This window comes from Metopolophium dirhodum, chromosome 1 (assembly GCF_019925205.1).
Source record: "Metopolophium dirhodum isolate CAU chromosome 1, ASM1992520v1, whole genome shotgun sequence".
Lineage (NCBI taxonomy): Eukaryota > Metazoa > Arthropoda > Insecta > Hemiptera > Aphididae > Metopolophium > Metopolophium dirhodum.
Window position 1 is genome coordinate 25327257 of NC_083560.1, and position 72089 is coordinate 25399345.

General features: G+C 27.9%; 3 protein-coding genes across 3 annotated transcripts in view; all 3 read left to right on the forward strand.

Moving 5' to 3' along the window:
- Window positions 1-2126, forward strand: part of LOC132937278 (tRNA selenocysteine 1-associated protein 1-like) — a 3854-nt gene extending 1728 nt beyond the window's left edge. Inside the window, exons 3-5 of the mRNA XM_061004117.1 lie at window positions 72-231; window positions 342-501; window positions 1964-2126. Of these exons, the coding sequence (XP_060860100.1) occupies window positions 72-231; window positions 342-501; window positions 1964-2126 (483 nt within the window). The remainder of the gene's footprint in view (window positions 1-71; window positions 232-341; window positions 502-1963) is intronic.
- A 44214-nt stretch (window positions 2127-46340) lies between these two features.
- LOC132936648 (nuclear transcription factor Y subunit beta-like) lies at window positions 46341-49658 on the forward strand. The gene is made up of 6 exons (XM_061003402.1): window positions 46341-46460; window positions 47432-47727; window positions 47811-48199; window positions 48254-48332; window positions 48806-48931; window positions 48995-49658. Exons 1-6 carry the CDS (start codon window positions 46379-46381, stop codon window positions 49277-49279), a joined length of 1257 nt encoding a protein of 418 aa, XP_060859385.1. The 5' UTR covers window positions 46341-46378; the 3' UTR covers window positions 49280-49658.
- A 22156-nt stretch (window positions 49659-71814) lies between these two features.
- LOC132934940 (protein-L-isoaspartate O-methyltransferase domain-containing protein 2-like) overlaps window positions 71815-72089 on the forward strand; it is a 9056-nt gene continuing 8781 nt past the window's right edge. The window contains exon 1 of the mRNA XM_061001369.1: window positions 71815-72089. This exon is cut by the window's right edge and continues 41 nt beyond it. Within this exon, the coding sequence (XP_060857352.1) occupies window positions 71815-72089 (275 nt within the window).

Sequence of the window (72089 nt, forward strand, 5' to 3'; positions counted from 1 at the left end):
GATATTTTTTGGAAATAAAGTTTATAGAATTTAGAATTACATAAATAATTTTTGATAAATATTATTTACAGCCTGTGAAATTTAAACTCAACCATGCTGGAAGTCTTGGAAAAACTACTGCAAGTGGTACAGATTTTTCTGTGTGGTTAGGTAAACTTAGCCCAGATGTAGATGACTATCAGTTATATAAGACGTTTGCTTATCGCTATCCATCTATACGTACAGCTAAAGGTAATAATAATAATTTGAAATAATATGATTACCATACCTACTTAAAAATTTCATTTAAAAATCCCATTTTTACTATAATAGTAGTTTAATATGTAGTTATAATTTTTCAGTGGTCTTGGACAGTTCTGGTTTTAGTAAAGGATATGGTTTTATTGATTTTGGCAGCAAAGAAGAGCAAGAACACTGTCTTAACAATATGAATGGTTTTCCAGGCCTTGGTTCCAAACCCATTAAGGTTAGCAGTGTCATACCAAAATCAAAACGTCATGTGTAAGATTGTTTGATATTTTTTAATTTATTTCACAATACATTTTCAAATGTATAACAATAAACTATTCAATACTAATTTAACAAATAATAATATCAATTTGTTAATTTGAAACTATAGACACTATAAAGTGATCTCTAAATTGATTACTTGCATACTCTGTTATTAAGTTGTATGTGTTTTACTAATATATTAACTACTGAGGTTAGGTCCTTTTTGTATTCTAATAACATAAACTCCGCAGTTCTGTACACAACTCTATTATCTACTTGGTGCTGTAATTCCCACATGGGAATTAGCAATAGGTTCCCCCCTCCATGTCAAAAATAATTTTCCCGTGGAAAAAATGAATTGTATAAATATTAAAATTGAAATAATTATTATATTATGATTAAAATCATTAAAAATACTATTATTATTTTTAATTCTTTAAAAGAAATTTTCTAAATAGTTTTTTTATTTTATCAAAAAACAATAGGTACTTCCCAGTTACATATGTAATAGGAACATTAGGTACAATGAGTTATATTGATATTATATCCCGAGGATAGCTACTCACCTTAATTTTGGTAAACGCAAATTTATAAAGCTAATTCGAGGCGAGCCACACTGTAAGTGATGTTTATAAAATAAAGACACATTTTTAATTCTATATCAATTTATTTTTTACCCTTCACATATACATTACTATATTTAGATTTAATGAATTTAACTATTTAAGCGTTGTTTACAATGATTCACATACATAAGTAGTCCCAAAAATTGGAATAAGCCTCTTGGCAGTCTTAGCACACTCTTTTGTTAGTGGGTAGTTTTCTTCATTTTGACATATGCTCCACAATTTTGGCTACACAAACTAAAAATCACCTTTACCGCCGCTATTTCAATCTATAATAACAACTGTAATGATACAAAACCGATGGAGATAAAAACACCATCTTACAATTCTAACAGAGTAATATTTATTAATTTTAGTCTAAGCTTAGTTCAAGAGCCACACAAAACTGATTTAAGATACACATGCAGCTCGCGAGCTTCGTTTGGACACCCCTGTTATATCCTCTCCTATTAAAAAATTATGTATTGTACTGGTACTAAAGTAATTGTGATTTAATTATATTTTTAAAAATGAAAAATAATTAGTTATAATAAATATGTATAATAAAAGTTGAATAATAAATAAAAAATTAATAATATTAAATAAAAATAACGTAAAAGAGCTATAAATATTTTATTTAACTAATTATATTATTACATAATATTCTTTACTATTTATTATTTTTAAGGTAGGTATAAAATAGTTTAGTATTTAATTTCATAGATTAGGTTAAGGTATTAAACAAATATATTTGTGAAATGTTATTTTATTACAGTTTTAATTTTAACTGTGTGATTATTGGTTAGTATAAAATACTACAGTAGTGTAATTGAAATTCAGTACAATTATTGAATTTATTGTTTTAGTGCTTCAAATGACTCTCAAGGATACAAGGCAAGTCAAAATTATGGACAATATTTTGAAACTGATTATTGGCGTCTGGCATCTGGCATCTGGTTCAACCTGGAAAGAAACCTCAAGGTCAAAAATGAATTGGAAGTTCTAAATGGCTACCACTCAACACTATAGAAGATATTTAAATATTAATAATAATAATAACTATATCAAGTATTTAAATACATTCTCAGGTAAATTTAAACATTTGAGATTGGTGTTCTAATTTATTTTTTAATTCCTACCAATCATGTTTTTATAATGTGATTAAAATAATAACTTTGGGTCAATTAACGTAGTATATGTTTTTATATTAATTATTTGATTAAAATTATTTAAAAACAGGTCTTTTAAAATATCGGTTACAAAAATAAATTGCATGCATAAGTTTAAAATAGACAACAGAGTGGATAAGTATTGCGATTTTTCAATAAAATACCTTTGAAATACATTTTATTTATTAAGCGTAGACAAAAAAAGGGTGAAAATCCACCACAGGGTAAATACACTCAGGTCCATAAGGTACTCAAAAATCAGTATTGCGATACTAGATATTAGTTAGGTTTATTAGGCTTTGTAGTATCGTGATACTAGATACTCGATAGGTACTTACAATGTAAGTATAGGTATTTACAAAAATGTGTTTTTTTTAATTTTAATTTTTTTTTTGTTCATACACAATAATTAGTTGAAATAATTCTTTGATTTAAACTTCAGTACCTTTTTTTTTGGAAATGAAACTAGTTGGTGCATTCAAAAGGTCATTTAAAATGTGCAGTTGTTTTCAAAAGCACCGGAAAGAACAGTATAACGGGACAATGATGTGTATTTTTACTATTTTAATTTTTTTGTATTTTTAATATTTTTCAACTGTCATTGTAACAATATAATATTAAGAGCCTTGTATTACATTTTTATCCTTTTGTCCCAACGATTTACATTTTATTAATATCTATAGAAAAAAAAACTATTACAATTTGAAACTGAAATTAGGAATAATAATATTATTGCTTTTTCACTACAACGCCTTCATCCAGCATTGTATATAAAAATCCTACACTGAAAGCATAACTAATATTTATAATTTTTATAAAATTGAAAATCTGTTAGCTGAAAGTGAAAGTTGGTATAGTTTATGGCAAAAAATGACTGCCAAAGTATGGACATAATTGATTTACTAGAACATACCAAAATATTTTTCCCTGGCATTACAATTGCATTAGAAATGTTTCTATCTTTGCCAGCTACAAATTGTGCAGACGAAAGGTCATTTAGCACTTATGAAGGGTTAAAACTTGGCTGAAGACCGATTAAATGTCCTATGTATGTTAAGTGTCCATCGTGAAAGAGTAAATATAAGAAAAGAAAAATTCATTGAACAGTTAAGTCAATAACAAGGTTTGCAATAGAACAACCACGTAGACTTCAGTTTAAATAGAATAAATAGCATATATTTCTAACACATTTTTTAGTTTTAAAGGAATATATTTTTTAATGTACTTTTTGGTGTTTGGTTTCATATAATTATAACTCATTTTTAGTTTACAAGGAATAGACTTTTTTTATGTATTTTTGGTGTTTGATATTATGCCATCCCCCCCCTGATAAATTTTCTGCGGGTGCCATGAACCGGATCAAATGACGGATCACCATCAGACCGCTCAGAATATAATGATATTATGTATAAAATACAATAATAATAATAGTATTGTCATCAGTCATTATTTATTATTAGAAAAGTATGTTAATATAAATATTAAATAGTAAGTTATTAAAATAATCAATGCAATAACCTAATCTCAAAATATTTATTGTTTGTATAAATAATTACTATTTCTGGTAAATTTAAGTTTTTAAGAAGTATGTACTTCTTAAAACCCTAACACCATCAAAGTTACAAGAAATTTTCGAATACAATTTGTCATACTTATATGTGGCTGAAGATAACTTACAAATTACTGTAGTCTGTAAGCTATTAAATATTAAAAACGCTCTCCTGTACAATTTACCATTTTTGTGTATAGGCACGACCCTATTGTACTGACGGTACAATATGATACTAACACCATATAAATATAAGAAATGTTTTCTGTAGGCACAGAAAAATAGGTTTTTGTACTCGACGAAAAACACGTATTATCAGAAGTGGCGATTGATTGCACAGAATAGCTTATATTAAGATATTAAAACTTTATATATTCTTTGATTTTTTTTCTTAAAAACTTATATGAAACCTCGTTTAAAATGTTCAATGTTGCTAAAAAAAATTTAAAAATGTTTACCTTATTTTATTTTTTGCTTAAAACGGTGAGCCACTCCCAACTAAAATTTCAAGTTTCGGAAAAAATATTATGCAAGTAATTTTTTAGCTACAAAATAATTAGTAAGTTTTTGTGTTTTTGATATATTTTATAATAATATTATGAACTTTAAATGTTTATAAAAAGAGGTCATATTTAAAATACTAATAAAATACATGTTTGGTAATGTATTTGATTATTACTCAAATAGTAAGTACTTAGGTATATAAAAAAGAATTTGAGCCATATTTTTTTTTTATAATCAACCATAATTGACTAAATCTAATCTACCCTTGTCCCATACTAAATTATTAATTATTTAAAAAAGATAAAATTTTAGTTTTGTAGTAATAAAATATACTTAGTTCTAAATATTTATAATTAAGAGTCAGAAATAAATTACCTATTTAATAAAAATATTCAATGCAATAAAGTAGTTAGTATTTAAAATACACACAAATATTTGTTGATGTACAATATTTAAAATATCTATTCAATAATTGAGTAGAGTACAAAATATCCAAATCTGAGAATGTAGATAAATATTTTTATAAATAAACACAAATTTTTGAAATCGTCATTAATCATTATGCTCAAACAATATGATATAAAATATTGTTAAAATGTAAAATAATTTAATTACACGGATTTTAAGAAAACATTTTATTTTCTAACAAAATTAGCTTAAATATTAAATTATAAAAATAGCTTGTAAAATTAATTCAACCTAGATACAGCGTATTAATAATAGTAAATAAATAACTTTTTATCAATAATATTACAAAATATATTTCACAAACACTAGTTGTTATAGTCAAATAATATATTAAAATATATTGTTATTATTTATTTTTGTACCATGGCTTTCAACACAAATTAAATGTTCAACTCATTGGTGTAAAGGAGAGGGGAGATTTCGGTCCAGGAGAATACAAAAAAATTAGGTAACTTGTTTAAATTATAAACTTTAAAAGATCTAATAACAAATAGGACTGCTAAAAAAATGACTGTGTGGAGGTTATAACATCCTTTCTATTGGACACAAGACAATAAACAAATTAAACATTTAAACATCATTATTAAACTAATATAATGCATCTTGAATCTTTACTTTGCTCAAAAACCAAAATGCGGTAGCAGTTAAATTTATAGTAGCTTTAATAGTAGACCCACATCAAATAAACATACATCGACAATATTTATATTTCGTACACAACTTAAATAAATAAGCCCTAATATTCATGCATTAAACTTTTCATTTATAGAAGTATTTAAATTTTAAAAAAACAACCTAGATCCTTATACATGATAATATTAATAACTGTAAATTATTTACTTTAAGTGGCAATTTTACTAGAGGATCTCTGTAATAATTGATATTGGTGTTTCACCTCTAATTCCCACTAGGTATATTATATACAATTAATGGCCACTTAGGTATTTCTGATCCATACATTTTCTTTCGTCCGCTCAGAATAGTTTTTTATTCGAATACTGTAATAATAAACATAGGTATCCTGTCAGAGGACCGAAGGGACGATATACAAACTTTCACCACTGCTGACATATTCTACCTTGCTGCACTAACCCGCATTTTTTTTATAATACTATTTATTTATTATAATAATTAACTTCAATATACAATGGTTGTTATCGAGAATACCAGGTAAATGCGTTTTAAAAAACGAAATACTAAATTAATTATAAGTCTATACTGCATTGGAAATCGATGAGTGCAGTCTATTTCGAATAACGAAAACTTTTATTACATACGATAAAATATTTAATAAATAAACACAAGTGATATTATAGAATTACTAGCGAGTTTTACAACAGCGTTCAACAATATTTCAAAACATTTTTTAATTTGCACCGATCATAATATGACAGTCAAATACAATACCCACAATATAAAATAACTATCGGTAAAAACTAAAAATTTAAAATCTAGGAAATAAAATAACCCTATAGTCGATTTGTGTGATATGCAATGTTCTTGGACACAATATTTGACACAATCTCTGGGGTTACTAAATTAAAGATTAGAGTTGATTTAGAATAACAAATGTTGGTATTTATTTTTTTTCAATTCTTGATGATTTGAAAAGTACTGAACATTGTTTAGTTTTCATCCCACAGTCTATAAAGTAGATTGAATTTACAACCAAAAACCATTCTGAAAGTAGAAAAACGAAGCATTTTTTTTCTATGATAATTATTATTGGTCTGTGACACAAAAAAAGATAGTTTTTATCAATAATTTCAATAAAACAAATTATACTTCTTCTTAAGTTGTTGTGATTGCAGTTCAAAAATGTTAAAGATATGTATTTTTTTCTAAAAGAATTTTAAATTTAAATTTTAACAAATTTACAAAAAATTGTAAATTATAACTATTTGTAGAAATTTATAAAAATTAAAATGTTCAATATTTATAGCTTAAGGTTGAAATTGTAAACAAGGTTTCTCATTAGAAGTCTGAAAGTTTATTTAAACAGGTTTTTTTTATAGATATTAAAAGTTGAAATTTGAATGAAACTAGATATTATGTTTCAATAAAGAATAATAATGTATAACTTATAGTAAAAAAAATGACTTTATTAGTAATAAAATCATAAAACTATTAAAATTATTGAAATAGTAAAATAATCTGACATGTTATGTAAGGCCGTCTTCATTCAGAATCGATTTCTGTTTGAATTGATTTATCATTCAATTTAAATTCAACACATACATTACAGTGACCACTTGTCTTGTCTACCTTTTTAAATAAAGTTATCAACATTAAAAATATATTTATTGTGTTATATATTTATAACAAAAATGATTTAAGTTAAAAACTAGGTGCCTACATAAATAGTATAAAATGTATTTATAATTATAACCATTAATATTTTTAATGTTTAAATTTTAAATTCAATTTTTAAATGTACATAGTTGTGGTAGTGGCAATTTGAATTGAAACAGCCTCGCTGTGGCTTTTATTTAAGGGACCACAATTAGACAATTTCTAATCTCGTCATCGCCGCCTGGAATCTATGTTAGTTCTAAGTTGTAAATAATTATTACATAATCCGTATTATACTATTTTTATAATTTTTAATGTGAGAATGGCACTCTCGTACTCACGTCAATAATGCGATAACCTTATAAAATTCAACACACGAATTTTACGGGAACTCTCTTATTGTTTTGACAAAATTATTGTTATTTCTGATTTTATTTTTTAAAAAAGATTTAAAATTAGCAGTAAGAAAACTATTAATTGTACGAAATACTTAATATTTTGAATTTTTTGTTTTAATTACGATTATGATTTGATAGAAACCACATTTTCAAGTTTTCAATTATTACAGTTTAAAATTAAATTAGATAAAATATGTATTCAAAGTGTTCCATACGATTTGTAGACATTTTTCTCTAGAATTCAAATTAATCACAGTAAACAGCCTTTAATTTTGTCAAAACATTAGGTATACCTAACTGACAGCAAAAATTGTTGGAGGACAACCACCACAGTTTTCTTGGATTCCACCGTAGGAATAATTCCTAATTGCATAATAATTTTTTTGCTTTAAATTAACTTTACAATTGTAATATTTACTATTGTCGATTCATTTTACAATTCATATTTTCAATTACTCTGACACCAAAATATTATATTTAATTTTTTTTTTATTTCCTCCTCACTTTTAAAAACTACTGAGATACTCTTCATGTTACCATTTAGATTCAATTCCCCACTAGAAAAGATACTGAAGTTGAAAATCAAAGCATTATTTCAACTTTTTATCATGTATTAAGACACATAAAAAAATTCATCATAAATTATTGCAGTCATTGTCTTCATCGCTCCGCTGAGATTCTAATAATATTATTGTGATTAGTAATTATATATTATTAGAAAAAAATGTTAATATAAATAGTTACGTAGATAATTAAATTATTAATGCAATAAGGCCATGGATATCTCAAAATATTTATCGTTTTTATTAGTAAATAATATTTCTGGAATAATAAGTTTTTAAAAAGTACATCATCAATCTTACAAGAACTTTTTGAATACAATGTTATTTATAGGCATTTGAAATTTTAAAAATTGATTTTCTTAATTATTTATAAAAAATATTTGGCTCTATCATAAAACCATCAATATGTAATAAACGATCAAAATAAGATTTTAAAATATCAAATACCCAAACGTACATTTTTTTTTTGATAATTTATTTTTTTAATAATTTTAAAAGTATGTAGAATCAGTAAGCAATTAAATACAAAAAAAATAATTGTTATCCAATAGAAAGTTTTACAATAACATTTGCAATTTATTATTCAATTTTTTTTTTAAACATTTATTATTTTTGAAAAAATGAGTGTTCAATGATATTAGAAGCACCTTGTATATACTAAAAATTTTCATAACTACATTTTTTATAGAATGACCAATGAGGTTAGGTCATAAGAGAACTCGAAGTTTTGTTTTCTTAGTCGATAGGTTTCACTGCAGTTGATGCACTTTACTTTACATATTGGTGATGATAAAACTTAACTTCTTTAGTTTACCTATTGAGGAAAACAAAACATTACTTATTAGTTATTACAAACAGTTTTATTTTTAATAGCAATTGAGAGTTAAATATTACATTTAGTTGGATGTTGTAGAATTGAACTTGTAAATATTTGATTATCATCTGGCAATCAAGGAGTACTGGACACATATTACATAAGACCAGTGTACACTAACAACAAAAAAAGACAAGTGTTGACAACTTACATATGGTTAGGTTAGAATCAAAAGCAGTGGTGGTTATGCATGCTGTTCAAGTGGGGGGCGAAAATAAAAACAACCCTCCCTCAACCCATAGCAATTTATATATATTTTATATATAAATAAAACCAAATCCCAAGGGGGGCAGTCCACCTTTCGTGCCCCCCCCCCCCCCTTATAACCGCCACTGATCAAAAGTAATAATAACAATAACGACGGCTAATATCGCCGGAACGTTATTCGATGATTGTTTTGTTGTAAATTATAGTTACCCTTTTCTGATCCAAGAATGATTGAAATGGAAGAACCATATTTTTTTCTTTCTTTCTTTCACGCCGTTCTATGATTGATTTTTTCAACATATTTATTGATGATAGTCGTTACTAAAAATCAACTGATTTCTTATCCTCAGAAATCATCGTGAGTTCCATAGAAAAGATAAATTGTATTACTTCCTAAAAAAGAAAAGTTTTATTACTTCGATAAAGTTCAACGGACGGCGCCACGGCCAACGGGTGTAATTCTCACTGAACTGTATACTATGGAACGTGCATTGGGAAAATCAGACTGCCATATTGATTCATCTCGTGGAATAAAAAATAAAATTATCTGGGATAATAAATAAAAAGTAAAGATACCACCCTCGGTTAAAAGATTTTAACCGTGGATACCACCGGTATATCACTGATATTCGGTAGAAGATGAGCTAATAAAATAATTCTTTCCATGACAAATCATCGATTAGGACGCTCACGGAATAAAAATGGCTGCCCTCGATAAAGGGACACTTTTCAACACGTCATGAATTATATACAATGCTCCTTCCATGTATAGAATTCAATGGCATTTCTTTTTTACAGTCAAGTTTTCTGGGATCGACAGAAGAGTTAGTTGTATGTAACTATGTAACCCGTGTTCTAATTTGAAAATTGTCTACAATTTACGAAAAACCTCATATAAATCGAGTCTGTAATGAAAATTAGAAAAATGAAGAAACTGTTATGAAATTACATCCAATCTAAAGAATATAACCGGCTATAAAGAAATATCCTTCGATTGGTTCCAAAATCTTGCATCGTTTTATTAACGGCTTCAATAGTTTGTTCGCCATTCTATATAATATGTCCCACATAACAAAGACGCGAAACGAAAAGGATACTGTAATGACGTAAAAAAATATGAAAAATACGAAAAATACAAAAATGACTCCTGTCGTTATATTTGTAGTTATATTAAAATCAGATGTTAAAATAATAAAATTACGCTATTGGGTGCAGGTGTTCGGAGGGCTCTCGAGATCGTATATTCGAGAATTTGATCAAACACACCGTACAGTATAATTGTATGCAAAATGCACATATGATTTAATATCCGCGATCAATATAAAATGTTATATTAAATGCCTTACCTGATTTGCAGTTGTCTGTGGGTGTAGTAGGAGTTGTAGGTTACACAAAGTAATACCAAAATGCACTTGAAAATACACAAATCGAATGAAAGAAGATTCCAGTTGTTGCTCGACGATCGTAAACGTTGGTGACGTTCCAGCAGTGATGCCATTCCTTGTGACAAAAACATATGTTTTTAACACTCACCATATAGTATTATGCAACTCTATCAGTTATACTATAGGTATAATGCAGTAATATTTCACAAGTTATCAAAATAAGAACACAGTTAAATTGTTAAAAAAGTTAGGTAGACAACTAGAAATATAATACATAGCATATTAATGTCTATGATACATACTATATTACGATACGATAAATTATTGTACTATATGAACATAACCTGATTATTTTGTTCTCGTGCATGCGGAGAGTTAAAAATCAAATATTGTCATATTTCATTATAATCATACATAGAAATTTTAGAAATTTTGTTTTTTTGACAATTTAATTAATTATCAGTGGTCACTTCTAAGACTTGTAAATTAATTTCCGAGGTTTTTCAAATTATTATTACAACCATCTTTATATTTTTTATTTTATTAGACATTTAATTGACAAAATTGTTTTCCTTTTTTGTTTTTGTGACGAGCATATATTATCTTTACAACGATCAATGTGTTTAATATTATCTTGTTATTGTGACTTAAGTAGTCACTACTCAGTACTCACTATTTGAACGATTATTATAAAATAAATAAAAAATCCCAAATACCTTAAAACTTAGTCAGTTAAAATATGTTACCTTTTATGCAGTTTAGAATAAAAAAAATAGATTCAGTCTGTACACAAATAAATGAAGCATTAAAAAAAGAAATTGAAGACAATAAAGCTCGCCTTTTTTCAACTATGAAAAGTGTTTTATTTTGCGGACAGCAAGGCATTTATCTAAGGGATTCGGGAGTAGTTTCTGCGAGCGAAGAAGAATGTAGTGTACACAAACAAGGGAATTTAAGGGAATCAAATCACAGAGACAGGTAGTAGAGCTTTAGGAGTTAAATTTTGTTACACTGTTTGAAGTAGATTATAACTAAATTACGTATGCTAAAATCTTCATGTGTTAAGAATTCTAACTTGCATTATAACTTAATATGCTTCAAAAAATTTGAATTAATCAACAGAAACATGTACTTATTACAAATAATAATTATAAATACTTGATAATGAGAAAAATATTAATATATCTAGGTATAAAAATCAAATTATAAATTATAATTTTTTTTTACCAGTTCAATGCAAATGTGATAGAATATGCACCAACATGAAAAAGGGTTAAATGTGCAAAATATAGAAGAGATAAAATAACTGAATATACCAACTACAACAAGTAGTTACTATGAAGCAACATTTTATATTATTGAAAAACATGTTTATTTTCTGTATAATTAATACTTAATGTATTTAAAAAAAAATAATGTATATAGTATATAGTATATAGCATAGAACATATCAGGCAAGTATAAGGTAAAATTTATAAATTTTAAACTTATAACAGATCTAATAATAAATACGACTGATAAAAAAACGACTATGTAGAGGTTATAACCTCGTTTCTACTGGCCACTGAGTAATATAAAATTTAAACATTTAAACATCATAATTAAACTAATATAATACATCTTGAATCTTTACTTTACTTTGTTCAAAAACCAAAATGCGGTAAGCAGTTAAATTTTATAGTATCTTTAATAGTAGACCCACATCAAATAAACATACATCAAGAATATTTATATTTCGTACACAACTTAAATAAATAAGATTTATGCATTAAACTTTTCATTTATAGAGATATTTAGATTTTAAAAAAGAAACCTAGATCCTTATACACCACAATAATATTAATAACTGTAAATTGTTCACTTTAAATGGTAATTTTCCTGTAAGAACTCTGTAATAACTGATATTGGTGCTTCACTGTCTGAACATATGAATGTAATGAATTTATATTAGTTTAAAATAATATACACTGTCATGTTTTTAATTAAAAATCACAAGTGAATAATATTTTAAACTATGAATAAAGACAACATATAATGATCCACATACACTTACGTACAGACTGTTGACAATCAACTGCAAAAACAAAATATATATTTTAATAAGTACATAACATTTGGAGGACGTGGTACCCGCATGTGTTGTCTCCATCTTACAAATTAACATACCAAATTTTCATTTTCCAGTTTCAATAATAGTTTGCTGTCAGTTTTGATATTAGAGTGAATTGAGCTATTATAAAACTTCTAGGTATGAACATTATTCATGTACTCTCATCGGGTTTTTTACGATATTTTAACTTTTAAGTGAATTATGAGCATTTTAAAATATTAAAATACCGTGAAAAACCAAAGAGAGAACATGGATAATGTTTTTACTTAAAAGATTGATAATAGGTCAATTCACTCTAATATCAAAACTGACAATACACTATTTGGCGAACAGAAATGTGGTAGGTATGTCGTATGTGTGTAAGACAGAAACAACACATGTGGGGTACTACGTTAACTTAAATAAAATAAAAATATATTTACATACCTGGTTGAATAGTGAATTTGTGCATTATATTATTGTGTTTTTAATATTTCAGTTTTTGGTCCTGGGGGGAGTGTATAATAAAGAAACAAAAAATAATATTATGGTGTTGAACACTAGTATATCAAACAGTGAATAGTGCAATGAGAACATCATTGGCTAAAGTTTGGTTGTTCGTTTCTAAACAGGAATTAAATAAAATAATACAACTTATGATAGTAACTTAGAGATGTTTATGCTTGTTAAAATATGTTTAAATGAAATATATAAATATATAAATAAGATATATTTAATAAATCTATTTAGAGTTATGGTAATAGTTTTCTCTATCCAAGGAAAAACACAATAATAGAAAGTACAACCCCACACGCTACACACTAGAGAGCCTATTTGTTATAAGATTCTCTGTCACTGCTAGACACACTGGTACCTATGTTCACAAACTTGTGCTATCTCACACTGTCTGGCGTCTGCCCTATTGCCATTGTCCCCCACAAAACACAGACAGGCTTCCGTCTTAATTAGACATAAACATGATAATAACTAATAACTAATAATAAAATCATGCCTGCACCGACTGTACAATATTATTTGCAAGTTGAGATTATACCAGTGTATTTAGCCCTGTTATCTAGTAATTTACATACCTTTTGTCACTCAGCATACGACAAAAACGGGGTGATGATGATCCACAGATAGCGTTATGACTCAAAGAAATCCACACAGAGTGTCTTAATGGTATTTCAGTTGTAGTTGCAGACACATGGAACGGACTATGGTTCCAGAATCCAGTACTCCAGTTCGCAGTAATGTACCTATTTGATTCCAGTGAAGTGAACTACCTATCAACGATAAAGAAAATTGTATTATTATAAAATATTACACATTGGAAATTCATAAGTGAATATACGAGTCATAGGTGTTGACGTGCAACGTGTCGGGACTCCAGCGAGCGAGGCGAATGTCAACATCCACACGAACACACATTCGTTTGAGATCTTGCGTCAGAAGGTCTAAGCTAGACCAAAATCAGTAGCTACTTTATCATGCGAATAACGATGGTCGGAGGCATCTTTCCCGTCGCGGTACGAGTCATAAGGCTTAGGCGTCATGAGAGGGGACCCGAGATATAATTTAATTGTCACAGAAGTCGTTACACAGTAACTACCAATACAAAACTCACAAAACTCTTAAATATATTTCGTGTTGCCGCGAGCAAAGTGGTGATAAGCCGCCGTAACACCAGCACACGGTATTAGATAAGAATAATATGTTATGGCGCTATACAAGTCTTGTACATTGAACTGTATGTCCATATACTAATATAATGTTGTATTTAAGTATATTAATTTATATTTAATTGTTATGTAGAGTCACCATCTTAAATATCTACCTACTTAGACTGTATTGAACTCGATGTGTATTGACGATGATTTTCCCGTGAAATTGTAGGTGTACTTAGGTACAGTTGAATTTATAACCTAAAATATAATATTAATAAAAATATTATTATTTATTATCTATGCATGAGTTTCTATTTAATATATTTAAATTTGTACATTTTTAAATTTCAGTTCATTTCATTCAATGTCATATAAAATCGGGCAATAATACTTATATGCAGTGGTGGATTCAGGGGAGGGGAACAGGAGCACGGCCCCCTGTAAAATTTTTATTAAACATGTTTAATATGTTACTACGAGTATGTTACTATGATATTCTACGTGATCCGTGGGTTTTACTTTAAAATTGTATTTTTCCTCTAATATCTCAAGGAGATAAATATCGTTCCTTTAAACTTCACTGGATAAATGAGTATCCCTGGTTATCTACAAAAAAGCAAAAGAAAATTTTAATGCCATCTAAACATTGACTACCATAAGATTTGTTTTTTTTTAATCTGATAATTTCATAAGTGTTATGAATGGAAAAATACAAAATATAGAAACAACATTAGACACTGCTATGACACGTAAAGTTGAACAAAATAGAATTAATCCCTATTATTGAAACCATACTATTTTGTGGCCTACAAAATATATCCTTACGTGAGCATAGAGATGATGGTTCTATATATTCTGTTGATGACGATATTAAAAATCAAAAAGGCAATTTCAAGGCTTTATATTAGAATTTTGTATTAACGCTGGAGATCAAATTCTAAAAGAGCATTTCAAATCTGCACCAAAAAATACTACCTATATTAGTAAGACGACACAACATGATTTAATTAATTGCTGTGGAAATGTTATAAGTGATAAAATAATTCAAAAAAGTTCATATTTAAAAGTTTTATAGTATTTTAGCTAATGAGACGACTGACATAAGTATTTCTGAACAATTTTAATTTTGTGTTCGGTATTTTGATTCGAACTCATGCTCAGTACAGAATCATCTTTTTGGATTCACAAAGGTTGAACATGTAACTGGTGAATATTTAGCTGACACCATTATACAAATATTAAAAGAAAATAATTTAGATCTTGCTCTGCTTCGAGGTGCCGTGAATATGAGTGATGCGATAAAGGAATACAATCTCGAATTGAAAGTTGACAGCATCTTGCATTTTATACTCACTGTGCCAACCACAGATTAAATTTAGTGCTCAGTAAAGCAAGCACGCGGTACCTTCAATTCGCAAAACCGTCGGAATAATAACAAATATTTATAACTTCTTAAGGGAATCTACTTTAAGAACTCAACTTTTGAGTGAACAAATTACAGAACTTTTTTCACTCTAAAAAGCAGTAAAAGCTAAAACGCTGTGTGAAACTCGTTGGGTCGAAATACATGATGGAATTTTACATTTTTTGGAAATATTACCAGCTATAATAGTTACATTAGACGAATCAAGCCTTAGCAACCATACAGGAAGCAATGCACAATATCTATCTGCAGCTATTTGTAAATTTGAATTTTTTATTTCCTTAAAAATATTACGAAATTTTTAGCCATAACACTTCCACTTTCAATTCAGTTACAGAGTATTAATATACACAATCCATAGAAATGATCAACAATGTTAAAAATGTGTTAACTACAATAAGAAAACATTTTGGTGTGTGATATTATGTAATCAAAATTACCTATATTAAATATATAAATTTAAATTATTAAATAAATATTAAATATACCAATTTTGTTTAAAAATAAGGGTATGTATTATTAATTATGGTTGAAGATTCATTATACAATTTATATGTGCCCCCTATCAAAATAACCAAGATCCGCCCCTGCTTATATGGCTATACAAATCAAACTTTTTATTGTTTATTAATATTAACAATTGATAATATGGACACTTAATAATATGGGCACTTCTGTCGTTCCCTGCCTCCATACTATTAGATCATGGAATTTCGAAAAAGTGCCAGGTGTTAACTTCTTTACGATAATTATTGACTATAATAATCGGTCGTCTCGCTCATTAGGTAGCCACTACCTAAATTTCTAACAATAAATACTAGAATATGAAGAAATCATCGAGTTACTTAACTTAACGTTTTTAACATAATTTTAATTTTTAACTCGTTAATGACGAGCTTTGTAATACGACTATAAGAGTCATTTTTTAAAACAAATTACAATTTAAAAAAGTAAAAATAATATTGTATACCTTCTAGTTCAGCTTCAATGGGACTAATAGGAGTATTATTTTGACTGGAACTGGCACTGCATTGAATTATGATTTATATAATACAAATCATTTCAAATTTGTTTACAGATCTCTTATTTCGTTATCAGGTTCATTGGTAGGATTGACAATATGTACATACAAATAAACTTGAATTGTTTATCATTCACGTGAACAATACCGAAATGGTCATTTGTACTTACGCGTGCAGAACAATTCTGATTTTTTATTTACACATACTCACACACCCTAATGATCAGTGTTTGTAGTGTTATTAATTTTTCTCAGCTAGATAATTGTTTTACAAATAATATCCGAGTGGCATCATTTAGGGAGGGGGCACTGAGGATTTATGCAACTGAGGAATAGGCCTCATTTTAGTATTTACATAAACCTTAAGTCAGCACTTTTGAGTTGCCATTTTAACAGTGTACATTACGTCCGTGAAGTTAGCCCCCTGACTTTCACATAGAGACTCCAAACTAGTGCCAATATTTAGCAACCTTTAAGCAACTTTTAGCAACCAACGTTAAAATATTTGCAACCTATTACTTCGTGAGCAAAATTAGCATAGTCAAACTGGAGGGCCAACTTCACGCAGCCCCCCGACTTTGTCCTACCGACTTCGGACTTGTGCCAATATTTAGCAACCTTTTAGCAACTTTAAGCAACCAACTTGAAAAAATTTGCAACCTCTTTTTTTATTTACTTTATCAGGAAACAAGTTCGGGGGGGCAGACCCCCTACATTGTCCTATTGACTTCGGACTTATGCCAATATTAAGCAACCTTTTAGCAACTTTTAGCAATCTACTTGAAAAAATGTGCAACCTCTTTTTTTACCAACTTTATCTGGAAAAAATTTTGGGTGTCGTCCCTCTGCATATAACCTACCACTTTGGAAATATATTTGTATGAATTACCTATCAAGTTTATGTTTTGTTATTTGGATTCAGGTTTAATTTTCTTGTAGTTAATTATCAACTTAACTGATTGTATGGATATAAAATGGACATGTAACTTTTAATCAAACCCAAGTTAAATTAATTTAAAAATGAATTTATAATAAATGTTATAATACAATTAATATTATTGATGGTGCATATTGCAGAAAATATATATTTTTTTGTTCTTGACCATATTCCTAGGTACTATACAAAATAATAATAATAATAATAACTTATTTAATGATTAAAAGTTAATTTTAAGTTTTCATAAGATTTTTAACTCAACTGAGTTAGAAAGATAGAATAAATATTAACTATATACCATTAAAAATGTTTTTAATATATAAAGGGTTATTGTCAGTTTTGAGTGTAGGCAACGTGTTCCGCATTACACGATCACGCGGCATATTAATAAGTGTAACATAGTATGTTAAACATATTGAACAAATTTAAAATGTATATATTTTGGGTGTTAAACGTTTAAAAAGTATACATTTTAATAATGCAGTACTTGAAACCGGTATTGGATATCAATTTTAAATACCGGTTAAAACTGTTAAAACCCGAAATCGGTACCGAAACCGAAAACAAAATCGAAAAAAATCAATACCGATAGTCAAAACCGAAATAGGAAAACATTTTTTTTCAGTTTCAAGCCCTGATAAAACTACTATATTAAGTAGGTAGGAAGTAATTTTTCATAATTATAATACAAGTCGTCTTAGTGTAATGAGTATTAGACTCAATGTTATATGATTGGTGTATCTGTATTTAATGTCGAACCATTATTAACAATTTTATTATACATGATACTGTATACCGTTTAATATCTTAGAAGCAAATTGATAGTATTTATGTTTAGATGTCCAAATATTTTAACAAATTTGACCATTAAAGAATTTATCGAATACAGGGTGGTTTTCATTTGAAAAAAAAGATTTAAACACAGAACAATTTTTAAATGAAATAAAAATCTAAGTAGCTTATAATAATAAAGTTTTAAGCATACTAAAAAATTCAAAAACAAGAATTTGAATAAAATATGAGTGATGTATCACTCTGCAAATTTTCAGAGAACTTTCTTATTTTCTTAAGCAAATAGAGATCATTAGTAAATTGTATAATTATTGAGAAGAACGAATATAATATTATTGTGACCATTAATTAGAATAATATTAAATATCAAGATATCATGTATAAATAAAATTAAAATTGTATACTTACTTGACATTATTGGCTTCTAATTGAGTTGGAAACATCGAAAGTGGAATATTTTGATTTTCAGGCAAAGTATCTGTCTAGCATAATTTATGAGAGCTACAAACAAATACATACAAAATGGTTTTAAAAAAAAAGTCGCTCTGCTGTACATTAGGTGAGCAAGTGGGAGTCATTCTGCTGTACAGTAGGTTACAAGTGGGTCACTGTAGAATGGAGGGTATTAAATTTAAATTCATTGATATAATATCATTGTATAAGAAAAACGATTCTGAGTGGAGACGGTATGTCAGTCTAGGTATAAGACATATATTATACTTATGTATGGTAAAAATTTGACTTATAATAGGTACCTATAATAAATTCCAAATTAATCATATCACAATATCCATTAGGTAGGTACTTATAACGCGTTATACATCAACAAAAAAACCGTGATACTATTATAGATATATAATAGTATACTTTAGAAGTTTCCAGTACCCACGAATAATATTACACAAGCACAACACTATAACTCAAATAGTAAGTTAATCTAGGTTTTTTGTTATGTAATTTCGTCCAAATTTGAACTTAAAATGACTATAAAAAAAATTGTGATTTCATTTATGTATTTTTAATATTTTTCAACTGCTATTGTAAAAATTTATCAGGAGCCTTGTATTACATTTTCACGCTTTTTTTCATAACAAATAAAACTTTATTGGTATTTAAAAAAATAAAAAAAACTAAAAAAATTTAAAACTGACAATGTCTGTAAACAGCTCAAAACAAGTCAAAATATTTTGAAAATATTATCAAGTATAAGATTTGACAGAATAAACATTCAGTGAAATTTTCATATACCTACAGTTACTCGTTTTTGAATAACTACGGAAATCGCTACGTGAGAAATCGAGTGAATATCAAATATTGTAAAAATATGAACTTCAAACGCTCATAAAAATTTAATTTGACTTTCATGTAGACATTTTTTTTTTGATAAAGGTAGACAAACTTATAGATAAACTTGTATTACATTTTCAAATCTTAGATTTTAAAAGAAAAATTTGTATGAATTATCAAATCAAAATAATTTGCTAATTCTCGTGATTTTTCTGTATTTTTTCAATTGTTGAACTTTAAATGCTTATAAAAAAACTGCGACTAAGGATTTTTAATATTTTTCAAATGTCATTGTAACAATACAGTAGGAGTCTTGTATTAAATTTTCAAATATTTTTACTTAACAAATAAAGTTTATTGACATTCATAGAAAAAAAAACTAAGAAAATTGGAAACTGAAAATGTCTCTAAACAGTTCAAAACAAATCAAAATATATTGAAAATTTTATTGCGTATAAAAAATGCAAATATAAATAACCAGTTAAAATGTTATGTATCTACGGTCAAGCTGTGTAGCTACCCAATGCACCAACAATATTCACTTTCCCATCAAACAAGATACTGAAGTTGTAAATCGAAGAATCATTTCCACTACTTATCGTGTACACAAATTCAAAAATTTAAAAATTTAAAAAAAAAGCACACATTATTGTAAAAACAATACATTCATCGTTCCACCCAGAGTTTAAAAAAATTCGAATTTTGGGTGGCTGAGGAAAAATACCTGTTTTTTAGTGTCTAACGTTTATAAACAATAATTACGATATCTTAAGATTTTTATATTTTAATTTTTTCGTTATTTTGAGTTTAAAAATATTTAAAAACGATTTTTCAATGGTATTTTACAGTTATAAACATTTTTTTTTACGTTTATTACGGTTATTTTGTATTTTAAGCTTTTCTGAATTTTTTGGTTTTTACATTTTAAATTATGTTGTTCATTCAGTTGATTCAATATTATTTTACGTTAATTGACGATTTATGATTTTAAATCTTTTACGGTGTTACTTATTTACATTTCACTATTTTTTTAATTTTACAAATGTTTACGTTAATTTCTACGGTGGTTTACGTTAATGTTTTCTAAGTGATTTAAAGTTTTTTTTATAGTTTTTGTCTAATGTGAAATAAATAAATAGGGAGGCTTCAAAAAATTTCAACATATTTCTTACATGGATAACAAGGCTATTTATAAAACCATATGAAACTGTAAAAAATGTAAAATTCTTAAGAAACTGTTGAAAAAATATAAACAATTTTAAACATAATTAAAACGTATGAAGACCATTCAATGTACAAATGAATATCATGTTGGACGTTGGTAGTATGTAATGGTGAAATATATTATCTTTCCATTTATAGTCGATAAAATAGTGTGGCACAGTTATAAAATTTTAAAATATACAGCTCTAAACGACAAATTATTTAAATTACATGCATAAAAAGTAGTATTGAAATAAAAACAAATTGGTTCAAAATAACCAACATGAAGCTACTTGGATTTGCTGGAACTAATCAGACAGTCAGGGGCACCGTGAATTTAGCCCCTAATTTTGGTTTTTTTATTTCTAAATTTTCTGCAGATTTACAAATTCTTAAGCTACATCAATAATAACTTAAATAAATAATCATAAAAGTAGTGAAAAATCGATCACCGTATTTGTTAATCTTAAAGAAACAGTATTTCATATTTTCTGGATTTACAAATTTGGGGATTGTATTTACAATTTAATATTAATTATTACGCTCTGTTGTACATTGGGTGTCTAGAGTCACTGTAACGGTCGTGTTAAATTTAAATCAATAATCATTGTATATGAAAAAATGTTCAGTGGAACTTATCGTTATGAAACATATTTATACATCACTCACCTTGTTCTACAACTTTTCTGGATAAATATGAAAAACTAGAAATTCTCAGCCCTAGTAATCATAACCAGGGTTAGGATTTTAAAGGCATTACCATATTACTTATAAAATGATTAAGTAATGGCAAAATAAGTTTCAAATTTATTTCAAGATTCAGAAAACTGAAATTAAAAAATTAATTTTTCATATTTACGCAATATTAAGTGCTATAAAATCCCAACCACTATTATAATAAATCACTATAATCGTCAAAAACAGTAAGAGGTAATGTGTAATAATAATTTGTGTATAGTAGATAGTTCGAATATTAATATATAAACTAAGCTTTTGTTTTTAACCTTACGTATACAAATTTTAATAGAAATCGTACATTGTACCTATTATTGATTATAAAATTTAAATCAATCCTTGTGATCATTTCTTAATTATTTTCTTACTTCTAGGTTTATTAAATGTATATAATTTATGAACAATCAACGATAACTTACCTTTTTTTTTGTCCATTTCCCAAACGTGGCAAGCAAATGACCAATGTACTAAACCAATATTATAATATTGATACGTCCGAAATGAATAAAATAAATTAATCATAACTCAATTCGCAACCACCAAAATAGACTATGTGTCGTATGATGATATAATGTCTTTTGTTTACACATCCCGCCGATTAGAATCGCGCCCTACCGCAACATGTTGCTGTCGGTCAGCGGCAGGAATCAACCAGTCCAGTAAGATATAATGTGATTTGTTTTTCCGGTCTACCAGGGTGCGCACAGTGTGGTAAAAATATAATGTGTTATTACTTATTATGCAATATTGTATTGCCTATGTAAAACTCATATTATTTTTCCAATACCTACTTTCTCGAAGTAATTGACTTGATATCATTGGTGAAGGGGGTGGGGTGATCTTCACATACATAATAATGAATAGTAAAATTGTTTTTGTTGGTATAAATTAATTAATTTAGCAGTAAGACTTGCTCACAGTGGTGGTTTTGACATTACTATTGTAATTTTAGCAGCACGACAGCGTAAGACGAAGACTAAGTAATTATTACACTATATGTCACTATACCTATACTTAACACGAATAGTTGCAAATCACTTAATGCGATTTTTTAGTGTGTATCTTATCGGTAATTAGGGATTGATTACTAACGAGGGACGTACAAATAAAACATAACGAATGTCAAATAATATAATATTAATAATTATTTATGTTTAAATAAAAACTAAAATTTGTACCGGTAAATAATAAGATATATTATTACAAATTTGTTGAACTATTGTGGGCCACATCGAAAAGGTTCGCGGCCGCATGTGGCCCGCGGGCCGCGTGTTTGTGACCGCTGGTATAGACTATAAACTTTCAAAAGTTAATACATCTATAACACAGCGTGTTTTATTTATTTAATATTAAGGGGATTCGATACCGTGATTTTCTGTTTTTGTCTAACACACGCGCGACATAGTATTTTAGACGTGTTTTTTGCCAAACATTCCAATTGATCTATTAAAGCGATAAGAATTCTGAAAACAGATTTGAATTCGTCGTCAAGTCTACTTGAAATCGACTTTCCCACATTTTTGATATTATCCCTCCAAATTCCAGAAAACGTCATATTAAAAAAGAGTATATAAACATTTTTGTATTTCAATTTTTGGAGAATCTAAAATCAAAAAATCAAAATTGTGGGAAAATCGATTTCAAATAGATATGACGACGAATTCAAATCTGTTTTCAGAATTCCGTTCACTTCATTGGATCAATTGATATGTTTGGCAAAGAATCCGTCTAAAATCCTATGTCGCGCGTGTGTTAGACAAAAACAGAAAATCACGGTATGGAATCCCCTTAAGGTGAGCGGACCCGTACAGCTCATGAAAGCACAGCGACAGCTCCATGGAAAAATTCATACTTTATAACAAGTCACTTTAAAATAAATACTGCCCCCTAAATAATCTAATTGATACCTATGTTCAAGGCCGTAACTGAGGGGGAGGGTCCGGACCCCCCCCCCCCCCCGAAATTTTTAAAAGTAGAAAAATTTTAGCGGTGAATATAGTTTATAAACTATAAATTGTATTAAATAATAATTGTATATTTTTGTTAAAACAGTAATTTAAAATAAGATTAAATTTATCATTTTATTTTATTTCAACGCCGTAATAAAAATTAGGATCAATAGATACGATTAGGTACTAGCATTTATAATCAATGGTACCTACTAGTTACAATAAAATGTGATTGTCACAACTCACAAGTGATATAAACTTATATATTATGAAATACGGGCGCAGAAAATCCAAATTATTTAAGATTATAAAACAAGAATATAACAATATTGTGTGTATTGTAAAACATTCATTTTACTGCTGTTCATGCTCACGTAAAGTGTATAAAATGAGTAAAAGAAACCAAATTCAAAATTATTTTACAAAGAGACAAAAGGTATGTTAAAAATGTACTATTTTATTTAATTATTATTATATAAAATGGTTATAATACAAATGTATTATATTATGTATTAATAATTATTAATACGTTCAATGCCTAGGTCAACACGTAGATTTACTTTAATGCCTCATTATTTTTGCTGGTGTTGTTTGATTGTATTATTATTATTATTTTTTTTTTAATGATTGAACGTGTTAATTACCATACTATATAGAGTATAGATAAATTAAAAAGTACCTTCTACTTTATTTATTTTAGACTGATGATGTCCCCACTGTCCAAACACAAGTAACTAACAAAACTAACGAAACAATTGAGGTTGAAAACAACGATATTAGTTACTGTTTAAATAAAAATGTGTGTGATGAACTAAAATTAAAATTTTTAACTTCTCCTTGGATGCCAGATAAAAATTATGTATTTCCAACATCCACAACTTCAAAAAAAAAATCTAAAATTTCAATTTCACTGGTTTGAACGTTTTCCGTGGCTTGTTTACTCTACAATTGATAATAGTGGTGCCCTATGTAAATACTGTGTAATATTTGGTCAAGAATTCGGAGGCAAAGGCAATAATCAAAAACTTTCCTCTTTAGTATTCAAAATTTTTAATAATTGGAAACATGCAATTGAGGTATTTAGTGAAAAAATTGTATTTTATATTTTATCTTTTTTTTGATTTGTGCTTTTGTAATGTGAATAATAGTTAAATAGTCTATATATGTATATATCAACTATTATTTTTATGTAAATTGAATATTATAATAATGACCTAATATGTTTTTAATAATGATAATAATACAATTTTATATTTTTAACGTAAAAATTAAGTGTTTAGTATCTATATTTAAAAAAATGTTGGACCCCCCCCCCCGAAATTTTTTGCCAGTTACGGCCTTGCCTATGTTAACTGTTTATTATATAGTGTTTCGTATGTTAAGTAATATATTGAATTTTATTGTGCACTATGCCGCAAAATATTATAAGGCATTATCATTATTATTTATTATAATTTATTTTTATTGATATTAATCACACGGTTATTCGTTTACATTTATTTGAATGTATAATTGTATAATGATGGGTTAAATTAGGGGCACTGTCGAAGTATAAGATCAGTAGTAAATGCATTCATTTAGAAGTTTGGAAACAAAACATAGGATATATTATGCTGCAACAACAAAATAATTATAAATATCTAAACTTGAATCCAAATTACAAAACGTTCATTCTAATATATTTAACCCGTCGTTGGTACACAACTGAGCGCGCTGCTCACACAGATAGCATTTCGAGCGTTATTCGTACAAATATTATTGAATTAATCTGATACTATAAATACCTTCAAATAACAAGTCTATAAATATTTATAAAAATAAATAATTACGCTATGTGTCATTGCCTATCAGTTATCGTTAGACAAAGTCGACAGTACCGATTAAGTGAGCGTCGCACTAACACTGTACTAACCGCGTAATATTTTTATCGCCACCGCCGTAGTCGATTACGTACACGTGTTTTTATTATTTTTTAATTTATCATGGCCAATAAAGTTATTTCGTGGTTAGAAGAGACCGAAGAAGTTTTTTTAGATGACTCAGACGATATCGATGTTGATCCTAGTTAAAAGTTAAAATGAGTCTGATTCACTATCATCTGAACCTACGCATAGATCAAATACTTCACAAACCTCTCGTTGAAGAAGTCGTAGTCCTATAGCACAGAATTCTTACTACTTAGGGAAAGATAAACAAACAAAATGGTATAAGGACGCTCCTCCTAGAAATGTACGTACTCGACAACGTAACATCGTTGTACGTTTACCAGGCGTAAAACAAATAGGTCGCGATGAAAATTCAATTTTGGAGTGTTGGAACTTTTTTTTTTTTAATTCCATTATTGACGATATAGTAAAATACACTAACATACATCTCGATAAAATTCGTTCAAAATATACACAACAACACACAACAACATATGGTACGCGAAACATCAAAATCCGAAATAAACGCGCTTTTTGGACTGTTATATTTGGCCGGTGTTCTACGTAGTAATCATCTCAACCTTGATGATTTATGGTCAAACGATGTCTTATCCCCGGAGTATTTTCGAGCAGTTATGCCAAAAGCACATATTCTTCTAAGAGCAATGAGGTTTGACGATATTGGGAAAAGAACTTACAAAACCGTTTATGTTAGAACGATTGCAGATGCCTACTTTGCGTACAAGTATTTGACAAAGAATAATAAAATAAACTGGTTACACCAAGACAGAAAATGAAGTCCCTGAACGTTCAAATATTGAACATCGTCCGAAGTGCGTATTTTGTCCAAAAAGAAAAAATCGAAAGACCATGGTGAGGAAATATTTTTATGAATACATAATAATAATAATAATATTATATATAAGTAATCATTATTTGTTTGAAATAATTTCGTAGACCAAGTGCGTAAAATGCAGCGTGCCAATATGTAAGGAGCATACGATGAGCACATGCGTATTCTGCTGTAACGATTACAACGAAACAAATACTACAGAAAGTGAATAGACCAGTCATAATTTTAATAGTTTATAAATTTTTATTTATATTAAGTTTTTAATTAATTTGTATTTCTTTATATGACAAAAAAATATTTTTTTGGAATGAGATTGTAGTTTTTTATTTTTATACTTTTTAGTGAAGGATAAAAATATACATAATTCTAGATATGGTTTGATTTTTTAAGTTAATAGATCAATTAATAATAATATAAAAAGTGAAGTATGAGCACCGCGCTCACAGTGTAACAATCATGTTACAAACTATATGTGTATACGACGGGTTAAAAAAGTGAACATAGTTGGTACTTTTGGGAGGTCAAAACTGAATATTCCTAGTAGTTTTAGAAAGCGTCGAGAAAAACTACCGACAAATCACGAAAAAACCTCTAAAAATGGGATTTTAATTTCTAACGCTTTGTATATCCCCATACCAATGAACAAAAAAAAAATAATATAAGGACTACGCTAACAACGTTAAATGTTTGTTATTGACATTTATAGAAAAAGAAACTAATAAAGGTGGTCAAGTGGGTTTCGCTCTGCTGTACCTACAGTAGGTTACAAGTGAGCCACTGTAATATATGGTGTACAATTTGAATTCAATGATGTGATATATGAATAACAATTCTGAGCGAAGACTATAAGTCAGCCTATGATATTACTAAATATATTTGATGATATTATTATGAATAAAGTAATTTATATATAACATATTTGCGTGGAACCTTGTTTTAAATTTTCAATCCTTAGCTATAAATGTTGAACATTTTATAAGTTTTTAACTACAAAATAATTATTGAATTTTTAAATTTGATACATTTTTTCAAAATTCGAACTTTAAATAAGTACTAAGGCATAAAAACTATATATTTTTAATCTTTTTCAACTGCTATTATAACAATATATCAGAAGCCTAGCATTAAATTTTCACGATTTTTTACCCAACAAATACAATTTTATTGATATTTATAGTTTATAGAAAAAAAAACTAATAAAATTAAAAACTGACAATGTCCGTTAAAAGTTCAAAAAGAGTAAAAAAATTTTTTTTAATTTTATAGTGTATAGAAAATAAAAGTAACATTCATTAAAATGTTCATACAGTTCTTCGTTTTTGAATAACAACAAAATAACAAAGCCACTACATGAGAAATTGAGTGAAAATCTAATTTTGTAAAAATATAAACTTCAAACAATCATAAAATTTTTTTTAAATTGTTTGTAGACATTTTTAGATTCTGAGTGGAACGATGAATGTATTGATTTTTAGAATATAATGTTTGTTATTTTTTTTATTTCTTTTTGTGTCTGTTTACACGATAAGTAGTCTGTAGTAAATGCTTCAATTTTCAACTTCAGTATCTTGTACGATTGGAAAGTGAATATTGTTGGTGCATTGAGGAGGTCAAAATTTAAATTTCCCAGTAATTTTCAAAAGCGCCAAGAAAAACAAAAGAAAACTTAAGGAAAAACGGGAATTTTTATGCAAACTCGATTTTTAATAAAATCGACTTTGGTTTTTGATGTAACATTAAAACAAATGACCGTAGATACATGAAATTTTTACTTGTTGTTTATATTTGCATTTTCTATCCACGATAACATTTTCAAAATATTTGGATTTATTTTTAACTGTTTAGGGACATTTTAAGTTTCCAATTTTATTAGTTTTTTTTTCTATGAATGTCAATAAAACTTTTTTTGTTGAGTAAAAATACTTGAAAATGTAATTCAAGGCTCCTGCTATATTGTTACATTGACAAATGAAAAATATTAAAAATCCTTAGTCACAGTTTTTTTTATAAGTACCTATTCAAGTTCAAATCTTGACAAAATAAGGAAAAATCACGAAAATTAACAAATTATTTTGAATTGAGAATTCATAAAAACTATTCTTTTTAAATCTAAGATTTGAAAATGTAATACAAAATTCCTCAAAGTTTTTCTACCGTTGTCAAAAAAAAAAATGTCTACAAACAAATCATATTAAATTTTTATGAGCGTTTGAAGTTCATATTTTTACAACATTGAAAAATCACTCGATTTCTCGTGTAACGATTTTCTTATTTTGTCGTAATTAAAAAACGTATGACTCTAGATACTTGAAAATTTCACTGAATGTTTATATTAGTATTTTCTATACGTGATAAAATGTTGAAGATAATTTGACTCTTTTTGAGCTGTTTACGGACATAGTCAGTTTTAAATTTTTTTAGTTTTAGATTCTGAGCGAAGCGATGAATGTATTGATTTTACAATGATGTGTGTTTTTTATTTTTTTATTTTTATATCTTTCATCACCTTTTAGGACAGTAAAAGTGCTTGGATTTTCTTCAACAGTAACTTTTCTGATAGGAAAGTGAATCTTGTTGGTACTTTGGAGGGTCAAAAGTAAAAATTTCAAAGTATTTTTCAAATGCGCCGTAAATAACAAAAAAAAATAAAGGAAAAACGGGAATTTTTACGCACAATCTGTTTTTGAGAAAATTGATTTTGGTTTTTAGTGCTTTTTTTAGTGCTTTGTAGAGTTTAACTCTAAAACAAATGACCGTAGCCTATAGGTACATGACATTTTTTGACTGAATATATTACCATTTTCTATACACCATAACATTGTCCAAATATTTTGACTTATTTTGAGCTGTTTCCGGACATTGTCAGTTCTCATTTTTTATTTTTTTTTCTACAAATATCAATAAAATTGTATTTGTCGTGTAAAAAAGCTTGAAAATTTAATAGAAGTCGCCTAGGTTATTGTTTCAAAGGCAGATGAAAAAAATTAAAAATCCTTAGTCTAAGTTTTTATTTATAAGCTTTTAAAGTTCATATATCGACAAAATACGAAAAAATCACGAAAATTAGGCAATTATTTTGAGCTGAAAATTTATAAAAATCTTACTTTTTCAATCTAAGATTTGAAAATGTAATACAAGATTATCCATACATTTGTCTACCGTAATCAAAAAAAAAATGTCTACAAGAAAGTCAAATTAAATTTTTAAGAACGTTTGAAATTCATATTTTTAACATTAGATATTCACTCAATTTCTCGTGTAACGATGTTCTTATTTTGTTGTAATTCAAAAACGTATGACTGTAGATACTTGAAAATTTCACTGAATGTTTATATTAGCATTTTCTATACGCGATAAAATTTTGAAAATAATTTGACTCTTTTTGAGCTGTTTACGGACATTGTTAGTTCTCATTTTTAAAGTTTTTTTTTTTCTACAAATATCAATAAAATTTTATTTGTTGTGTAAAAAAGCTTGAAAATTTAATAGAAGTCTCCTAGGTTATTGTTTCAAAGGCAGATAAAAAAAATTAAAAATCCTTAGTCTAAGTTTTTATTTATAAGCATTTAAAGTTCATATATTGACAAAATACGATCAATAATATTTTATTTGTAGGGTAGAAAAAGGTGAAAACTTTATGCATGGCTCCTGATATATTGTTACAATAGCAGTTGAAAAATAGTGAAAATAGTGAAAATACTTAGGCACAATTTTTTTATAAGCATTTTAAGTTCAAATTTTGACAAAATTAATTTAAAATTCAATAGTTATTTTGTAGTTAAAAATGTATAAAATGTTCAACTTTTATAGCTAAGGATAGACAATTTAAAACAAGCCTCCATGTAAATAGGTTATATTATATCGATGGCTAAGAGGCCAAAAGTTGTATGTCCCAAACTTTACATTTTACAGGAGAGCAGTTTTAAGATCTTAAATTATTCTACACCAAATAGTTTGTGTTGTAGAATTTTGGTTTGTCGGTGTTTGATTACATAAATTATTACTTTTAGGACTTAAATTTTTTTTCCAACGTAATTATAATGTTTCTTTTGAATTTAAATGGGACTTGTTATGAATGGCAATAATAATATATTTTTACCCTGGACATATTACTAACCACTGTGTGACGGGGAGTATAAGACCATTCCCTCGGGGGTTTTTATCTGTCGCGAGGGCGGCTCCTTCACGCCTTTGGATGACGCGGTCACATCCCTCCGACGGGTTACTTCAGGGCGCCCTGGCGCCAGGCTGACAGTCCCCCGCCGGCTGCTCTCGTTCGAGATAGATCGGTGGGTTTCGTATAACCGCGTTGGCGAGCGCTGGATTCGACCCAGTCAAATAGCTCCCCTTCTACTAAGGCACTACTCCCGACAGCCCCCGCGAGGCCATCCACATATGTCGCGAACGCGCGGCCGGCGAGCGCGAGCACGCGAGGTACACGCGCGCGTCGGCCGGACGCACGCCACATAGCTCGACGGGCACTGATACCGTTCGGTCATTAGCTAAGTCGGGTTTTCAGTGGGGCTGTCCTCGTCGCCCGCGGGATGAGATTGAAGGATCCGTTATCCAGAGTACTCACAACGACTCTTTTCCCACTAGCATCGACACCGGGGCAGTTCTTTCGCTGACGCGATGCGACCTTTTTTGAGTGGTACGGTTTTCTTTTGCCGGGTGCCGTGTCCGTACCAAATGTTCGGGTTTGAGTGCTTGTGGACATATAAGGTTTTGATGGACATATTAAAAGTTGTTAATTGAATATAAATTCTAATTAATTTATTATATAAAAAGTTAAAATGTACGTAAGACTAATTTTTTTGATATAAAAATTAAATTTGTTTATATAATTGCAGTAAAAAAGTAAAAAAAATATGAAAAATATTGCAATTTTTTATTGAATGTTAAAAATTAATAAAGTTGCATTTTTCATCAAATTTTTAGTCAAATAAAACCCGTGTTATTGATATTATATGCTAATTGAAGATATCATATTATTTATTGTAATTTAAAATTAAAAATTTTTATTATTTAAAATAATACGTCCGGACATATTCATTTTTATAAATAGGTAAAAAAATCAATATTATCTAAAATATTACACGTCCAAAATTGAATGTATTGTTTTTAACAAAAGTAACAAGTCCGGACTTGTTATATTTGTCCACTTGATATTTAGATCATGTTAAAATATTTATTGTATGTCTCATTAAATTAGAACTTGTTATATGTGTGCACTAAAAAAACATATCTTGAACTAAAAACACAAAAATTAAAGTATAAATAAAACATGTTTTAATTATGTTATTGACTTTTAAAGTTTTACTGAATCAAAAAGACGACCTAGATAAACCCTATGGACTAATAAAACGATTTTGGACTTATAACTTTTGGCCTCTTAGCCATCGTAATATATAAATTACTTTATTTACAATAATATCATCAAATGATATCAAATGATTACCCACTTGTAACCTACTGTTCAGCAGAGTGGCATCCACTTACCTACCTTTTTTTGATTGAGGTAAAAAAACTTATGAATAATCTTGTATTACATTTTCAAATCTTAAATTTCAAAAGAAAATATTTTGAGAATTCTCAACCCAAAATAATTTGCTAATTTTCGTGATTTTTCCGTATTTTGTCGAGACTTTAACTTTAAATGCTTATAAAAAAAAAAAAACTGTGACTAAGGATTTTAAATTTTTTTCAAATGTCATTGTAACAATATAGTAGGAGCCTTGCATTAAATTTTCAAGCTTTTTTACCCAACAAATAAAGTTTTATTAACATTCATAGAAAAAAATACTTTTAAAACAAGATTCCACGTAAGTATTTAAAATGTTTATTGATATATTAATGTTATCATTGAATAATATAAATATTAAATAATAATATTTATTATAATGAATGGTATTATGGTAATACATTCGAAAATATTGGTAAGTATAAAAATAAATACATAATATCATTGATAATAGACGTATGTCTATATTGATATTTTTACAAACTAAATGTAAATCGTAAGTTATTGTACGTAAAATATTGTTAACTCGAATACTTAAAATGTTTGTACAACAATTATTAAAGGTGCGGTATAAACTAGATTTTCTAGCCTACATAATATTGTTAATTGTTATATACAAATAGGTATACTATTGGGCAGACAGTGGCTTTAATTAAAAAATGGTTAGTGTATACGAATATTTAAAATATTATGGCGGTAATGCGTTTACGTGTATGAATTTTATTTCGAAGGGATACGTCACGGACAAACGTTCATAAGATAATAAACAACGCTCCCGAACTCGACAATTTGTCGGTCGGTACACACTACACAGCTATGAGTAGTGAGCGCGGCTTAAACGTCGCGTGCTTGTGGATCGCGAAAACACCTAACAGCGCATTCGCTTGGCCATTGCACGGTTTCGTTTGCCTGTGTGGCGTCCTCTTAAGGCTGGTATCGATTTACGATCACGTAGCGATTTAGCACGTCAAGTGCCTTAGAGTCGAGAGATACTTTAGAGTTTATAGTTTATATTGAAAATTCCATGTTAAGTGAAAAAAATAACAAAATTCGTGTAATTCATAAGTTTAAATATCGTTTCCACAAAATGATGGCCAATGATGTCGAGCGTTGAAGTTTTTTTTTTTTTTGAAAATTCTAATTTCCCGCATGAAATGAGCAGTAGTATGCAGCGTACTATAAACGCTTGTAAAAACTTTTAATCAAAATTTAAGTTTTTTTTCTACACGTCGCATCCCTATACTCATCAATTTCTAAATACTTTAAAACAATGTCAAACAGATACATACATAAAAATAACGTCAAGTCATAATTTAATATCTGTAAAACGCAGAGCAAAGTATTTAAAAAAATAGAAATTTATTGATAAGCAAATAAATAACTTAAAAAATTAAATTAAAACCTCTTTAAAAAAATTAAAACTATTTCAGTTAAAAACACTTTTTTGAAATTTCGTATTCCCTGACTAGAAATGTATTAATTATTTAATAATTACAAAATAATTACTAATAATGACTATTCATTTTCCAATATATCAATCCTAGAACTACGAATGTATTCAATAGTCATTACTATAAATAGTGTAATTGAACGCTTATATATTATACAATAGGACGAAATAGGAACACAAATAGGTAAGAAAAAAATAATTAACCCATCCGGCTAGTGGATGCATTCGACATACATATATCAGTAGTTGGGTTGTTGACTTTATTAATATCAATGCATACCAACAACAGAGAGATTTTTATTTTATGAAATTATTATAATATGGTTTGTTAGTCCAGTGGTTATCGAAATGGTTTGGTACCCACTACCCGGCTCCTTTTTTGAACTGAGGTTTTATAATCATGCCATTGCCAAGCCTTATAGCATGACTTATCATAAGAAATAAAAAAAAATGTAATGTGTAGGTTAGGTTAAATATCTGTAAAAATGTATATAATTAAAATTTTGAATTATACATAAATTATACATTTTTATTTACTCGCAATCATTGGGTTTTCAAATATATATTTGGACCATATTAAATTCTTCAAGGCAGCACGGTATTATATATATATAAGAATCTAGGAAAAAAATCTCCAAAGCTATACCCAATTGTTTTTGACACAGCCATCAAAGTAATTATTATTAATAATGAAAAGATTTTTAAACTTGAATGGTATTTTTAAAATTAATAGTAGTCCTGTTTATGAATAACAATTATTAACATATTAAATGATTTTTTAAATAAAGTAATAAAATATGTAATATACTACAATTATCAATTTTATAATTTACTAGCTGAATAACCCGGTGTTGCTCGGGAAAAAAATTTTAATTATTTAACTCCTATTGGGTGTAATTCGCTTTGTATGGGTATGGAAGCAAAATCATATTATATTTTAATTTTTAGCCATCCCACGTGGCTTTGCCTGTGAGTTTCGCTTAAGGTTATGAGAATAGTATAATATCAGGTAGGAAATCTACCTGCGGTAGATTTCGAACACAGTGAGGAGGGAGAAAATATAGCTTATATTAGTACATCTTTGTAGTTGAAAAAAAAACTTGTATACAGTGAACCTAAAATAGTATTGAAGTCATAGTTGATCATCCCAGATTTTTAGGAGTACCTATTTAATATTTATTTATTAATATATTTTGGGGGGTTATTTTATTTATTTTTATGGACAAACCAGCGTAATTGTACCTAGCTTTGTGAAATTATTCGCATATTATATAACTTGCAACCAAAGGCAACCATTCATAAACAAACAAAGTTTCGATTTCTACTGTGAATCTTAAAATCCCTATTTTACCACCTCTCTAAAAAGTGAATATCAAAAACTCCTATATTATTGCGTATCTAGATCGTTAGAGAGAACCACTAAGTATTCCAAATAATATAAAATAATATACAATTAAAACTGTAAATATTTATGATGTTACGCGTGTCCGAACTGCTGGTAGTACGGCGTGCAAATGAAATGAACGTGTATAGCATGATATAATAATTATATCATGGCTTAAAATATAATTGGATTATTGGTGTGAGCGCGATGCATGAGATTATTTATTTTTCAATAGATAACATTTATCACTAAGAATTTAATAGAAACTAATAACACTAAAATTGAATATTCGTCGTCAATAACAAACAAATTACTGAATACTTGTTGCTTTCACCTTCCAGTTGCACTTCGACCCATTTTGCTAATATTAATAACTATAAACATACCCATATAAGAAAATAATACATTACTAAATTTACTATGAAGAGTAATAATTAATAATCTATATTTGAGAAGATGTAGGTACTATGTAGGTACTTACCCACCTTCATAATATTATAACTTCCAACCAGAGACATTCAAACTGTTTCAATCCACGATTCTTTTGTGCCCACCTCTGTTATAAAATATTGTCAATCAATATGGCGCCGCTGCATTACAATATAATATTAATAAATTACATTGGTACATTCGTAATATTATAAAGACCCTCTCTTTTATACCCTACGATGTATTGGTAATAGTTATATTATATCGTGACCGCGGCCGTCCAATTTCTACGAAATCGTGTAACCAATATCCAGCGATATATTAATATTATTACATATCTGTATATTTACGTAGATATATGTCTGAAAATTCCCAAGAAGAATATTTCGAAAAAGTTAGCTATTAGTATTTACATTTCAAAATTATTCACTATAAAAAAAAATATTTATATTAAAAAAAAAAAAATACTCGGCTTGAATAAACGTTTTTATCATCGATAATTTTCTAAAAATTTAATACACAAATATTGGCTGATATTATTTCCAAAACAAATATTTTTTTTAAAAACGAAATATTCTTTTTTTTCAGTATGTATTAAAAATAAAAAACAACAATTTTATATTGTACTTGTAACGAAAGTCTCCATTATACCATTATACTGGTTCAGATGACGCCCGTCAAGAAAGTATTCTTCCCACTTAGGTTTTGATGATGCCCCCACTTATATCTCTCGTATTTTTGATGTTCTAATAATTTGTTATTATTAGTAGGTATTAAGACAATACAGTGCATTGTCGTTGTTTACAAGTGTATATACGTTTGGAACCTATACAGTATAGGTATATTTAATAATTATCTAATTAAATTGATCGAGTACCTTAAAATTGTCGTATTTAAATAATTTTTTTTAGTTAATTATGTATATATTGTACTCGATACATTGACTAACAAATAGTGTTTTCATTAAACAATTCCATTGCAATTCACTCGATAAGATTAAATGATACTTTGAAACGTTTATTTTTTTAGCAACTATATACTTAAATTATACTCGACCCGAGTTTTTATTATTTTTATTTTAATAACATTGTTTCATATTTGTCTACGATCGTCATTAAAATATTATTCAATATATATAGATTTTGGCTAAAACGCATCAGGTACAACGATTATATACAGGAGAAGCGATGATACTTTGTAGTATCTAATTCAGTGTGCCATCGGACGGCACATACAGGAGCATAGTGGTAACGTAACTGAATAATTTCTATATATCTATTTAACACCGTGGCCGGTATCCCTATAACTCTAAGTTATATTATTGCCCTATTGGCTGGTTCATATTATTATTATTACGGTGTGTGTTTTTTAAATTTATTTCTTTCTGTCCGAGTTTTATGCCGACGGTATTCTCGGGGCCAATTTTAAATAATATAATAATATTTTACCCGAATAGTGATGTCATGTTTTCTTTGCGTATATTATAATTGTTAGGATTTCCTCATTTCTGGTACTACAAAATATAAAATATCCACGGCGCTCTGACATTTTGGGATCTCGGCTCGTGGTTGGCGACCTGACTCGACCACATGACTCTCGGGTCACATGTTACAACTCGAGTTGTCACAGTATGTCTGAAAATTGAAAACAATGTTGACAGAATTTAAATATAATAATTATTGATACAAATAATAATTTAAATATTATAAAAATAACGTGTGACGTATCGTTGAAAAATGCATACCCCCCCGAAAAAAAGTATGACATTATTACGTAAATAGTATATTATGGTGCGATTATATATAAAACGAGTTATCGATGAATTGTCAGTTATTTCGTGCGAAGATAATATAATAAATAAATATTTAATATAATAATATCTTGGGTATTACTTTTTCATACATAAATATAGTTAATTAATGTGTACCGATAATAATCGTAATCTATATATTATTAAATTGTTCGTCAATATAATCGATTTTAGATAAGTACCTATCGCATGTGGGTAATTTTTAAAGCGTGCTGTTGTCTGTCGACTGTCAGTGTAGTGGATTACGCATTTAAGACTACGTCAAACTGCATTTGGTTGATTTATATTGTTTTTGGTTATTTTTCAACGCATTTTTGTTGGTAATTAAACTTTTAACCAACAGTTAACTTCCATTATGTCAAAACGAAAAAATAATCCTATATTAGATATGTATCGGAAAAAACAAGACAACGTTGATGATCCACCAGTTATACCTTCACCGACTTCACCCACTGAAATAATTGAAGATCAAGAAGATCAAAGTATTCGTAAAGTATTGAAAAATTATTCTTATCAAAAAAATTGGGAAAAATCGTTTAACTGGCTATATTATAATATTAAAAAGGGTGGAGCTTTTTGTAAGGTATGTGAAAAATTTCTTAGTAGTAATCATAGTGCTTTACAAAAATCAAAAGGTATTTTTATATGTACTCCATTTATAAATTATCGAAAAGCTACTTTTAAAACTGGTAAACTTTTAAAACACGCTAATTCAGAAAATCATGCTAAAGCTTTAGCTTTGAATGAATTATTTTTACATGAAAAACAAAGTGATAGGTCGAATTACATGAGTAAAAATACAGCTATTGAAATATTAAATTGTGTTTTGTTGATTTTGAAAAAAACCATACATAATGCATTGGTACGTGAAGTTTGGCCACAAATTGAAGTTAAGGGTTGTATATTTAATTTATGTCAATCTTGGTGGCGTAAAATACAACAAATTGGTTTGGCTACTGAATATTCAAATGAGGGAGAAATTAGAAAATTTATTTTATTTAAATTAATTAGGTAGGTTGTAGGCAATATTGTTTTATATATTTGAAATGCACCATCTTTTCAGTGGTCCTAGAATTCCAAGTATGCGTAATGCGTATGCGTCAGTTATGTTGCCTATATACCACTCCTCAGCTAGGATAAAAATTCGTCTACAGGCATAATGCGGAAACGTACATAGTATTATTATAATAAGGAATGAACACTATTTATATTTGAAGTACATTTTGTTTTTAAAATACGTTGTGAACATTGTACATCAACCTATTCAGCAGTGAGGCGGTATTGACTCAAAACTTAATAACATTAATATTATATGATAGAAAAATATTAATAAATAAAAATTAATTAATAATAAATGTATATATAACATTCCAAAGGGTAGTGAAAAACAAAATTATTGTTTAATTAACATTTAAAGAGAATAACTGAATACATATTAATACAAGTTATACATAAAATATTTATAAATTATAAATACAAGTTTTTTGCTTAGAATAGGAATCAAAATATAATATATGCACCATCTTTAAAGAGCGTGGAACAACAAACAATTTTTAATTTTTTTTTTGTATTTTTTTATTTTTGTGTCTGTCATCACCTATTAGGACAGTAAAAGTGCTTGGATTTTCTTCAACAGTAACTTTTCTGATAGGAAAGTGAATCTAGTTGGTACTTTGGGTGGTCAAAAGTAAAAATTTCTCAGTAGTTTTCAAAAGCGACATGACAAACAAAAGAAAAATTAAGGATAAACGGGAATTTTTACGCAAAATCTGTTTTCGAGAAAATCGATTTTGGTTTTTGGTGTAACTCTAAAACAAATGACCGTAGGGACATGACATTTTGACTGAATGTTTATATTAGCATTTTCTATACACCATACAATTTATAAAATAATTTGACTCTTTTTGAGCGGTTTATGGACATTGTCAGTTTTCAATTTTTTTAGTTTTTTTTCTATAAATATCAATAAAATTTTATTTGTTGGGTAAAAAAGCGTGAAAATTTAATATAAGGCTCCTGATATATCGTTCTAATAGCAGTTGAAAAATATTAAAAATACATAGGCATACTTGTTTTTTATAAGCATTTAAAGTTCGAATTTTGACAAAGTTTATCAAATTTAAAATGTAATAATTATTTTGTAGTTAAAAATTTATAAAATGTTCAACATTTACAGCTATGGATTGAAAATTTAAAACAAGGCTCCACGTAAATAGGTTATATATAAATTACTTTATTCAAAATAATATCATAAAATATATTTGGTAATATCATAGGCTGACTGGCCTTTTTCACTCAGAATCGTTTTTCATATACAATGATATTATATCATTGAATTCAAATTGAACACCATCCATTACAGTGACCCACTTGTAACCTACTGTACAGCAGAGCGACATCCACTTATCCACCTTTTTTCAAGTTGTTGACTGTTAATAAAATATTAGTTTATTTAATACGTATCTTTTCAAATTGTTATTATTGTGTAGTATCAAAGTATACATTTTGTATTACTACTGCCTACATTCTACAACTATTGTAGTTTGTACGCTGTAAGTACCCTACTGTCTATAACTCATGTATCATTTAAATTTGTTGACACGACAATTACATTTTTCATGAAAAATACGATAATTTTAAATAGAATAGGTAATTAATACACTTATAAGTTATTATATTGTATTTATGTGGCTACTTGGTATCTTTGTTAGTAAAATATAAAAACCATCAATATGTCATACGTGATTTAACCACGCTATTTTAACTACAAATATCATTGAACTTATATTTTGTCGTGGTTTTTGACATGAAACCGTGAACATTTTTTAAATGCTATCCATTATCAATGATTTTTAATTTGAATCCATTGCCAAAAACTCACGTTACCTACGCAAAGTATACATCGCCCGTAAAAGCTTAACCGATTTTTAACACTAAACCCGAAACCCGCTTAAAAATATTTACAGGTCTTAAACCTGAAACCCGAAACCCGAAATATTTTAACCCGTTTTGGCTCCCTGTTTGTAGCTACTATCACGTATCGTCATATAAAAATAAAATTATGGACAAACACTCATGACGCGGCCCAACGAGAGACTTTCTCGGAAGCTTGACGAATAAATAAGTTAAACGTTAAGTCATGAACTGCTTTGTGTACCTACATTTGTTGTTCCACGCTCTTTAAAGATGGTGCATATATTATATTTTGATTCCTATTCTAAGCAAAAAACTTGTATTTATAATTTATAAATATTTTATGTATAACTTGTATTAATATGTATTCAGTTATTCTCTTTAAATGTTAATTAAACAATAATTTTGTTTTTCACTACCCTTTGGAATGTTATATATACATTTATTATTAATTAATTTTTATTTATTAATATTTTTCTATCATATAATATTAATGTTATTAAGTTTTGAGTCAATACCGCCTCACTGCTGAATAGGTTGATGTACAATGTTCACAACGTATTTTAAAAACAAAATGTACTTCAAATATAAATAGTGTTCATTCCTTATTATAATAATACTATGTACGTTTCCGCATTCTGCCTGTAGACGAATTTTTATCCTAGCTGAGGAGTGGTATATAGGCAACATAACTGACGCATACGCATTACGCATACTTGGAATTCTGGGACCACTGAAAAGATGGTGCATTTCAAATATATAAAACAATATTGCCTACAACCTACCTAATTAATTTAAATAAAATAAATTGCTTATAAAACGACCTCCTCTCATAGGATATTATGGTAATGAAATATATGAAACCTACTAAGTACTGGGTAACTTTATCTTCAAATTCTTACGTATTTTTCCTTTTATTTCATTAGGTACGATATGTATAAGTAATCATATTTTTCGCAAACGATACTTCAATATAATCAAAAATCATAATACTAAACATAACAAAAAAACAAAATAAAAAAAGTATCAAAAGGTCAATTATTGCAAATACCTAAAACAGTAAAAAAAAAACATGGTCTACGGCAGAGTGAACCCTCGAAGTCTTTTTTTTTTGACCACCTACCCCTTGAAGACTTGTATTAAAAAATAACTTTTTTTCAGAAAAAAACTAAAAATTACTATAAAATGTAAACGTATACTATAAAGGTAAACGTGCAATGAGCTACGTCCATAACCATCATTATTCAGCTCACTTCGTACGTATGTAGGTATCGTGTTTGTATAGCATCACATCCGATTTATCGTGTTGAGATATTTTTTTTTCTGTTGTCGGCCTACAGTATATTTATGAAAGTGTAAATTGAATTGCATCTATACATAATCAACACAATACAATTCATTATTAATTGTACTAGAACTGTAAGAAATTACAATAAGTGGTTTTACTAGGTTACACGCTGAACATCAGTTGTATTGGTAACACTTAATAACAAATTTTCCTCCAATTTCATATTATCAGTTAACAATAAACCGACAAGTTAATAGATACAGTATAGTATATTGTGTAGATATACAAATACTGTATAAAATTAAAAGAGCGTTTGTAGAAATGAAAATGTTAAAAGGACTTATACCACTATTATTATATGTTTTTAGAAGGGTGTTTATAAAATTAAAATTGTTAAAAGGGCCTACATACATTTTTTTAAAATGAATATACCATTAAATATCAATTTAGTTTAAGCAATTTAATAAGCAATTTTAGTTCCATGGAGTCTCATGTTTTAATAAAATGTATAAATGAATGTTCTATCTTAAAAATTGAGTATTTAATCAGTTTTATTTGTTTCCTGAAAAAAAGTAAAATTTGGTATACGCCCTTTTAACAAAATACCATCTATATAAATAACAAGTCATAATATTAATTAAATTTTAATATTTTATTACATATAAACATTTTCATTTTTTGGGACTTATTATTCAAAATTATTTGCAACCCTATGGTTGAGAAACACTGTTATAGATCATTCACAAACATAATTCCATATATTAAGAACGAATCAAAAATAATACCAATTTAATATAAGGACATAATAATATGTTCACATTTCTTTGCTATGCTATTATTTATTCTCCAAACCAACCTGTCTATGCTAACATAAAATAAATTATACTTAATTATTATCTTTCTTTTAAATTTAAATTTTGATATGTAAATTCACCTAATGATTTAAGTTTAAAATAATGTGAGGCAGGGTTTCCCAAAATTGTACGGTTACAGGCAAATGACAATATTATAATATATAGGAACGTAAAATTTCGTCTGGAGCTAGTAGTCCAATTATAATGATGCGGATGTCCCAGCTATAGAAGACCATATTAAACTATTCTCATATTTATAATTAGGCAATGCATCAAATGGTGGTAGACTGCATTTTGGAAGATAGCAGTTTCATGTTTGGGTACTTGATCGACAAATAAAAATGACATTATGCATTACAAGTAGACCCCCGGGAATGACAGATATGTATAGTAAATTTTTGGTTGGTCAAAAAACTTGAAAATGAAATTCAACGTTTTTCATAAGTTGATGTTAGTGAAATTTAAAAAAAAGTTGAGCATAACTCCACAATAATTTCTTATGACCATCTAAAATTAATACTTTGACAAAATCCATCAAAATTACAAAAATTGGCTAGTTATTTTGAGATAGAAATTCATAAAAATATTTATATTTATTTTATCTAAGCTTAGAAGTTTTAATACAAGATTAACCTTAAGTTTTCTTCAACAAAAAAAAGTTTACGAAAAAGTCAAATTAATTTTTTACAAACATTAAAATCATTAATAATTATTATTATAGTCAACCCAGAAAAAGCCAAGGGGGGGGGGGGGGACAACTAAATGTCAATAAAAATGTACTCATTCGGTAAAGAAGCTTGAAAATGTAATACAAGACTTATAATAATATATTGTTTAATTGCAGTTGAAAAATATTAAAAATATTGTCACAATATTTTTTATCACCATTTAAAGTTTGATTTTTGACCCAATTCATCAAATTTAAAATTTAAAAAGGTGGGAAAGTGGGTGTCGCTCTGCTTTACAGTATGTTACAAGTGGGTAAATGTAATGGATCAAAACGGTCAGTCAACCTATTTTATTTCTAAGTATATTTGATGATATTATTGTAAATTAATGAATTTATATTTAACCTATTTAACCTGTATATACGGTAATTAGGTACACCAATACACAAAATCGATTTTGTCGAATACCAACTCTGCGTAAAAATTCCCCTTTTTAATTAATTTGTAGGTATGTTGTTTTTCCCGGCATTTTTGAAAACTTAGGAATTTAAAATTTTAGCATCCCGAATGCAACTAGATGCAACTAGATTCACTTTCTCGTCGAACAAACTACTGTTGAAGAAATTCGAAGCAGTTTTGAATCGAAGCACCCCAAACGGTGGTGATCAGACACAAAAAAAAACACACGTCATTGTAAAATCAATACATACATTCATCGCTCCACCCAGAATCTAAAATATAACCATAGACGTAGGTACTGTTTAGACAAAATTATATTAAGGTTAATCTTGTTTAAATGGAATGGACTTGTTTAAATTTATCCTAGTTATAATTTGGACAAAGGTTGAATAATACTGGCCCAAGTTGAACTAAAAATGCAAAACGTAATTTACAGAAATGCATGCATCTCATTAAATTAGTACCTACATATTAGTGTATGTTTTCATGCGTTAGCAAGACGATAGATATTAAACCTAAAATGAATTAATAATGTGGGCCAGGAATAAAGAAGTGATTTATATTTCAAAATCCTATTCCACGTAATAGGAGCGTCCTATTACCATCACCGCGGTTATACCACCAAGACAATATAACTTTACCAACACAGCTACAGTATGCTATAGCTAGAGTATAAAGTACATCAGTCACCTAACCTCAACAAGACACTCAATGTAGTTTAGCTATAAGTTATACACGTTTTAAAAGCTATATCTCAATTAATAAAAAAAAAAGGCATTTTATAATTAATATTACAGCGGTGAATAAGAATCGAAGGTTGAAAGCGATGTAAGTACAGAACATCATTATTTTATACAATGTAATATATTTATTAGAGAAGATTAAACACAATATTTTTTTTTTTTGTATAATATTGAATTATAAACAGATGTAATTGAATACAGTGTATATATTTTTACTAGATTTTCAGTAACCAAAATTGTATTTAATTCCAGAACGGTTATATTAATGAGAGGATAAATGACTAGGTTAAACCAGTGAAAAAACAGAACACACGTATAAAAAAACAAAAGAGCTGTAAAATCAAATAAGAATAAAACAATGATTAAAAAAGTATGTAAACATTTACAATATAAAAAAATAAAAATAAAAATAAAAATAAAAATTTTTTTGTTTTAGAATATTTCATATCTGGATAATATTGAAAGTTTGCTAAAAAATGAAAAAATTGAAACTCATATCATAAATACTATTACAGTAAAATAAGGCGTGATTGTTTGATAAATGTTAAATCTCAAACGGACGATAAGAGTATATTGGACGATCTACCACTATAAAACCAAAAATATTAAGAATGTTGAAACAAAAGACAGATATTATGTTATATTATTTAAAATAATTTATTTTCTTCAGTCAATGTATGTAATAGATATAAGCTCCGTATAAATTATTATTTAAAATAAATATTTATAACGTAAAATACTTGAAATTTTAATAATATTACAATAAGATTAAAAAAAAATGTTATATATGGAAAGAAGCTGAGTTGAGTCTTAAAATATCGATAACTGATCAGGAAAAGGACTTGGAGCTTAAGAATGAGTTATCAGGGGAATATAATATGATCTAAATTACTTAAGGCTTAATAATGTATTTATTTATGATGTTGGAAAATATAAATATATTATAAAATATAATACTATGCAAAATATGTTCGGTTTAATCTACTTGTGTTATTAAACACAATTATATATTACTCACATTGTTCAATGAACTTGCTAGACCAATATATTCAGTTCTATTAAGAGGACGTGATACCCGAATGTGTTGTATCCGTCTTACAAATGCGTAATATACCAAATTTTACGCTCAGTGGAACACGTGTAGCTCCATTAGTTTAAAAATTAGAGAGAATTGACCTCTTATAAAATCTAAAAGTAAGATTATTATCTAGGCCGGCGTTTCTTAAACTGTGTTCGGCGGAACCCCAGGGTTCCACAGAAATCACTTCAGTGTTTGTCGAAACTCAAGTACTTTTTTTTTAAATTTTAAATCGATCTCTGTGTTAAATGTTGGTGCATTTCAAAAGATGAATATCCTCAATTGTCACGAAAGGCCGTGTTGGCATTTTTACTATTTGCAACCACTGCTTATACGTGTTCATCACCACCTATGGACCAACAAAAACAAAATACCGCAACAGACTTGATGCCGAACCTAGTATTAAATAGTACCTAATATTTGACTGAATATTTACATTAGAATTTTCTATTCACCATAACATTTTCAAAATATTTTGAGCCGTTTAGGTTTTCAGTTTCTAATTTTTTTTGTTTTCTTTTTCTATAAATGTCAATAAAACTTTATTTGTTAGGTAAAAAAACGTAAAAATGTAATACAAGGCTCTTGTTATATTATTACAATAGTACAATAGTAATATTAAAAATACATAAGAACAATTTTTTTTTATAAGCATTTTTAGTTTGAATTTTGACAAAATTTATGAAATTTAAGTTTTAATAAATATTTTGTAGTTAAAAATTTATAAAATGTTCAATTTTTTTATATAAGGATTGAAAATTTAAATCAAGGTTCCACGTAAATAGGTAATTAAATTATTTTATTTACAATAATATCATAAATATACTTAGTAATATAATATCATAGGCCAACTGACCGACTTCGCTCGGATCTTTTTATCTTATACCTACAATGATATTATATCATTGAATTCAAATTTAACACTATCCATTACAGCGACTCACTTGTAACCTACTGTAGAGCAGAGCGACACCCACTTGCCCACCTTTTTTAACTTTTAACTGTGGTTGCAGTCATGATAAATTGATGCGTCCCGTCGTCGGCGTTTGTATCTTTGTGAGTTCCCGCGTTCGACCGTTGGCCGTTGACCACACGCCGATCCTAGTATTTTGTTCCAATGAAATCCGTAGTACAAAACAACCTGTAGTAGTAGCGAACGCGTCGCCGTTCATCGGTCGGGACGTAGTTACCAACTCGGTACCACGGTATACTATTAACGACCGGACGCCATTATTCCACCAATTCGCGTTGTAGACAAATACCACAAACAACAAAGTAACAACAACTCCGGTTCATCGATCATATGCTATTCGGTCGTGTTTTGTTTCAACGCTTTAATTTATTTTTCTATTTGTCAATTGTTTTATTTACCGTTCGCGTCTTGGGTACGATCGATGTTCGTTTTCCCCTCGGACTTCACCATCGAGTCGTCATTTCGTCTGCCTACTTTTATTTTTCACTGGGCATTCATCGCAAGTAATTATTCGATCATTTGTTTTGTTTATTAATTATGTCGATCATATTTTATTCATATTTTTTTACGTAATAGGCTGAAGGGCACCCTACACGTTGTGTAATAATATATAACGATAATAGAGCCGTATTTATGGTTGATGCTTAAGAATAAGTAGGTATTGCTTAGGCTAATTTTGATAATTTAAAAATAAAATTTGTCGTTATGACTAAAAGCAATGTTTAAAGTAGGTTGACAGACCATAATTTAAGTAATACTTTTTCTTTTATCAACCCAAAGTGTCGTTTATGAACCTCATATGAGTCATGAGTATAGCTCAAGCAATACGTATGCGGTATTCTTATAAGCATCGACTATGAATACGTTCCTTAGATTTTGTTGTCGAAAATGCTCAAAGTGTAATCCCATTAAAATTCAGTTAAAAATACTCAAGCTATACTGTGACATTTATAAACTATTTAATTTTATGATACCTAAATCAAATTATAAACTATTTTTTAACTTTGTTTTCCAATTACTCACAAATAACGTTATCATTATTATCATTGTGGAGAAGTGACTTGTGAGATTATTGCTTTGATACCGATTCCCCATACGGTTCAATAGACGGTCAGAAACACCAGTTGCGTGTCTTCTTGTGAATATTTTTGGTGCATGCTATCTGGGATTAATATTTTCATCATATTTAGATTTCAATTAATTGGGGACTGATTTAAATTTTCTATTTGTAACACGACTTTTCTTATACTAAAGTAGGTATATAATTATTACTAGCTAGGCTATACCATTTTGGTTTGTTATTTAGTATGATGATTGATTTAGATTGTACAATTGAACATTGTAGGTTAGTAACTATTATAAGGTACAATGTATAATGTATATTTTATTTCTAATAGTATTCTTAATATTCTATTAGTTATTGTTAATTTAATCATCAGTTAAAAATTAGAACATTACATTGTTTATTTTCTAGATACGATGAGTGTCTGTTTTATTTGTGATGCAAAATTGTACGGTGAACGTACACAGGTGTGTAGCAATTCACCACATACTGATATACCATACCCACAAAAAATTGCTGAGCTTTTGGGAGATGAAGTTGTGGTCATTGTAACCCCTGCTGATCAGATGTGTAAGAAATGTACCTCACTTTTGAATTATTTGGATAAGTCTGAAATTGATGTGATGAATGTCAAAAATGCAATTTTGTCATTTTTACAAAATAAATATGGTAAATTGCTTCCTGATCAGGCTGTTAAGGATGTTGATGTAAGGATAGAACCTAATTAGAAATAAGCTACATAATATTAAGTTGTTTTATAAAAAAAAATATCTTTTTATCTTTAACTTAGATTGTCAGTGGACACTTAAAGGAACAAGAAAGACAAAAAAATCAGGTCCAAACTCCATTAACATTGTTAAAAACACAACAACAGCAGCAGCAGCAACAACAACAACAACAACAACAACAACAACAACAACAACAACAACAACAACAACAACAACAACAACCAACACAAGTAGAACAAGGTCAGCAAAAAGTACCTAGTGGTCTGACAATAGGAGTTTCTCCTGCTGCTGCTGTTGTAATGCCGGTCCAAACTCCATCAGAATTGATCAAAACACAAGAACAAAAAACGAAACAACAACAACAAAAGCAGCAGCAACAACAACAACCATCAACGAAAGTATACAAATGCGGTTTATGTATATTCCAATCAAAAGTGCTAGATCATGTTCGGTACGTACATTTTTTCATATTATTTTAAAGTTATTAATTATACTTTTCTTTTAGATTCCACATGAACTCTCATGTGAACGAAAAAGAGCCTGAAAAACCTATTCTAAATCAAGCAACTAAAGTATTAACCCCGGTGAGAAAAAGAAAAATATATGTGCTATGACTATATAAATTTAGTTAATAATATTTTTGCAGTTCATATTTTAATTTAGTTGTAAACTCTATTATTACTACTTTTAGACTTCACAACTTTCCATAATCATATATGTGAATGCTCAGTTAACTACGATAAACTTAAATTGTATTTTATGCCATTGAATTATGTTCCTGTGCAAGAACAGTAACAACTACAAATTTTCACTATAAATATCCTATTTGGTTGTTCCATAAGATCATAATTTAAAAATAATTTATATTATATTACTAATGTTTTTATTTATTGACTTTTAATTGTAAAAGAATTTCTTTCAATAAAATAATATTAATTATTAGGTATGAAACTCATTTATTATTATTATAAAAGCAGTTAATAATACGAGACACAATTTTGATGTGATTTCTTAATTTATATTTATTTAATTATATTAAATACTTAATTTAATTTAGGCACCACAACAGAAGAAACATATCTATAGATGTCAAATATGTTCTGAATCCTTTGGTAATCGAATTAATTGCCTTGATCATATTATAAAAGATCATATTCATTTAACTCCATCAACCTCAAATGCAGTAAATGAAAAATTAAATATTTTGTCAAATCTTCATGTCCTAATTATTTTAATTTATTTTTAGGAAAGAGGAACTGAAGATTTTTGTCTGGTTGCAACTAAAGTTATGGATCCAGAACTACCCATGACTCAAGAAAATAATCTACAAGCGGAAACTCCTATGTACGTAAACATAAATCAACAGGATAACAACGAAGGCACTGTCGAAACATATATGATGTGGAATGACCATATCCCCACTGAAGGATATGCAGATATTAAACAAGAAGAAGATACTGATAACTCTCAGGGAGATAATACTGTAAAAGAAGCCAAATTGGATATTATTCATTATAATATTAGAAATTAAACATCTATTTTTCATTTTATAAATTATTATGATAAGGAGTACATTTAACTACAACTCTAAAAAGGTTTGATAGATTTTGGAATACAAGCAATTCTATATAATGAACAACTTAAACTATACAATAACTGATGGTTAGATTTAAATCAAATTAACCAAAGGTAATAATGTTAAAAAAAATTCCAAACAAAGAATTATTTTCTACTTGCATAAAAGTCATTTATTGTTTGATATTCGTGATCTTACAATATATTTTAACCATGTACTTAAGTTAGTATTAAATACTTTTTTTTTAAATTATTTTTAATATAAAAGGCAATTTACAGACATCTAAATATGCATACATTATTGTTATAGTTTTTGTTAAATCTATAATTATGATAAATTCATTTACTGTGTAAAATAGAAAAATTAAATTCTAAGAGTACCAGTGTTTATTTCAGACCTTCTATCCCGGGGGGGTATCGTAAATTTTCAAGGGGGTATAGAAGTAAATAATTAAGAGAAGTAAAAATATTATTTCAATTTATTGGTATCAGATTGATACTTAATAATTTAAGTTATTAAGGTATTATTTTTTTTCTAAGAATACATAAATTATTAATAATCTAATTTTGATTAATTATATGGAAAAAAAAATATAACACAATTAACACACATTTACTATACATACATTAAATATACATTATACTATATTATTAATAATACACCAATATGAGCTTAAGTCATATACATTTTAATATTTATTATGTTTATTAAATTAAACTAAACGAATCCGGCGCTGCTTTTGACGTGCATACAAATCAATTACCTCATTTACAGTATCTTCATCGAGTTCTGAGGGTCCTTCTGTGCTAATTTTCATGCAGGATTGCAAAGTTTCTTGTCCCATTCTATTTCTTATTTTGTTCATAATCCTATTCATTGTACTGAAAGAGCGCTCCGCAGTGGCCGTTGAAACTGGTACACACATTAAACATTCAGCAAGTTTTTTCAAATTTTTATACCCAAAATTTGCTTTATAATTATATAACAATGGATTGTTTACGTTTTCATCTACCAAACTATTTGCAACATACTTAAATGAATTCAAGTCTATCCAAACATCGGCTGGTTCAAGACTAGGAAAATATAAACATATTTTCAATACATTTTCTTCAGTGATTGTAATTAAAGATTCAAATGATTCAAATAAAGCACTTAATTTAATTATTTCTAGTGATTTTTCATTAAAACGTTATTGCATTTGTTCTATCATTGTATCAACAAATTTTTTAGCTTCTTTTAGACTTTTTATTTTATTTTCATTTTCAACTATTTTTCGTGAATTACTAAAATTTTTTTTTAATGTATTTATACATTTATGAATTGAATTATTCTCGTCATTTGATGAACATTGGGCCGAGACATTTTTAAGATGATCAATCGAAGAAGAAATTAAAACTGGTACTGATGATAGCTGTAGGTTTTAACCTAACTCTTAGAGTACTATACGTATATATTATATATAATATATATATGTATATTTAATTATTAGCAGCTAGTAATTTTTAATTTTGTTCATTATCTGTAAGCTATTACATCTTAAATGTAAATTGAATTAAAATATTCAAATCATGACTCCAAAAATTCTCAAAAATTACTTATAAGGCCAGATCCAAGCAATCATTCAATTCAATTCAGTATATTATGTACAAATCTTCATCATAGTTTCAATTATTTTAGTTTACTTTTTTAGTATTCAAATTTTAATCTAATTATTAATTTATAGTTAGTTAATTTAAATTATTCTTATATAAAAACAAATTCTTTTAAGCATGCATTTTGTTATAGTTTTTTTTTTTTTAACTTTGAGTTTAATTGATTATTAATACAACTTAATTATTACTAAATTTGCATACTACTTATTGTTGTAAAATTTAAAACTTAAAGTAATATATAAAAAAATTAAAAATTAAAATAATAAAATATTAAATTCTGTTGTAGTTAGTAATTAATTATTTTAAATTTATTATATCCTAATTTCCTAACTTAATAAATTTATTATAATTTTATATTAAAGATTTTGATTTAGAATTCCATTAATATTTTTGAAATTAGTTCATTGTCAAATAAATATGCACAAGTGTTTGACAAAGTGTAATTTTAACCTTTATTAGTAATTATGTAAGTACAAAAAAGCAATTCATGATTTGCAATTTTATTATTAATTAATTTTTCAGTGTTTGTAAGTTATAATATTAAATACCTATCACATTTGTCAGTTCATATTTAATTTTGTTCAAACTCACAATTATTTGTAAGATAATTTCATAACATCTATATCCATGTCTTAGTCATAGCTTTTATAATGTTTTATTTTTTTTGTATCTACAGTAATAAGTCAGTTATAGTTTGTAATTTTACATTATACTTATTTATATATCTTAATCATATTTCTTAAATATACTTCAATTTAATATTTTGAAATTGCTTGTTTATTGTTATATAACATGTATTTGTATTCTGAATAAAAATAATTTAATCAATAAAATACTGGTCATGATGATCGGGTGTCCGTCTAGATGTTTGGAAATCATAAGAACTGAAGAAGTCCTACTGTTAGGCACTTTGTTGTTTATAGTAGCTGATTGGCTGATTGATCCAACTACAAAAAATAAACTAGATGTACTAGGTGTGTGGTGGTGTACTACTGTCACTATCACAGCATATTAATGTATCTTAATGTTTTCCTCCTTGATACCACAGTTGTAGAATTAATTCACGTGACTTTTGTACTTATTAATTAATATCGATTATGATCGTTATGACTTTTGGGTATTGTTAAATTGAGATATAATTTCATTTTTACTTCTGGTTTTTACTGTTGGCTTTGTTAAATTGCCCAGTAGCAGTAAATTGAACGAACATTTAAGCAATAATAAGTCGCAAACGGATTACTCAAATTAAATTCTGTAAACGTTAAAATTATTTTTTTCAGTATGTTTATAGATTATTGTTATTGAAAAAAGGTATTGCCATTTGAAAATCGAAAGTTTAAAGTGTATTATCAAATAAGGGAGGAAGTTAAAATTATCAAAATTGCAATACAGTGTAAAATAGTAAAACATAGAAAGTTTAAAAAAAAAATTATTATAAAATTCCTAATACTTCCCGAGATATTAACTGGTTCACGATAAAAAAATCACTCTGTATTTTACATAAACAACAATGTTATTTCTTATTTATCAATCCAAATGAACTTTTGGAGCACATTAATTCAAATACTCCAAATAGATTATTACCAATGTACTACATATAGTAGCGCTCCAACCACTGATTAGATAGGGACATAATTAATATTAAAAAATCAATAACAATAAAATTTAATTTAATATCTTTTAAATGTATGAAACATTTATTCAATATACCTACTATGATTAATGAACAAAATTGTATTTCTTGTTTAATACTATCATTTGGTTTATGAATTAAACTCCATTGTCAATGAAACATGAAAATCAGTGTTTGGAAAGAACGTCGTTCATGAAAGCACGGACACGCGTTCACGTTCATATATAGTGAACGAAAGTGAACGTCACTCGTTTTTTGCAAATAGAACGTGAACGACGTTTATATTTTTAATGAATTTGATCGATTTTTAAGACGTTTAATTTATTTATTATTTAATAAATATTATACCCATGTATAAAATATATTAATTTATTTTATTATAATAATAATATTATTTTCATTTTTCCCATTATAATTCCTATAATAGTTGATTGCAAAATATATAAATTAAATACGTGAAATTCCAGTGTCCTTGGCTAGACATACAACAACAACAATATTATGATTTCCATGAATTTGTAATAAATACCTAATCAGTTTGACGGTTTATCATAATATACGTACCATAGTATTCGCTTAATTTTATCACTAATAAATCCTTATCAAATATAACTCAAATGATGTGTCAGATATTAAAAATTAATTCAGATAATTTATAAATTGTACATGGTAAGTCTAAAATTTATTTTTATTTTTTGGTTGAGTACTTGAGTCATATATGCTTATGGGTTTTTGATTTTTATATTGACTGCAGACTAACAATTCATAAAAAAAAAATTAAATGAACGACCCAATCAACGCGTTTGTTATTTAAAAGAACGTGAACGAGTTCAATTTTTTAGTGAGCGTTCCGAACACTGATGAAAATTATGTTTTTGAATTAAATTTATTAGGTACATATATGAACCACGTACCTACCATTAATATTTATATTATCTACTTACTAATTTATTCGTAATTAATACATGATGTGATCACTAAATTAAAAATACTTGTAGTAAAGTCGAAGAAGTTATTTGAATACCTTTATCGTTACTTAATACACGTAGGTACCTATTTAAGTTTTTCTTTAGAAAGAACCACATATTTAATTATTGTTAATATTTTTAAATTTATTGTATTAATAAAAAAAAAACAAACGAAACGTTGATCGCTAAATTAAAAAAAAATACAAAAGTTAGGTACAAAGTTAGTTACAAAAATACATAGTTCTAGCTTTCTAGGTCACTTTGTACGGTCGAGCTTTAAAACTTCAAATCGCATTCACTTTGTACGGCTAGGTAAAAGTGTATACACTTCAGAACGTGGACAGTTTGTACTCTAGTACAAATCTAGAAATCTAGTAGGTACTTATATACTATATACCAGGGGTAACCAATTAATATTTTTGACGGGCCACAATCTAGAAATTGTTCAAGGGCCGTTAAAATTGCTAACGTCGGTAAAACCAATGAAAAAAAAGGTGGGTAAGTGGATGTCGCTCTGCTGTACAGTAGGTTACAAGTGGGTCACTGTAATGGATGGTGTTAAATTTGAATTTAATGATATAATATCATTGTATAAGAAAAACGATTCTGAGCGAAAACGGTCAGTCAGCCTATGATATTACTAAGTTGTTTTAAATTTTCAATCCTTAGCTACAAAAGTTGAACATTTTATAAATTTTTAACTACAAAATAATTATTACTTACATTTTAAATTTGATAAATTTTGTCAAAATTTGAACTTTAAATGCTTATAAAAAAAAATTGTGTATTTTCGATATTTTTAAACTGCTAGGTATTGTAACAATATATCAGGAGCCTTGCATACAATTTCCACGCTTTTCTACCTAACAAGTAAAATTTTATTGATATTTATAGAAAAAAAAACTTAAAAATATTGAAAACTGACAATGTCTGTAAACAGCTCAAAAAGAGTCAAATTATTTTCAAAATTTTATCGTGTATAGTAAATTCTAATATAAACATTCAGTGCCATTTTCAAGTATCTACAGTAATAGGTTTTTTAATTACAACAAAATAAGAAAATCGTTAAACGAGAAATCAAGTTTGATATCAAATGTTGTAAAAATATGAATTTCAAACCAAAATTTAATTTGACTTTCTTGTAAACATTTTTTTTTTGATAAAGGTAGATACACTTATGAATAATCTTGTATTACATTTTAAAATCTTAGATTGAAAAAGAAAAATTTTTATGAATTCTCAACTCAAAATAACTTGCTAATTTTCATGATTTTTTCGTATTTGAACTTTAAATGCTTATAAATAAAAACTGTGACTAGGGATTTTTATATTTTTGAAATGTCATTGTAACATTATAGTAGGAGCCTTGTATTAAATTTTCAAGCTTTTTTACGCATCAAATAAAATTTTATTGATATTTTTAGAAAAAAAAACTAAAAAAAATGGAAACTGAAAATGTCTGGAAACAGCTCAAAATAAGTCAAAATATTTGGAAAATGTTATGGTGTATAGAAAATGCTAATATAAACATTCAGTCAAAATTTCATGTAGCTACCACCATTTGTTTTAGAGTTACACCAAAAACCAAAATCGATTTTTTTAAAAACAGATTTTGCGTAAAAATTCCCGTTTATCCTTAATTTTTCTTTTGTTTGTCATGTCGCTTTTGAAAACTACTGAGAAATTTTTACTTTTGACCACCCAAAGTACCAACTAGATTCACTTTCCTATCAGAAAAGTTACTGTTGAAAAAATCCAAGCACTTTTACTGTCCTAAAAGGTGATGACAGACACAAAAAAAATCGTTTCACTCAGAATCTAAAACGATAAAATTCAACTCCATAACCTTATACTTAATACTATCGGTTTTTACTTTATTTTTTCTTATCTGTGGGCCACCATTTGGTGACCTCTGCTATATAAATAGTATAAACTATAAAGTGTGTACCTATATCAGAAAAAACATTTTGTTGAAGTACACAGATATACAGAAGTTAAAGGTAAATAATAATAAGATCGGATATATATAATATAATAATAAGTATAATGATACGATGTGTTACGAGGCGTAATATAAACCAACGACTAACTATATATACTCGGCTACACTACACAAGACATATTTGCTGTAGTATTATAAATATGTATAGTCAGCGTCTGCTGAACTACAGTGTGAATATATTACTTATACACTACATTATATAGGGTGTTTTGTTTATAATTCCAACACGTTTCTTAAGTCATGACAAATTATATTATAAATGTTATAAGGTTTCATATAATTTCAACTTATTTTAGACCAAAACTCGTCAAAGATTGTTTTAACTACCTATACCCAATGGCGTATTTAGGGTGGGTGAAGGAAGGCAAATTGCCACGGGGGTAGCAAATTTTAGTGGGAGATTTTTTTCAAATACAGATATACAATGGTTTAGGCAAAATTAGACAACATTTCTTGATGACTATGGTGTAAGTAACATAGTACTGTTAGTACTCAATTGTTAATTGTACAGGAGAGTGTTTTAAATATTTAACAGCTTACAGACTACAATAATTTGTAAGTTATATTCAGCTCCATGCCCACATATAAATATAACAAAGTCTATTCGAAAAAATTCTTGTTAGTTTGATGGTGTAGGTAGGTATTTTTTAAAAACTTAAATTATTAGAAATATTTATTATTTATAAAAACGATAAAAATGTTGAGATAAGGTCCTAGTGCATAGATCATTTTATTAATTAACTATTTAATATTTATATTATCATACGTTCAAAAAGTTTGATGACCACTGTAATATATTGATCAATTTAAGTCGACTAATAGAACACTACAAGTTATATTACCGGATTTGATGTAAAAAATTAAAAAACAACTTAGGTATTAATTGTAGGTACTATCTGCTGTGATGCTTTTACAGAATCATCTGGACATCTTCCGTGTTTGATTTCCATATAGAGTAAAGGAATATTAACTGACGCTCCTAAATATGTACTAAGAGTCTGTCACAAAGTTGAAATAGGAGTTTGATGTTACCACTCAACTTACTTAACTACAACTAAAAATAAAATGTATTAAGTAAATGAAATAAAATCAAATGTTTATAAATCAAATAACAGTGAATATTTTGGAAATCAATCATCGTTTTTAAATCGTCACTCATCACAAATAACAAACGTAATTATTTTAAAATAATAAATATAGGTAGGTAAGTATATTTAATTAAATATGCAAAATAAATTACAGTTTACACAAGAAGAAAAAAAATCAAAATTTGCAAAAAATCATTATTATTAAATCATTATTAGTAAATGAAATAAGAATAATGACATGAAAAATGAAGATAAATCTATTAAAAATCTTTCCTGTGGTAAAACTCTAAAAGTGTTTGACCATGACTATAAATACTATTTGGACCATGGTCTTACGCTTTTACAGTTTTAATATACAAATACAGAATAAATTGAATTATAATAACCTATTAATTTATAAAATATTCCATTTACGTGTATTTATTCATATAAATAATATATTGCATTAACTATTGTTGCCTACCTAAATACAAATTATAACTAATTATTGTAAGTAGTTGTATTAATTTATATTTTCTTACATTTAAAATGATTTGGTTATGGGATAAAAAAATATATTACACCATAGATTCGGGAACGCACATGGAAACCTAATGACCTAACCATTATAATATAATATTACCTATGAATACAAAACGTTCGTATCGTGAAAATAATAATTTATTGCTGATCAGTACCTAAGTGGAATCACCAGCGGTCCTATATTATACATATTGTCTAAAATTGTAAACTAAACTATTCTGAGATCAAGAAATGCAACTAGGACATCATAAAAAATAAAAATAATAATTTAATAATATGTAACGATAACACGGATATACGTTTTGTACTGCCTACTATAAAACTGTATAACTACAACCAGTGTTGTACATTAACTAGATGCAAATATACACGTAAAAAATAGATTCACTAACTTCTAGATAGTTTTTTTTTTAAATGAAATCAAACATAATACGGTATAATTTAGACTATTTATTTTACGATAACACTAACATATAGGTATTATTATCGTAACTATTACAAGACATATTGTTTTCAATGAATCTAACCTTGGAGGTAAAAATGGTAAAATCGAATTCTTTACATGCATATTATTAAGTATTATTATATTTTTATACATATATGAATATTTAAAATATAAGATTAAATTTAAATAATTTATACATTTTATGTAACCTATCTAATACGCAAACTGTAGTGAATATTTAATTAAATTAAATATATTAGATTCTGAGCGGAGCGATGAATGTATTGATTTTACAATGATGTGTGTTTTTTTTTTATTTTTGTGTCTGAGGACACCTTTTAGAACAGTAAAAATGCTTCGATATTCTTCAACAGTACCTTTTCTGATAGGAAAGTGAATCTAGTTGGTACTTAGGGGGGTCAAAAGTAAAAATTTCCCAATAGTTTTCACAAGCGACAAGATAAACAAAAGAAAAATTAAGGAAAAACGGGAATTTTTACACAAAATTGATTTTTCACAAAATTGAATTTGGTTTATGGTGTAACTTTAAAACGAATGACCCTACGGTAGATACTTGAAATTTTCACTGGTTGTTTAAATTTGCATTTTCTATTCACTATAATATTTTCAAAATATTTTGATTTATTTTGAACTGTTTAGGGACATTTTCATTTTCCATTTTTTTTTAGTTTTTTTTCTAAAGATATAAATAAAATTTTATTTGTTGGCTAAAAAAGCTTGAAAATTTAATAGAAGGCTCCTAGTATATTGTTTCAAAGGCAGATGAAAAAAATTAAAAATCCTTAGTCACAGTTTTTTTTTCTAAGCATTCAAAGTTCATAAATTGACAAAATATGGAAAATCATGACAATTCGCAAATTATTTTGAGTTAAAAATTCATAAAATTTTTTTTTTTTCAAATCTAAGGTTTTAAAATGTAATACAAGATTTCTCATAAGTTTGTCTACCTTTATCAAAAAAAAAAAAAATGTCTATAAGAAAGTCAAATTAAATTTTTATGAGCGTTTGAAATTCAAATTTTTACAACATTGAATATTCACTCGATTTCTCATGTAGCGATTTCCTTATTTTGTTGTAATTCAAAAATGAACGAATTTAGATACTTGAAAATTTCACTGAATTTTTATATTACAGTGATCCACTTGTAACCTACTGTACAGCAGAGCGACATCCACTTACCCACCTTTTTTCCATCTGCATTTTCATTATTGGTGTATTAACTAAAAGTTTTGCAACTATAACAGACAGAAATTATTTTAAACTAACAAGATATTCTGTACATATCATCAGTTCATGGAGTAATATTAACAAAACAAATACTAGAACGGTGACTGAGAATTGTATACCAACAAATACTAATTTTAGTATTAAATACAAAATTATTAGTTGTGAATGAAGAGTAAATTTGTCAGTATAAATTAAAATACTTGAATAAATACAAACATGCTGTTATAGGTACAAAATGGTGTGACATACAAAATATTCAATTATGTTACGACAACTATTTATTTTGCACATGCAATCAAATGTATCCAAATACAAGTGCAATATATTGTTTGTTGAACAATATTTAATCAACAAAAATATCACAGCTATCAATATTATATTTTAGTTCCTACAACAATACTTTATTTCTAGCTTAAAATAGATATATACCTATATATAGATATGCATATAATCTAGCTACTATTCTTTTTTTTATAACTTACCTACTGCCTACATAATATGTTATAATTCCATATACAAATTTAAAATAATAGTCAATATAAGAGTAAGTTCAAAAATATATAAGGAAAATGTATTTTTAATCTTTTTCAACTGCTATTGGAACAATATACCAGGAGCCTTGTATTAAATTTTCACGATTTTTGGACCAAAAAATAAAATTTTATTGATAGTTATAGAAAAAAAAACTAAAAAAATGAAAATTTGAAATTGTCCACAAACAGCTCGAAAAGAGTCAAAATATTTTCAAAATGTTATGGTATATAGAAAATGAAAATATAAACATTCAGTAAAATTTCCATGCATCTATACCAGGGATGGCAAATAGGATTTTTTCTACGTGCAAATTTATGACATAATTCAAAAAAAATTTTCAGCCGTGCTATAATTATTTTTATTAACACAGCAAAATACAAATACAAAATATAAATGAAAAATTAATGATGTAGAAAATTATGTAAAAATGGAAATAATGTAAAAAAAATATTAAATTATTATTGTTAGAAATCTTTTGCTTCATATTGGTTGAAAGGTTTTTTATATCTAGTTGATATGATGTTGATTGCAAGGCAATACATGCTGCCGAATCTTCCTCCGTTAATCTGTTCCTAGCCTTTGAATGTGTATGATTTAATACCGAAAAGAGACTTTCGCAAACATATGTAGAAGAAAAAATTGTTAACAATGAAATTGCAAATTTTTTGACAGAAGCAAAATTTTCTGGAATATTATTCCATGCTTCTAATATTTCGTTGTCAACACCGCAATCTGTTTCTTCGTTATGTATTCGATGACGTTCCAATTCTTCGATACGCTCTAACATATTCACAAATTTGTTTGTCCAAATTGGATTAGTTTACAAATCGATTAACTGCATTTCTAAATTTTACTAAATACTATTAAATAAAAAAAGGTGGATAAGTGGATGTCGCTCTGCTGTACAGTAGGTTACAAGTGGGTCACTGTAATGGATGGTGTTAAATTTGAATTCAATGATATAATATCATTGTATAAGAAAAACGATTCTGAGCGAAAACGGTCAGTCAGCCTATGATTTTACCAAGTATATTTGATGATATTATTGGGAATAAAGTAATTTATATATAACCTATTTACGTGGAACCTTGTTTTAAATTTTCAATCCTTAGCTATAAAAGTTGAACATTTTATACATTTTTAACTACAAAATAAATAATAAATTATAAATTTGATAAATTTTGTAAAATTTTGAACTTTAAATGCTTATAAAAAAAAATTGTGCCTATGTATTTTTAATATTTTTCAACTGCTATTAGAACGATATATCAGGAGCCTTATATTAAATTTTCACGCTTTTTTACCCAACAAATAAAATTTTATTGATATTTATTTAGAAAAAAAACTAAAAAAATTGAAAACTGACAATGTCCATAAACCGCTCAAAAAGAGTCAAATTATTTTATAAATTGTATGGTGTATATAAAATGCTAATATAAACATTCAGTCAAAATTTCATGTCCCTACGGTCATTTGTTTTAGAGTTACACCAAAAACCAAAATCGATTTTCTCGAAAACAGATTTTGCGTAAAAATTCCCGTTTTTCCTTAATTTTTCTTTTGTTTTTCACATCGCTTTTGAAAACTACTGGGAAATTTTTACTTTTGACCCCCCAAAGTACCAACTACATTCACTTTCCTATCAGAAAAGTTACTATTGAAGAAAATCCAAGCACTTTTACTGTCCTAAAAGGTGATGACAGACACAAAAATAAAATAAAAAAATAAAAAAATAAAAAAAAATAAACACACATCATTGTAAAATCAATACATTCATCGCTTCGCTCAGAATCTAAAAAAAGATAAGATAACAATACATCGTTGTGAAATATATATTATTAATATAAATATATATGGACAAATGAAAGTTTTTCGAGTGCCATCGAAAATCTCACGCGTGCCACTTATTTGCCATCCCTGATCTATACAGTGGTTCGTTTTTGATTTACAACAAAATAAGAAAATCGCAACATGAGAAATCGGATAAATATCCAATGTTGCGAAAATATGAATTTCAAACGCTCATAGAAATTTAATTTAAGTTTCTCATAGTAATTTTTTTTTTTTGATTAAGGTAGACATACTTATAAAGAATCTTGTATTACATTTTAAAATCTTAGATTTAAAGAGAAAAATTATTATGAATTTCTAACTAAAAGTTATTTGCTAATTTCCTTGTTTTTTCCGTATTTTGTCAAGATTTGAACTTTAAATGCTTATAAAAAAAAACTGTGACCAAGGATTTTTAATATTTTTTAAATGTAATTGTAACAATATAGTAGGAGCTTTGTATTATATTTTCAAACTTTTTTACCCAACAAATAAAGTTTTATTGAAATTCAGAGAAAAAAATTCAACCTAAAAAAGTTGGAAACTAAGTATATCCGTAAACAAAAATTGTTTTCATTTACACAAAAGGTTGATATAAACATTCAGTGAAAATTACATGTACGATCATTGATTTTAAAGTTACATCAATAGCCAAAACTGATTTTGCGTAAGAATTCCCGTTTTTCCTTAATTATTATTTTGTTTTTCCGGGCGCTTTTTAAAATTAATTTAAAATTGAATTTTAATTGACCTCCCAAAAATACCAACTAGATTCACTTTCACATCAAACAAGATACTGAAGTTGAAAATCGAAGCATTATTTCGACTACTAATCGTGTACACGTTCACTGTTCGTTATTAAGCTCGAGGTTTTTCGTTTGCCATGTGTTACGGACTACTGTTAACGCTAAAAAGCAACAAAATAAATAATTGGGGCACAAATAAGTGCTGGCCAGCGGGGAATAACTAAAAAAAAATTCACATAGGTTTTGAGGAATAAATAATTAAAAAACAAAGATCGTGATGTTGAAGCCGGCGGTGGTGTTGCACTGACGTTGACAGGTGACGGTGATGGTGACGGTGATGGTGACGGTGATAGGTGAAGACATACGGTAAAAAACAACCAACGAAAGAAAAAGGAAAACCGCAAAAACAACAAGACGATAAAGGCGACCAAAGTCTCGACGCTCACGCACACCGCTAGTGGGTCGGGTAGATACTGGTCGTGATTACGCGGTATCGGTGTCGAGGCTTGTCTTATCGCTTATCAAACTGTCACAAAAATAAAAAATTAAAATAATAAACTCACATCATTGTAAAACCAATACATTCATCGCTCCGCTCAGAATCTAAAATGAGTTTTTACCCTTGATTGTTTTATTTACAAGCTACACCACCTGAAGAAGATAAATATAGATCATGGTTTATTCTGTGACTTTTAACAAAATAGGTAGCAATAGAAATAATATGTTTCATTGTAAGAACTAAAAAAGACTAAGAGAATTTAGTGTGCGCTTACTTTTAAAATTGAATCTTATTTTATATAAAAACATTAACTATAATAGTTTTTTTAAACACTTTTCAAAAAAATATACACAAACACTTATATAATATGTAGGTCTTTCTATTGAAACACGATTAGGATGTTTGATGATTTTTAAAAACGTCGTGATCTTAAAATTATTATTTATAAAATAAATGCGATGTCTAAACACCCAGTGTGAATTATAACAAAGGAAAACTGTGATTTAATTTTAGAGCGTTCGCGCCATATATAATAAAGATTATTAATATTTATTATCTATGGTTCAACCGTCCAAAATTAAACTAGCACGATAAAAGAGATCGAAGTGACAGAACGCGCTCATGTTTTGCAAATGTGAATACTTCCATATAATAATAATATTATGTACGGCAATATTTAGACGTCACCACGCGCGTTCGAATCTCCTAGTGTGTAATGGACGACCTCTAAAATAATTCTAAAATATACTTACGTCTTAATATTGTAATAAACTAGCTATTGGTCTAAATAGCTTAGGTTATTGTGCAGGTAACAGGACCGTGATGTGATGTATAATACTTAGGTTGTTTAATAAAATGTAAACTCGTTGAAATGTTAAAGTTTGATTATTGTAAATATTTTTCAGAAAGATTATACTAATTCTAAATGACAAAATCGTAACAAAAAGTGACGTGAAGATGCTTGCATGTACGATGAGAAAACACGCCGTCTAAATACAGGTCGTTTCGGCTCTGGTTTTATAAAGTTTCCTACTCTCTTACCTTCCCCCTGTCCATCGACTTATGCGTTGTCCACAAGGGACGTGCGTCAATTTATTATATGTACAATCCCACGCCTAGTCGGTTCGAAAACCACATTCCAGTATGATATATTTTAATATATACGATACTCCATAATATGTTTCATATATAATATATATGATGTAGTTTTAGTTTCATATTCCGTCGTGTTTAATATAACATGATAATTTGGGTATTGTATAGGGGAGATTTTATTTGACGGCCCATTTGGAATGTCCAAGGTCGTCGAAACAAATATTTAGTAATTCAAATTGATGAGCGGTGGTAAACTCTGCCGATTTATAAAACTAGTAAACTCTCCCGATGGTAAACTCTCCCGGGTCATAAATAATCCACACACAAACACAGATAATGTCTTGCCTTACATTTTCATAATAGGCCTATTCACTCTAATTTGTAAACTAACGAAGCTAAACGTGACCTGCTGAGCGTAAATTTGGTATGTTAAGCACTTGCAGTAAGACGAAGACAACAAATGGCCGTATAGCGTCCCCTCAATAATTAAAAAAAAACATTTTAAAAACCACAATATACAAGAGTAAGTTTAGAGTACCTAAATTTATATTTTTTTAAGGTGATCGCAGCACACTTATTTTCCATACTTTTGGTACTTAGGAATTTACAATTGTAATTGTTAATACATGTATGAAACTACTCTTTGACAAAATATCCAGGCTTTTTAGGATATCGATTTTAAATTTTACTTAATTTGAAATCATTATAGTCATTAGAATTGACAATATAACATTTTTAATTTAATACTTTTGATGAGTTATAATTTATAAGTTATAAGTATTTTAACTTTTAAGTTTAAATGAGTGGATCAGCGGACTCATTTTGCGAGGTACCCCTGTTAGGCTGTGCCACTTCTCTCTCAATACTATCTTAATCAAAACTAAAAATGCTTAATTCTTAATCATTATCAATGATGATTCATCAATATCAAACCGAAAGTTTGTTTTGGCGATGATTTATTCAAATTCTGTAAATAAAGTATTTTCTAAAATGTTAATATTTTTTCGAGATAATGATAGTTTATTGTTAAAAGAACCACTCTTCAATGTCAGTGAAGTTGGCTCCCCATCTTTATCCGATCAATTTCAAACCGGCACAAATATTTTGCAGCAATAATTTGCAAATTTTTTGGACAATTTATTAGTATAATAATTGTTTCATTTAAATTGCAGAAAAGATAAACCTACAAGATATAAGGACTGTCGGCAGACATGGTTGAAGGGTGTTGGTGCACAAATGTTGATTGTTATATTGTCTTGGGGAATATAACCACACATTAACACAGAATAATATCGTAAAAAAAAATACTCCCGTACTCCACCCAACCAATATCATTTGTGTACTTTAATAATATTTTAATAATATTTTTGTCCGTGATTTAGATTTATATTTGTCATGCTCATCATATTAGGAGTAAGCACAATACGTGATTATGCCACAGAATAAAATATATATTGTGTGATCATACAGCATGATACTTAGAATATACTAATAATCGTTAAAATATTGTGTAAAAAAATAAAATATAAGTGCATATTTTTACAGCATATTTGTACTTTTTTAAGCGCATAAGTCATAAGTGCATGCAAATGTAGTACTTTTTAACAAATAGTGAATGCTTAAAATATATGTGGTTACTGATTACTCACAAGAAATACGACAACTTCACACACGTACATTTTTAATAAAAAACAAAAAAAAATTTATCAAGTGTTAATATATTAAAAAATGGTTTATAACGTCAACGAGTATTTAATAATTTATGGCAGCTAACATACTTTAACATCAAAACTAAAAAAAAATATTAAATCATCATAATAAAATAATAATAATATCAGAAGCCAGACAACCACAGCAATGTCGGGTAAAAACCATAGTAAAATCATAGTAAATACAAAAAATGATTAGCCGACCCACACTTAATATTTTAAGCAGTATGTTTAATTCGTATAAATGGTTTAATAATTATAAACAATTCGTAAAATAATCACGTTGTATTTTTAATAAAACTTATACTTAAAACAAAAGACAAAGTTTAGATACCTATATATATTTTAATACTTAATTAAAATTTACTTCATATAAATCATACATAATTTATAAAAGTTTTACTACTCGGAACCTTAGTTTTGTACAAATAGGTAGGTATATCGATACATTTCTTTAAAATTTACAAGACGTTTATTGAATTACTATGTTATTTGTAAGCTTTAAAAAAAGGTAGGTGTAGTTATTAATTATTATATGAAAAAATATAACAGATTTTTAGCTAAGTTAGGTAATAAGTTACTTTTATTTTCTAATTAAAAGGAATAGAAGTTATTAGATTTTGCTTATGAATATATTGTAATAAAACAGTTAATATAAACTCATATAAAAAATATTGGCACCGGTCCGCAATCGATCGGACGTTGTGAGGTGGGGCTACGTGAAGTTGCCCCCCCCCCCCCACTCTAAAACGGTAATTGCGGGGCAGCGAATGATTTGCAAATTCTGAAGATGAGTTTGCAAATTATTGCAAACTTTTTGCAAAGTATTGACACCGGCCCGAGTCGAACGGAGGTTGTGGGGGGCTACGTGAAGTTGCCCCCCCGCCCAATTTGGAAATCCCACGGCTAAAGTTGAAGTTTGCAAATTCTAAAAAAAGATTTGCAAATTATTGCAAAGTATTTCCAAAATATTTGTGCAAGTTTGAAATTGATCGGATAAAGTTGGGGGGCCAACTTCACTAACATCACTCTTCGTCTACACACCTGACACCCTAAACTTATGACTAACGCGATACACTTTTTATGTCGTCACGAACTCACGGACTCCTTAATATCAAATGTACAGTACGTAGGTAGGTACTTAATGAATGTAACCCAATCGTGATTTTACTGTAAGGTATTAGCTATAATCTATGTTTCAGTTGTCGAGTTTGGATAATATATATACCTATATGCGTGTGGACGACGCGACGGACTTGTACGCATTTATAAATAATAGTACATATAGTATATGTTATATAGTTCTTGGATTTTATCCGGACGTTTTATTTTATTCTTTGTCGATGTACGCATCCTATACTTGTTTAAAACCATACCTAGTCGTTTTTGTATTTGTCTTATCGCTAATGACTATATTTTACCTATAGGTACGTGGAATGTCAATTCAACGATTAAAAACAACTAATTCTCCGATAAAAACACATTTTTTTTATAAAATGTAATGGGAATATAATATGTAGGTAATTATAGTTTATTAGTATGTGCCTAATGTACGGGCGTATCCTAAATTCTTCAACTGTACCTACATTCATAATAGCTGATAATACTATAAAAATTACCTACCGACCAGTTTTCGTTCCGTAAAACTAACAGAGAAAACACACTTTGGATCGTGACTATTTTTATATTGATGTAAACCTTTTTTCCTCTTTTTTTATTGTTATATTATTATTATTTACTATCATCATATATTCCTGTTAAATATGCCTTACTTATATTTTCACTGTATAAAATTTGATTACAAATTATCAATAATAGATTTTAATAAAATGTACATGAGTACATAATTAATATTATCACGCGATCGCCACCGTCCGGTATTCGCTCCTAAATAGAACGATTTGTCTCATTATTAATTTATATGTCACTGCAGTAATTTTTAATACGACAATACCGAATAATATTTAAACCAATATTATTAATTAAATGCAAACAATATCTGGTTTACTATTACTATTACGTTTAATAAGCACATTTCCCCAGCCCCCCAATTCTGAAATTGGATTTTATTTTTACCATTCATTTGTAGCTGGTTTGTATTGTTTTGTAATCTAATTTTTTTCGTTTGTAGAGATTTAGTTTTTTTTAAAACCAAAATTTTGGTGGGGAGGGGCTGGGAAAATGCCCTAATTTGGAATTTTTTTTATCTAATCTAGATTTTTCATCTAATGAAATGGATCAAGTATGATAGAGAAAATCGGAATAAACATTTACTAGACTTAATGGAATATTTTCGGTTACCAATTATTGTTTCTTATGAATTTCTTTAATGTACTGTTGATAAAGATCCACTCTTGAAGTTAAATAACAATTGTAACTATATTATAGTATTTTTATATTTGATTTTCTTATTTTTTCGTTAGGTAGAAAATATTTAGATGAAACTTATGCTGTCCATACAGTCCTTAGAACTGAGTAAGAAGCACCAAATTTTACTTGTTGCAGTATGTTTTAAGTATGAGCAAAAGAGCCAAACACCATCTTCCTCTTTTGTTTAACATAATCACAAATCAGTGGACAACTATACCAATAATTATACCACTAAATAGTTAAGGTGAAACTTATTTACTTGATGATGGTTTGAGTCAAAAATATGACCGGATTTAAGAAAATATTGAGAATTACTCTTAATACCACCAAGATCAAATATGCGACCATCATTAAGTGAATAAGTTTCTAATGAGTAGCTGAGAGAATAGTCAAACGATCCGATGTACTCGTATGATCGTAACATCGACTGATTGAAATTCGAAACAAATGAGATCGAGACGCTCCATTAATATTCAAATTAAAAAAAAAATAATAATAAATAAATATTATTCTCAACTCCTATAGTAACCATTAATAAACAAAAATTTCTATCGTAAATCTCAAAATTCCTGTTTGAGCCCCTTTTTAAATTAACCTATGACACCAGGGGCGTACCGAGGAGGTTTTTATTGGGGTGCAAAAGTTAGTAGTTTGGCCAACTCTAAAAATTGATCCAGGACAACTTGTTTTTGTTATTTTGTCGTCTTTTCATCGTTAAGCTATTACAATGTTTAATTATTTAAGTAAATTAAAAATCCAAACCCTTGTAATATATTCCATTAGGTAAGTACCACATATGCAATAAAATAATAAATAATAATAAAAAAAAACAAAACAAAGTAAATAATAAAAAGTGGATGTCGCTCTGCTGTACAGTTAGTGGATCACTGTAATGGATGTTGTTAAATTTGAATTCAATGATATAAAATCATTGTTTAAGAAAAACGATTCTGAGCGAAAACGGTCAGTCAGCCTATGTTATTAGTTATTACCAAGTATATTTGATGATATTATTGTGAATAAAGTAATTTATATATTTACCTATTTACGTGGAACCTTGTTTTAAATTTTCAATCCTTAGCTATAAAAGTTGAACATTTTATACATTTTTTACTACAAAATAATTATTACATTTTAAATTGGATACATTTTGTCAAAATTCAAACTTTAAATGCTTTTAAAAAAAATTGTGCCTATGTATTTTTAATATTTTTGAACTGCTATTGTAACAATATATCAGTCAGGAGCCTTGCTTTAAATATTTATGTTTTTTTACCCAGAAAATAACATTTTATTGATATATTTTTTTTTTTAATTACAATAAAATAAGAAAATCGTTATATGAGAAATATCAAATGTTGTAATAATATGAACTTCAAACGCTCATAAAAATCGAATTTGTCTTTCTTGTGGACATTTTTTTTTTGATAAAGGTAGACAAATTTACGAGGAATCTTAGATTTAAAAATAAAATTTTTAATGAATTTTTAACTCAAAATTATTTGCAAATTTTTGTAATTTTTACGTATTTTTATGTTGTTTTTCCCGGCGTTTTTTAAAACTATTGGGAATTTTAAATTTTGACCTCCTTAATGCACCAACAATATTCACTTTCCCATCGAACAAGATACTGAAGTTGAAAATCGAAGCTTTATTACAACTACTTATCGTGTAAGTACCTACGTATAACTATAAATTAAGTAGTAATTATTATATTATACTTTGTTTATTACAACCGATTTAGGGCCCGTTTTACAATCATACTTTAAACCTCGGTCACGCTTAACTCACTGATTTTACTGGTCGAATTCCACGGTTTAACATTAGCCCTTAATGTGTTGGCTTTATTAGCATGTCTCTGGTCAATACAATAATTATGCCAGATGAGGTTATCGATGAACTGAGCATCCAAAAAAATGGAAAACGGGATTTTGTATTATAATTATTTTTTTTGATTATCGTATTAAACACTTGGTTAAGTAAACAATCATACAATATAACAGGTAAAATACCAAAACAAATTATACAATATTAATGCAGTAATAGGGGACGATATTTATAAATCATATTAATTGTAATATAGGCCAGTGAAGCAAATGTGCTGAGGCAGCTAAATTTTGAATGAGATATAAGGCAAAAGGAATAATAAGCCAGGCAGTCGTGGTACGTAAGTACTACGGTGTACGTTATACCGTTTTTAATTTGTGTGTGTGTTTTAGTAATTTTAATAAAGGGTTTTTATCTCGTTATATCGATGTTTATATTTGAAGTCATCTGGTACTTTTGAGTCCGATCTGAAACCGGTTTATTCATTATGCATGGTCTTTTTGTCATCATTTCGGAAGTAGAAGTATACGAACTGAAGAGCGTTTACGACACTATATACAATTATTCTACTTCCTACTAATATTATAAATGCAAAAGTTTGTGTTTGGATATTTGTTACATAATCACGCTAAAAGTTCTGATCGGATTTGAATGACATTTTGTATACAAGTAGGTTATCACCTAGAGTAAAACATAGGATGTTTTAAATCTCGGATAATGACTTCCAAGAGGGCCTTATAATCATAGAACGATATAGAAGCGAAACTCGATCAACTGATTCGGTTTACGTTTACCCATGATCCGAAGTCTGAACCTAGGAAACGAACCAGTAAACCACCATGATGTTAGATCCTTGTTTAGCCGTATTTGAAAAACGTTTTTTGCCACGTAGGCGGGGTCGGCTCGTTTACCATTCCCTATTTCACGTATGCCACACTACCCCCCTCCCCCCACTGAAACCATGGTCAAGGCCGCAATCGCCTGATTCAATTCATTTCAAAACACCCAATTCAGGGAGTTTTATACATATGTTACAATTCCGGCTTCCAGTAACGTGGCGGTGCTGGCAACTGGAGGTAGGTATTTATGTTTACTAAATGATACACCACTTTTTTCCGAAAGTGTTAGCACTTATCACCTAACACCTTATCATCTCTACGTCGCGCAGCGTAGATTTGTAGATCTAAAATAGTACCTACAGTACTTTAAAACCGTTTTATCTTGTATGTCTATTATTTATTATTGTCTTGCCTTAATGCGTCAATTAATTTTCTCCGTAGCCTTCATCATATGACGACTTTAAAATTCATCAATACGAATATTATATAATAAAAACAACAACGACAGCTTTAATAGTGACGCTAACGATAACGCTCACAGTCGTACAGACTCGCCATCACGGTATAGGTAAGTTCAAAAGGTAGTATAACTAACTAGGTACCTCCTACCTATTAAATACCTATTAAAAATGGTCTACCTATGCGGTGGTCTGATCCAGTGTTCGGAATGTTCACTAAGAAATTCAATTCGTTCACGTTCGCTTTCATATTTTTTTTTTAATCAACACGTTCACGTTCTTAAAAAATATGAATGCGTTTCTTTTAATTTTTTTAATTTAATTTTTATGTATCATTTAAATACCTACTAATACGAAATCGTGAAAATCATAATAATATTGTTGTTTTATCTCCAGCCGTGACCACTGGAATTTCAGGTATTTTATTTTTATACATCGTATTATATTATATATTATAATAGTATTATTATCAATCAATATTTATTAAACAATAAAATATACATTTAAACGTTTTAAAAATCGTTAAAACTTATAAAAATGTAAACGTCAGTCTTGCTCATGTTCTACTTGAAAAAAAAACAAATGACTTTCACGTATCATTCACTAAAATAAATATGAACGACATTCTTTCCAAACACTGGTTTGATCGCATATTGAACATGGCCCTGTATACTGTACCTGTTGTCGACGGTCATCTCAAATCGGTGTACTTACAACCTAGTACACATTAAACATATGTTTATCCATGAGTTCAGATTGTATTGCATGTCAGAAAATCTACTAATTTAAATATACATAATAAAATGCACAGTATAATAAATGTATATTAATAGTAACTACCTATATTAATAAAATTATTCATTATGCTTATAAATATCAAATTAATTTAAAATAATAAATAATAAATATCTTAATTTTGATATCAATCAATTTTGTCATTTCACTTCTTAGAGTTAATATGGATTTGTTTTTTGGTTTGCAGTTGATAACATTATATTATATTGGTTGCTCAGTAACCAATAAAGATGGGTCAATTGGAAAGTACAAATCGCGCCTACTACAGCAATGATGAGCTTATTAATGCATTAATTGAGAGGGAGTGTATACACTCAATTAATGTGGAAAAAGTGTTCAGAAGTGTTGACCGAGGGTTATATTATACCAATGATAATAAACTAAACGCCTATAGAGACACGGATTGGCAATCGGGAGATGTTTATTTGTCAGCACCAAGTGCTTATGCTACTGTTTTAGAATGTTTGGATATCCACAAGGGTCATAAGTTTTTAAACATCGGTTC

Coding starts and splice junctions, on each gene's coding strand:
- LOC132936648 (XM_061003402.1), top strand. CDS start 46,379: ATGTTCGTTTTCCCCTCGGACTTCACCATCGAGTCGTCATTTCGTCTG. Junction 47,728..47,810: donor AGGCTGTTAAGGATGTTGAT/GTAAGGATAGAA, acceptor TCTTTAACTTAG/ATTGTCAGTGGACACTTAAA. Junction 48,200..48,253: donor AAAGTGCTAGATCATGTTCG/GTACGTACATTT, acceptor CTTTTCTTTTAG/ATTCCACATGAACTCTCATG.